At 41.6% G+C, this 72,089-nt stretch overlaps 2 pseudogenes; both read left to right on the top strand.

Annotated features, from left to right (window-relative positions):
• The first annotated feature begins 60,269 nt into the window (after positions 1–60,269).
• LOC111960839 (uncharacterized) lies at positions 60,270–65,181 on the top strand (annotated as a pseudogene).
• A 385-nt stretch (positions 65,182–65,566) lies between these two features.
• Positions 65,567–66,605, top strand: LOC139022604 (uncharacterized; annotated as a pseudogene).
• The last annotated feature ends 5,484 nt before the right edge of the window (positions 66,606–72,089 follow it).

Here is a 72,089-nt window from a genome sequence, read left to right as displayed (position 1 = left end):
TGCAATCCGGATTCCAAGCTAGTCACGGGTGCACGTCAGCCACGCTCAAGGTACTAAACGATATCATAACCGCCATTGATAAAAGACAGTACTGTGCAGCCGTCTTCATCGACCTGGCCAAGGCTTTCGACTCTGTCAATCACCGTATTCTTAACGGCAGACTCAATAGCCTTGGTTTCTCAAATGACTGCCTCGCCTGGTTCAACAACTACTTTGCAGACAGAATTCAGTGTGTTAAATCGGAGGGCCTGTTGACCGGACCTCTGGCAGTCTCTATGGGGGTACCACAGGGTTCAATTCTCAGGCCAACTTTTTTCTCTGTATATATCAATGATGTCCCTCTTGCTGCGGGTGATCCACCTCTATGCAGACGACACCATTCTGTATACTTCTGGCCCTTCTTTGGACACTGTGTTAACTAACCTCCAAACGAGCTTCAATGCCATACAAAACTCCTTCCGTGGCCTCCAACTGCTCTTAAACGCTAGTAAAACCAAATGTTCAACTGTTCGCTGCCTGCACCCGCCCGTCCGACTAGCATCACTACCCTGGACGGTTCTGACCTAGAATATGTGGACAACTACAAATACCTAGGTGTCTAGCTAGACTGTAAACTCTCCCTCCAGACTCATATTAAACATCTCCAATCCAAAATCAAATCTAGAATCGGCTTTCTATTTCTCAACAAAGCCTCCTTCACTCACGCCGCCAAACTTATCCTAGTAAAACTGACTATCCTACTGATCCTACAAAATAGCTTCCAATACTCTACTCAGCAAACTGGATGCAGTCTATCACAGTGCCATCCGTTTTGTTACCAAAGCCCCTTATACCACCCACCACTGCGACCTGTATGATCTAGTCGGCTGGCCCTCGCTACATATTCGTCGCCAGACCCACTGGCTCCAGGTCATCAATAAGTCTATGCTAGGTAAAGCTCTACCTTATCTCAGCTCGCTGGTCACGATAACAACACCCACCCGCAGCACGCGCTCCAGCAGGTATATCTCACTGGTCATCGCCAAATCCAACGCCCGCTTTGGCCGCCTTTCCTTCCAGTTCTCTGCTGCCAATGACTGGAACGAATTGCAAAAATCGCTGAAGCTGGAGACTTATATTTCCCTCACTAACTTTAAACATCAGGTATCTGAGCAGCTAACCGATCGCTGCAGCTGTACATAGTCCATCTGTAAATAACCCACCATAATACCAGTATCTCTACTTGCACATCATCATCTGCTCATTTATCACTTCAGTGTTTAATCTGCTAAATTGTAATTACTTCGCTAACATGGCCTATTTATTGCCTTACCTCACGCCATTTGCACACACTGTATATAGACCTTCTTTTTTTCTATTGTGTTATTGAATGTACGCTTGTTTATTCCATGTGTAACTCTGTGTTGTTGTTTGTGTCACACTGCTTTGCTTTATCTTTGCCAGGTCACAGTTGTAAATGAGAACTTGTTCTCAACTAGCTTACCTGGTTAAATAAAGGTAAAATAAAAAATAAAATTGATGAAGCCGGTGACTGATGTGGTATACTCCTCAATGCCATCGGCTGAATCCCGGAACATATTCGTCTGTGCTAGCAAAACAGTCCTGTAGCTTGGCGTCTGAGTTATCTGATCGCTTCCGTATTGAGCGAGACACTGGTACTCACTGCTTCAGCTTTTGCTTGTAAGCAGGAATCAGGAAGAGAGAATTATTGTCAGATTTGCCAAATGGAGGGCGTGGGAGAGCTTTGTACGCATCTCTGTGTGTGTAGTAAAGGTGGTCCGAAGTTTTTTCCTCTGGTTGCACATGTGACATGCTGATAGATATAAGTTAAAACAGATTTAAATTTGCTTGCATTTAAGTCCCCGGCCACTAGGAGTGCCACCTCTGGATGAAAATTGTATTGCTTGCTTATGGCCTTATACAGCTCGTTGAGTGCGGTGTTAGTGCCAGCATCTTGGTAAATAGTGTGGTCTACAGCTTATCGTGAGATACTCTACCTCTAGTAGTAGATTTTGCGCACCAGTTGTTATTGACAAATACACACAGACCACTACCCCTCGTTTTACAGGAGGCAGCTGTTCTGTCTTACCGATGCATGGAAAACCGTCAATCAGCCATGACTCTGTGAAACATAAGATATTACAGTTTTTAATGTCCCACTGGTAGGATATTCTTGAACGGAGCTCATCCAGTTTATTCTCCAATGATTGCACGTTGGCATATAGGACGGATGGTGGAGGCGGGTTACCCATTCGCAGGCGAAATCTCACAAGGCACCCGGACCTGCGTCCCCTGTATCGGCGTATCTTCTTCATGCAAATGGCGGGGATTTGGGCCTGGTCCGGTATCAGCAGTAAATGTATTTTGGAATGGACTGTGATTGAAGAAGTGGGATGGGTTTTGTTTGTTGACATGTCTGTTTTGTATGACGTCGGTTTTCCCCCTTACCTGCAATGGATTTTTTTTTCTCGTTCAATACCCCGTCCAGCTGGTGGCAGTAATGCACCATCAACATTGGATGCCAACCGCTGTTAAACCCATCGAAGAAGAAGAATAAGATATCACAGCAGCCATTCCAGACTCTCAAGTCAAGGATGTAGAGAGACTGGTGTTAGCAAGACTAACAATTTCCTCCCATAGAGCAGATGAAAATGGCTTCTTTGTCCTCTTTCTTCTCTTCTTGGAACTTTAATCATGGTCATAATTAAAAACGTATTATCAAAGTACCTTTTAGCATGTCTCTTCAGTTTCCGTGATGCCAGCAGTCTAATGGGTTTCCAATGATGCAGCCATTAAATTATTTATTATTAACTTTTTCTTCTTTTTTGTATATGTTGTTTGCTTGAACTATTGTACCTCAATGGCATTAATAAGTGGTGATTTATTTTGCACTTTTGTGTTAAACTAGGATTTGGTCCAGTTCATGATAAACCTTTACAATCAAGTGCTACTGTATTTCATATTTTCTCAACAAAGCTACAGAGAAGTACTCTTCATGACATCATGCAAGGGAATACTTGTCCTGGGAGGAGGCTGCAGTATTGGCAAAATTTTCCTTGTGCCTTATCACGTAATTAATTAGTCAAAGTCATTCGCTGGAAAAGAGGCTCTGACCCAGTTTGTAAGTGTAAATAAAGGGCTTATCTGAAAGCTCTTTTACCAGAAACTGGTAAAAGGACAAATGACTTTAGTTAGTGCTGTGTTATACAAACATCAGTGCATCCTACTCAGGACATTGGCTCCATCAATGTATCATAAGACTATCTATTTCTACAATGTTTACAAGACTTCACTACAAATATCTCTAAACTCTAAAGAATGGACTACACCCAATAATTGGGGATGTTGGAATGAGGCTATAATATTACACGAACAGGACAAAATGTTGGGAAAAGAGGGTTCTCTAAATCAGGGGTGTCAAACATTCGGCCCAATCGTTCAGGGAACAAAGTCAGTATACTTTAAAATGTCTAAAACCAAATCAAAACTGTGTAGAAATGATAAACCTACAGTTTCTTGACTCTTCAGCTCACTAATAATCACTGTGTGCAGTTAATGGGCCTACATTCATACAGTTTCTTGACTGTCCAACTCGCTAATAATCACTAGACAGTCAGGGAGCATCGAAATTCCCAAAATGATGAATAGAGGACTATTTATTGCAAATTTTGACGGCAAAGAAGTATAACACATTTTCAGTTTAGCCCTCTCGGACTATTTTACTGTTAACTTACAGAGACGTACGAGATACCAGACCCGGTCTCAGGGATGGCTAACTCTGAAGATCCCTTTGATCTCCACTGAGTTGCCTAAATCTGCTTTTAGTTTTTTTGCACCTTACTAATCTCCAAGGTTCTCTCAAATGTGATCAATTGGTGCCTCCTGGGCAAAATCCAAAGGCTAATTGAGGAGCTTTTTACTGAAGAATGTTTTTGTTTTCTATGATTGTGTTTTGCTTTTCATGTATTGATGTGAATGTTTATGTGTATAGTGTAAATTAATGTGTATATTGATGTGTATACAGGGATCATCTGTAAAAGAGACCTTGGTCTCAGCATGACTGATTGCTTGAAATCACTTATTCATAATATGTTGATCACATACAGTGGGGAGAACAAGTATTTGATACACTGACGATTTTGCAGGTTTTCCTACTTACAAAGCATGTAGAGGTCTGTAATTTTTCTCATAGGTACACTTCAACTGRGAGAGACGGAATCTAAAACAAAAATCCAGAAAATCACATTGTATGATTTTTAAGTAATTAATTTGCATTTTATTGCATGACATAAGTATTTGATCATTTGGACAATAGGCAAGCAGCTTGGTGAGAAGGCAACAACTGTTGGCGCAATTATAAGAAAATGGAAGAAGTTCAAGATGACGGTCAATCACCCTCGGTCTGGGGCTCCATGCAAGATCTCACCTCGTGGGGCATCAATGATCATGAGGAAGGTGATGGATGAGCCCAGAACTACACGGCAGGACCTGGTCAATGACCTGAAGAGAGCTGGGACCACAGTCTCAAAGAAAACCATTAGTAACACACTACGCCGTCATGGATTAAAATCCTGCAGCACACGCAAGGTCCACCTGCTCAAGCCAGCGCATGTCCAGGCCCGTCTGAAGTTTGCCAATGACCATCTGGATGATCCAGAGGAGGAATGGGAGAAGGTCATGTGGTCTGATGAGACAAAAATAGAGCTTTTTGGTCTAAACTCCTCGCCGTGTTTGGAGGAAGAAGAAGGATGAGTACAACCCCAAGAACACCATCCCAACCGTGAAGCATGGAGGTGGAAACATCATTCTTGGGGATGCTTTTCTTCAAAGGGGACAGGACGACTGCACCGTATTGAGGGGAGGATGGATGGGGCCATGTATGGCGAGATCTTGCCAACAACCTCCTTCCCTCAGTAAGAGCATTGAAGATGGGTCGTGGCTGGGTCTTCCAGCATGACACCGACCCGAAACACACGCCAGGGCAACTAAGGAGTGGCTCCGTAAGAAGCATCTCAAGGTCCTGGAGTGGCTAGCCAGTCTCCAGACCTGAACCCAATAAAAAATCTTTGGAGGGAGCTGAAAGTCCGTATTGCCCAGCGACAGCCCCGAAACCTGAAGGATCTGGAGAAGGTCTGTATGGAGGAGTGGGCCAAAATCCCTGCTGCAGTGTGTGCAAACCTAGTCAAGAACTACAGGAAACGTATGATCTCTGTAATTGCAAACAAAGGTTTCTGTACCAAATATTAAGTTCTGCTTTTCTGATGTATCAAATACTTATTTCATGCAATAAAATGCAAATGAATTACTTAAAAATCATACAATGTGATTTTCTGGATTTTTGTTTTAGATTCCGTCTCTCACAGTTGAAGTGTACCTATGATAAAAATTACAGACCTCTACATGCTGTGTAAGTAGGAAAACCTGCAAAATCGTTAGTGTGTCAAATACTTGTTCTCCCCACTGTAATTCATTTAACCTTCATATGAAGCACGTAAGACTATTCCATCAATTGAAAACAAAAATCACATCATGACGACGCTGGAACAACATTATTATTAAAAAAATGCTGCTAATGCGCAGGACACCCAGAAATGCAGGTGTCTCACTGCAAAGATTATGCTTACAGTAGTTCCAACAATGTGTTGCATCTGTTCTCATCCAAGTGTATTTCATATTTAGTAGTTTATAAGGATCCCCATTACCTACAGCCGAAGCTACTCTTCCTGTGTAACACACTAAACATAAAACTCGACATAATACATTACATTATTAGACAGGTACAGAACTACATAAATTAATAAAATAAATATATATATACACAATGATGACAATACATAGCATTAATAGACAGAACAGCACTAGATACATTCAAAATAATAATACCCACTCTCTTATTTTCATGCCTTAGCGATCCAGTCAACATAATAACGGCTCATAATGACTGCTACACTGCAGTCATCCATTTTGTTACAGTGGTTTACTGTTACAATTGCAGGTCCCAATCCTAATCTCTCAGAACCAGTTCTGTAAACACGAGCAAGAATCTCACAACATTAGGAACCACCCGTGTCCTTGGTGATCCAGTTTGACGTCAGTACTATTCATAATAATAATTTGATTCATAGATACGAGTGAAAGGAAAACAACAATGGTAATGCAAGAATTCCTCCTGCTAAGGCTGAAACCACAGTTTGTCCCTTACAACCATTCCATTCAGCTCATAAATGAGTTACAGATGGAGTTTCCTCCAGCTGAAGTTTACATTTAATCATTCACTTTAGCTACACGTGGACTTTATAGAGATCCATCACTTCACTACGTTTAGTAAATTGAACAGTCATCATCAGAATGGGGCTTTTCCGAAGTCTATCACCCCCTGCTCATGGCAATGAGCTACAGATGGAGTTTCCTTCCTGCTAAGGCTTCAATTTAATCCACCTCAACAACTGTGTTGAAGTTTTCTCCAGAACAAGTTTCAATTGAATCCTTCACTTCACTCCAATCAATAAATTGAACAGAGTCATCATTATCATTAGATGGGCTTCACTGATGTCCTTCGCCCTGTCTAGAGCATAGAAATGAACAAAACCAAACATTTGCTATGTTACAGTCTACCACCCATAAAGGGTTAGCTGCGTGGCCTTATTCATAAAAGGAATAGTCCGCTTGATATGGCGTTTCCTCTGCTATTCTTATGGCGTTTCCTTCATATCATAAGCTTTCAACAACCAGGTGTCATATGAAGTGCAGAACCACTAGGTACAAGATGTTGTGTGTTTCTCACAATATGAATCACCAGTCTAATTGTTTTGGGAGGGAAATAACTGACAAAACACCATATTACAGAGAAATTGTTCCAATAGACCTTAACAGACAAAATATCAACCAATCAACCAAGATATCAACCAAGATGACATAAGATGACATTTCCAGCTCTATTTGTTACATAATGGCATAAAACATGGCACACACATGTATGCTACAAAGACCATATACAGCCACAGCGCTATAAAATACTGTATCTATTGTTTGCGCGCCTCCTGCATGATTGGATCCATAAAAACGTTGCTTGACAAGAGGCAGATTATTTATTGTGTTTCTCCACTTCAAGTGGAAAGCATGCGGGTCAAGTTGCCCCTGGGCTATAACATAAAATCTGTGTCAAGAACAGAGGGAGTAAAACATACACCGAGCCCTTTCCACTGAATACATATCACAATGTTAAGTCAAGACATAAAAGAATGTTAGTAAATATGATGGAGGTTGGATCCAAGCTGCATTATGCTGATTTAAAAGAATGTACACACACTTTGAGTAGAACGTTTAATATTATGGTCAAGGTTGGTGTTTTCAGAGAAAGATTTGATGCAATTTCTTTTCCATTTTTTTGAATAGCTATCCTAGGTCCCACATTTTCCTTGGAATGTTTTCATTACTCTGCTATCATCTTGATTACCTACCTTCCTATGATTGCCTCTCCCCATGTCTCCACTGTGACCTGCTTGCTGATAAGCTTTCTCCAAGTTGAAAACAATTGCACAAACGTCATGCTAAAACACATGAGAACGGAGCAAGGACACTAGTGCTATACCCTATACACTATTCTGACCTCAGCAATGTTGCTCATCCACTTTCTACCCTGTCAGCAACAATTCTAATGTGTCAGCATATTAACACTTTAGTTAATGCTGGTTTTTCCAGCTACAGGTACTGTATACACAACATTAACAATGTCTACACTGTATTTCTGATCAATTTGATGTTAATTTAATGGACACCACTTTTTTGCTTTTCTTTCAAAAACAAGGACATTTCTAAGTGAGCCCAAACTTTTGAACGGTAGTGTATACAGTACCAGTCAAAAGTTTTGACACACCTACTCATTCCAGGGTTTTTCTTTATTTTTACTATTTTCTACATTGTAGAATAATAGTGAAGACATGAAATAACACATATGGAATCATGTACTAATCTAAAAATTGTTAAATCAAAATATATTTTAAGTAGCCACCCAAGTATTCAAACCCCTTGAGTTTTCCAACATTTTGTTACGTTACAGCCTTATTCTAAAATTCACATTCACATTATTCTAAAACATTTTATTTTATCCATTTTAGAATAAGGCTGCAACGTAACAAAATGTGGAAAAAGTCAACGGGTCTGAATATTTTCCGAATGCAATGTAATTTCCTGTTGTTCTTGCATACAATATAGCTCAATATTTGTATTTATTTTATAGTCTGTTTTTCTCATCTTTATCAAGGGTGGAAATAATTATGGATCTGACTGTATATATAAAAAATGTTATTTATTTTAGTAATATAAGTACTGTGTATTGAGGACCTAATGATGGCACTTGAATTTTGAATGAACTACATGTAATTAACAGAGGTACATGTATAAGAGCTGCAATATACATTATAATAGTGTTTAAATTACACGACATCCAGTATACATCAACGCTGGATTTGAGGTTCAATACAGTCAAGATAAAATAAGTACAGTACCCTATAACTGAAAAGGAGAGATGTTAAGTGGAGAGGTACTGCGACTTCTTCTTGTTGAGAGAGGGAAAAAAAAAACACCACTTCATTAAAAAGGTGCACTTGTGAGAGCCTGTACATCAATTATGTTGAAAGGCATTAGGCATGGAGACTTGCACTTAGCAGAAAATACATACTTTACTTCAAAATAGCTGATCTTGTAGTAGATAGAATCCCACAGTAAAAGCTTGGCACAAGCAATTCATCACGAAAGAATGATCAAGTGTTGAAAAGGCTTTTTCAAAATGTCCATTGTTGATGTCCACATAATGGGCCTGTACAATACTTAAAGGAAAATTCCATCTAAAAACTATCTTTTAGTATTTGTTTCATTAGTCCATTGTTGATATAGTGGAGTTTTCTTTTCACAATCTGATGTACAATTTATGATAATTCCTGCATAAAGTAAGACTATGCATTTCCAGCAATATTTGGGACCCTGGAACTGCTGATATTCGTATTGGATATCATATTTCAAAAGCAGTAATTTCATAATGTATTTTTTTATAGTCTTTGTTTTCTCAAGAAGTGGATTAAAAAAAATCACATTTTCATGCCCTGACCTTCATCAATCATAGTTTTAGATGACTTGCGCTCGCATGCACCTGCGATTCACAATGCTTCTCAGTTTGATGTGAAATATCATTACTTGTGACAAAGAGCATAGTCATCAATTGACCTTAGCTGTCATGGTGAAATGGTATGAAGTTCCACGTCAATGTCATGCATTTTGTACTGTACTCTCTAACCCTTACTATGTGAAAGACTTTTCCATTTATATGAAAGGAAGTAGGTCCCTGGTTTGTTTTGACAGATTAATCAAGAAATATCACCAGTTTAGTGATATTGATGGTTTATCGAAACTGATGGCTTCTCTGGTTGTGACTTTACATAGCAGGTTAGGAAAATTAACGCAGCAGGTTAAAGGGATAGTTTACCCAAATTACAAATTACACATTGATTTCCTTTATCCTTTAAGCAGTCTATGGACAAGGTATGACAGCAATCCATGCTTTAGTTTCATTTCCCTGGCACTGAAACTAAACCAAAGCATGCATTGCTGTCATACCTTGTCCATAGGCTGCTTACAGGGTAAGGAAACCAATATGTAATTTGGGTGAACTATCCTTTTAAGATATTTAAAGTAGCAGGTTAGGAGAATTAGGTTAAGTTTAGGAAAAGGGTTTGGCTCAATTCAGAATTGAATTGAGAATGCGTCATGAATTCCAAATACATTATTGTTTTTGACTTGAAATAGTAAACAGGATACAGAATTGCAATTCAAATTTAAATTAAAGGAAATATAATTGAATTCAGTGATATTCAATGAAATTAAAATTCCATGTATTTTCTATATTAGGTGTAGTCTATACAAATATTCATGTTTTACGTGTTATTTACATGCATTTAAAATATTGTTGACATTTTTTTGTCAGGACAAACTCTTGATCAAGGAAAACAGAATCTGTATGTGAATATTCTAAGTTATTATATTTCATGAATCACTTAAATTTGGTTCAATAGGATGAAAATACAAAATTTCCGTGAATGCATTAGTTTAACCCTCAAGTTGACCCTAAGGCCTTCAAAAAAGAAGCTAAACAAATGAAATGTTTGTAGGAAATATATTTGGCTATTATAAGCTCTAAGGTTAAAAGAGTACAGTCGTGGCCAAAAGTTTTGAGAATGACACAAATATTCATTTTCACAAAGTCTGCTGCCTCAGTTTGTATGATGGCAATTTGCATATACTCCAGAATGTTATGAAGAGTGATCAGATGAATTGCAATTAATTTTAAAGTCCCTCTTTGCCATGCAAATGAACTGAATCCCCCAAAAAACATTTCCACTGCATTTCAGCCCTGCCACAAAAGGACCAGCTGACATGTCAGTGATTCTCTCGTTAACACAGGTGTGAGTGTTGACGAGGACAAGGCTGGAGATCACTCTGTCATGCTGATTGAGTTCGAATAACAGACTGGAAGCTTCAAAAGGAGGGTGGTGCTTGGAATCATTGTTCTTCCTCTGTCAACCATGGTTACCTGCAAGGAAACACGTGCCGACATCATTGCTTTTCACAAAAAAGGCTTCACAGGCAAGGATATTGCTGCCAGTAAGATTGCACCTAAATCAACCATTTATCGGATCATCAAGAACTTCAAGGAGAGCTGTTCAATTGTTGTGAAGAAGGCTTCAGGGCGCCCAAGAAAGTCCAGCAAGCGTCTCCTAAAGTTGATTCAGCTGCGGGATCGGGGCACCACCAGTACAGAGCTTGCTCAGGAATGGCAGCAGGCAGGTGTGAGTGCATCTGCATGCACAGGGAGGTGAAGACTTTAGGAGGATGGCCTGGTGTCAAGAAGGGCAGCAAAGAAGCCACTTCTCTCCAGGAAAAACATTAGGGACAGACTGATATTCTGCAAAAGGTACAGGGATTGGACTGCTGAGGACTGTGGTAAAGTCATTTTCTCTGAGGAATCCCCTTTCCGATTGTTTGGGGTATCCGGAAAAAAGTTTGTCCGGAAAAGACAAGGTGAGCGCTACCATCTGTGTCATGCCAACAATAAAGCATCCTGAGACCATTCATGTGTGGGGTTGCTTCTCAGCCAAGGGAGTGGGCTCACTCACAATTTTGCCTAAGAACACAGCCATGAATAAAGGATGGTACCAACACATCCCCCGAGAGCAACTTCTCACAACCATCCAGGAACAGTTTGGTGACGAACAATGCTTTTTCCAGCATGATGGAGCACATTGCCATAAGGAAAAAGTGATAACTAAGTGGCTCGGGGACCAAACATCGATATTTTGGGTCCATGGCCAGGAATCTCCCCAGACCTTAATGCCATTCGACAACTTCTGGTCAATCCTCAAGAGGCGGGTTGAAAAACAAAAACCCACAAAATCTGACCAACTCCAAGCATTGATTATGCAAGAATGGGCTGCCATCAGTCAGGATGTGGCCCAGAAGTTAATTGACAGCCTGCCAGGGCTGATTGCAGAGGTCTTGAAAAAGAAGGGTCAACAGTGCAAATATTGACTTTTTGCATCAACTTCATGTAATTGTCAATAAAAGCCTTTGACAAAAATATCTAAAGACACTGAAGCAGCAAACTTTGTATATATATATTTGTTAAACTCATGTTCTCTGACTGAGTGGAATGTCTTTGAATTGCACTGAATTAAATTCCACTTCCCACCACTCAAACTCAAATTTAAATTCTGCATCCTGTGGGTTTTTGGCTATTTCAATTCGAATTCCAACTCAATTCCAAACAAATTACTTAATAAGCTTCCCCATAAATGAAATGAATAAACCATTTTGATCAATACCTCATTTTACCGGGAGAGTAGGCCAGCATTGCCTTACTCTGTGACAAATATATTACAGAAATATTATTTGATAACATAGCCTAATCATTCTAAATCAAAACTGTTGTAGCCTATATAGTAAAAGTACTTCCAAAGTTTACAAAAAGGACAAACCAGGAGCCAGGAATAGTCTACTAAACAGAGTTCCCAATCTTGATTCCTATACCTGACTTTCTAATTCAAAGGCCAAACTGTGATCCTGCAGGAAAAAAAACAAGGCTCACCTAGCCTTGCGGTCCTACTATTCAGACCACACATCTGCCTCACTTTTTGTATGGCTCCATCCTTCTGAGTTGTAGGCCTAGTCGTGAAATAACAAATGAACTTTTATTGCTGTATAGCCCAAGACCTTGGAGCATTTTTCACTCCTGTGAAACCTTGTATGGTTGTCATTTATAAAACAAATTGGACCTTTCGTCATTTTAGTGCCCTGCCAATTTTTCCCTTTTTCTTTCCCTTTTTTGTTCAGCGATATCTCCCTCATTATTTTTCTACAGCCAACAAGCCTATCTGGGCTTGTTAGACCATATACTACTGGGAGTTAAGGCATTTTCACTTTAGCATCCCGCTCACCATCTTAAGATATTCTTCCTCTTTTATTAGCTGTCTCTCCCTAAACCCAAGACAAGGAACCATTGTGTGTCTTTATCCAAGTAAAGTGCTTACATCCTATTGAGAAGACACATAGAAATCGACTGTGTTTAAGCTAGGTGGAGGTATAAGTATCTTAATTTGTATATATGGTTTGATGAAATGACATTAACGTCTTGAGAGACTTAATTAACCCCTTAACCAAAATGTATGTACCAACTTGTACGAAGTGTCTAAGCAGAATTATTTAAATTAAATTATAATAAGACTGTGTTCATGGCACTTGTAAAAATATGTTACACATGTTTCATGGAGTATATATCAGCCTGTTTTTGAGTGTTGTTTTATCAAGTCCTTTCCCTTTTCTTTTTGCGTTGGGACTCATAATGTGCATGGAGAGCCATGACTACTGTATATCTCAAATAGCAAAATGCTAAGTTCTTGGACACATTAAGCCCAGTCCTGGACTTAAGCAAGTTCATTGCATTAGGGCGGTAGGTAGCCTAGTGGTTAAGAGCATTGAGCCAGTAACCAAAAGGTTGTTTGTTCGAATCCCCCAGCTGACTAGGTGAAATGTGGATGTGCCCTTGTGGATGTTCGCTTGAGAAATGCACTTAACCCTAATTGCGTCTGGATAAAAGCGTCTGCTAACATGTAAGACACAGGTCTCTCTCTTGTAATATTCCAATGCTGGGCTCCAGAAGCCAATTTATTTAGACAGTTTGATGTATTACAGCTTTTATATGTTCTTTAATACTTCCTCTGTGTTTCTTTCAGCATGGCTCCACTTTAAAGAAACTGCAGCAGCAATTAAGACCAATTCAGAGCAAGATAAGGATTAACCATTTCTCACACTTCCCAGGGAAGAAAATTATCTTCTACTTTCTAAATCTATTTTTTACTGGGTTCTTTCAGAATCAGAGTAAGTATCACTCGACTTGAATTATGTCTTTTCCATCATGAAATGAATTTACTCAAAGAAATGACATGCCCTTAATCATGTCTAATGGCATGTTCCTGCTAAAATATTTCTTCATTTAAAGTGCATGCTAGCGACCTTGAATGCTGTCTATAGACCTGACAACTCTTCCTCCATTAAATCGTATTTTATTGCTCCAAAGCGCATTCAGTCCTACAAAGAAAGCAGGGACGTTTGAGCAACATAATTACATCTCAACAAATAATGAAAAACCTCAACCATGACTCGTGATAATATAATCATCCAAGCCTAAATAATTTCCCTTATAAAAACTTTTGGCCAGTCTAAGCTCCAGCAAATGTATTTCTTTGGAATACTTTTCAAGCGGTTTATTTAGATTTAACCATGGCTAAAAAGCTTTTCTTAAAATTACATAGCCACTTAGATTATTGCAAGGACAAACAATGTGAATGTTTTTCTTCAGTGGAACAGGTCACTTAGAGAAAAACACATTTGTTTTATTATTTCTATTGCACTGCTTTGAAATTGTGGAAGAAGTACAGTATATACATTTTACAAATAACTGATATTTCAAGGCTACCGAAACATAGCATTCTTAACATACCGTGTCAGAAAAACAGGGACACTGACCACAGGAAAATTCAATGTTAATACCAGGTTAATAACTGAGTGCAAAGCAGATTGTGGAACACGATTGTCAAAGCCAATGAAATATCTATGTAATTAAATGTTGTGCATTGTCAAATTTAAAACATTTCTTCATATCATCCACAACCAGTTGTAGGCAGTTTGAGTAATAGCAGGAAATTAGCTTAAACAATTCTAGAATGTATTTATAAATCTATAAAACAACAAAAAATTTCTCTCTGCTCCATGGCAATATGTGTAGAATTGCAGGAAATTATCTTTAAAACAGCAACATTATCTCACAGCCTCATGGCAAAATGTGTAGTGATGTAAGTTTTTTCAACAGCTGGGGGGGGGGGGGGGGCTTGCTCAGAGCTTGCGGTATACCACTGGTTCTGGCCTGCTTACAGTGGATTAGTCTTGGTTGGATGTTGTCGTGGGTTTGCCACCTTCCCTTAATGCTTTTAACTGAAGCACAGATGGCTGTATTTGAACTGGCGTGCTTGCATCTGCATAGCCATGTGCCAGGCATGTGCCCATCTCCCCATCACTTGATGAACAATGTCAGCCAGGCATTCACCACAAGCCACATTCATGGCCAGTGCCACCACGACCCCCTAAACAGTAATAACTGCATGAATAATCTCCCCACCAGCACATGGCTGGACAAAACAGGAGGAGAGAGAGGGGAAAAGAGTGCATTCACATGGGGTTAAGCACTGAGCTAGAATGCCACAGGGGAACAGGAATACCCTCCTTCTTGTATTGTCGCATGCTAATAAGTGAGTGAGTTCTGTTTTTGTCGCTTGTCAATTCCCTGCCATTGAAACGATGGCTAAATCCATGACAGTATTCAGGCTGCCCGTGGCCCATTCAGAATGAGAGTGCCTCGGAGACTACAGCGATGTAGATAATCCACCTTGAATCCTGAGAGGTGGACAGGAAATGTAAGCCACACATGCTTCTGATGGCTTTATTCTGTAGCTGCAACAATGAGGCCTCAGTTTGTTATAAATAACTGCACAGTGTTGCTGACTTCCAAACCATTGTTGTTAAATCTCATACTGTATTGACTGATTTTGCTTTGTAATATAGGCTGTTTATTAGTAAGATTGGATAGTGTAACTTGTGAGGGCAGTAGGCAGTACCACAAGTATAAATCACACAGGTTAGAAACATTATAGTAACAGCTTTTTTTGTAACAGCTTTTTTGCATACTATTTACTGCTCACGTTGATTGAATCATGCCTGACTGATCTTTTATTCAAGCCCATTGAACCATTAGTCAAACAATATCCACCTGAATCAAATAAATCCAAGTTCTTATCAGTAGTATAATGCTTAGAGCAAATAGGAGCCAATAATGTATGATCTTGGAATACTTTGAGCTCTTTTATGAAAACAGTGGCCATATTAACAATGTCTTAAAGTAACTGTCCAGTGACAGTCCATTGTTAAAATAACATATTCTGTTAACTCATACCCAAATAATTTTGTTGACTCATCGTATACTCGTATTTGTGGCCAAAGCATAAATTGGAGAAAAGAACCTCACCTCAAACAGGCCGTTTCAAAAATGCTTGCCATTTCCTCAGAGGATGATGTAACCCTCCTGAGGAGGATGAACTGGCCAATCAGCGGTCTACTTACAGTTGAAGTCGGAAGTTTACATACACCTTAGCCATATACATTTAAACTCAGTTTTTCACAATTCCTGACATTTAATCCAAGTACAAATTTCCTGTCTTAGGTCAGTTAGGATCACCACTTTATTTTAAGAATGTGAAATGTCACAATAATAGTAGAGTGATTTATTTCAGCTTTAATTTCTTTCATCACATTCCCAGTGGGTCAGAAGTTTACATACGCTCAATTAGTATTTGGTAGCATTGCCTTTAAATTGTTTAACTTGGGTCAAACGTTTTGGGTAGCCTTCCACAAGCTTCCCTCAAAAAGTTGGGTGAATTTTGGCCCATTCCTCCTGACAGAGCTGGTGTAATTGAGTCAGGTTTGTAGGCCTCCTTGCTCGCACACGCTTTTTCAGTTCTGCCCACACATTTTCTATAGAATTGAGGTCAGGGCTTTGTGATGGCCACTCCAATACCTTGACTTTGTTGTCCTTAAGCCATTTTGGTACAACTTTGGAAGTATGCTTGCGGTAATTGTCCATTTGGAAGACCCATTTGCGACCAAGCTTTAACTTCCTGACTGATGTCTTGAGATGTTGCTTCAATATATTCACATAATTTTCCTACCTCATGATGCCATCTATTTTGTGAAGTGCACCAGTCCCTCCTGCAGCAAAGCACCCCCACAACATGATGATGCCACCCCTGTGCTTCACGGTTGGGATGGAGTTCTTTGGCTTGCAAGCCTCCCCCTTTTTCCTCCAAACACAACGATGGTCATTATGGCCGAACATTTCTATTTTTGTTTCATCAGACCAGAGGACATTTCTCCAAAACGTACGATCTTTGTCCCCATGTGCAGTTGCAAACCGTAGTCTGACTTTTTTATGGCGGTTTTGGAGCAGTGGCTTCTTCCTTGCTGAGCGGCCTTTCAGTATATGTCGATATAGGACTAATTTTACTGTGGATATAGATACTTTAGTGCCTGTTTCCTCCAGCATCTTCACAAGGTCCTTTGCTATTGTTCTGGGATTGATTTACACTTTTCGCACCAAAGTACGTTCATCTCTAGGAGACAGAATGCGTCTCCTTCCTGAGCGGTATGACAGCTGCGTGGTCCCTTGGTGTTTATACTTGCGTACTATTGTTTGTATAGATGAACGTGGTATCTTCAGGCGTTTGGAAATTGCTCCCAAGGATGAACCAGACTTGTGGAGGTCTACAATTTTCTTTCTGAGGTCTTGGCTGAGTTCTTTAGATTTTCCCATGATGTCAAGCAAAGAGGCACTGGGTTTGAAGGTAGGCCTTGAAATACATTCACAGGTACACCTCCAATTGACTCAAATAATGTAATTTAGCCTATCAGAAGCTTCTAAAGCCATGCCATAATTTTCTGAAATTTTCCAAGCTGTTTAAAGGCACAGTCAACATAGTGTATGTAAACTTCTGACCCACTGGAATTGTGATACAGTGAATTATAAGTGAAATAATCTGTCTGTAAACAATTGTTGGAAGAATTACTTGTGTCATGCACAAAGTAGATGTCCTAACCGACTTGCCAAAACTATTGTTTGTGGAAAAACAAGTTTTAATTACTCCAACCTAAGTGTATGTAAACTTCTGACTTCAACTGTACATTCGTATTTTTAAGAACCAGTATACGCCCACACCATTATTTTGTTGGGGTATGCCCACACCATTCCAACACAGATAAGCTGCTTTTTAACATACTTAATTCAATAATTTTGGAAGGAAAACGATGTAATTAATATTGTAATTCACTATAGTACATATTTCATAGAAATCTGGAAACACTGGGCAGTTACTTTAACACCCTTGCAGCATGCAATGGTGAGCTGTGTATCAAAACCAAAGATGATATGCAAAACAGGATAGTAATTACTGTGCATGAGCAATAGGAAGCATATGAAAGGCCTGGGTAGACTTACCAATTGTCTTCCCAACTCTTCATAGGGCATATAATTTGTTCATAGGTTAGGACAACTTTAATCTTCAAACATGTTCTGTGCTTTGATTATACTGTGTACATGTATTGATAACATTTTTAAAAGACTATACAATACTGCTTTAAGGCTTACCATTTTTGACCATTGCATCTGGTATGTCTATGAAAAGGAAAACAGTCATGTTGTATGCACAACAAAATCTCATTTCAACTTTCAAGTTTTATTAGTCGTACAGTATGTACAGGATACACATGGTATTCACCGTCCAACAAAATACTTACTTGCAGGTTCATTCTCAACAATGCAACAACAATAAGATAAGAATACGAACATAAAGTAAATGGCTCAGTAGAATAGAATAACCATTTTAGCATCAGTATTATACAGGAACGCACAATTTATAGTACAATATTTACACATGTATCAGAGAAGGGGGGATTGGGGGCAAATGCTTAAATTGTGTAGTATTAGCAATAGTAAATACGAGTCTGGTAGCAGCAGTTATAGCATGAATATGTATGTATGTCTGTGTGTGGGTGTCTGTGTGTGTGTGTTAAGGTACGGAGAGTCCGTGCAGGTGGTCAGTCCAGTTGTGTGATCAGTAGTCTGATGGCTTGTAGATACCCACAGGCTCAGAGACGGTTTCTATCAGTTATCATGCTCTGATACAGTTTGCTAAACGGCAAGGGAGTAAACAGCTTGTGGCTGGGGTGTATGGGGTTCTTGATTATTCTGCAGGACTTCAAGTAGATCTCCTGGATGGGTAGGAACACAGCCCCAGTGATTTACTGGGCTGTCTTTACCACAGGCTGGAGGGCCTTCCGGTCGTGGACGGAGCAATTCCCATACCAGGCTGTGATGCAACTGGTCAGGGTGCTCTCGATGGTGCAGCGGTAGTATTTGGAGAGGACCCGGGTGGTATGCCACATTTCTTCAGTCGACTTAGGGAGTAGAGCTGTAGTCTTAAAAACAGTGTTAGTGTTGTAGGCCCATGTCAAGTAATCGGTGATGTGGATGCCAAGGAATTTGAAACTGCTGACTCTCTCTACTACAGTCCCGTTGATGTGGATCGGAAACACCCCTGTGTGAAGAATCAGTGTGGAGGAGGTGTTGTTGCCAATCCTCACATCCTGTGGTCTGCCTATCAGAAAGTCCAGGATCCAGCCGCAGAGGGTTGTCTCCAGACCCAGAGCTCTGAGCTTGGAGGGAACAAAAGTGTTGAATGCTGAACTGTAGTCAATGAACAGCATTCTCACATAGGTGTTCCTCGTTTCCAGATGTGTTAGGGCCGTGTGAATAGTGATGGAAATGTCATCTTCCATGGATCTGTTGGAGCGGTAAACAAATTGGAGTGGGTCCATTGTGCCTGGCATGCTGGCCTTGATGTGGGCCATGACCAGCCTCTCAAGGCACTTCACGATGACAGGGGTGCGATGGGGTGATAGTCATTTGGGCATGTCACCTTGGTTTCCTTGGGCGCTGGGACGATGGAGTCTCCTTGAAGCAAGTGGGTACTACTGCCTGGGACAGGGACAGGTTGAAGATGTCCGAGAAGACGCCCGCCAGCTGGTCAATGCACACTCTGAGGATGCGGCCAGGGATGCCATCTTGGCCAGTGGCTTGGTGAATATTCAGTCTTTTGAGAGTTCTTCTCACATCAGCCTTGGAGAGCGAAAGCACCTGGTCATCCAGAGCCTTCCTCGATGGCTCGGTAGCAAGCATGGGACAGAAGGAATACCAGGACGCATACTCAGAGCATGCGCTGACTAGCTGGCAAGTGTCTTCACTGACATTTTCAACCTCTCCCTGACCCAGTCTGTAATACCTACATGTTTCAAGCAGACCACCAAAGTCCCTGTGCCTAAGAACGCCAAGGTAACCTGTCTGAATGTCTATCGCCCCGTAGCATTCACATCTGTACCCATTAAATGCTTTGAAAGGCTGATCATGGCTCACATCAACACCATTATTACATAAAAAAAAAAATCCCAGACACCCTGGACCCACTCCAATTTACATACCACCCCAACAGATACATAGATTACGCAATCTCTATTGCATTCCGCACTGCCCTTTCCCACCTGGACAAGAGGAATAGCTATGTGAGAATGCAGATCAGCATTCAACACCATAGTGCTCTCCAAGCTCATAACTAAGCTAAGGACCCTGGGACTGAACACCTCCCTCTGCAACTGGATCCTGGACTTCCTGACGGGCCGTCCATAGGTCGTGAAGGTAGGTAACAACACATCCGCTATGCTGACCATCAAAGATGCTCCGTGGCGGTGCTTGCTTTGTCAGTTTTGGAGCCCCTCCTGTACTCCCTGTTCACCCGCCGCACGACTCCAACACCATCAAGTTTGCTGACGACTCAACAGTGACAGGCCTGTTCACTGACAACGATGAGACAGCCTATAGGGAGGAGCTCAGAGACATGGCAGTGTGGTACAAGGTCAACAACCTCTAACTCAACGTCAGCAAGACAAAGGAGCTCATTGTGGACTACAGGAAATGGAGGGCTGAGCACGGGCCCATTCACATCGACGGGGCTGTAGTGGAGTGGGTCGAGTGCTTCAAGTTAATCCATGTCCACATAACTAAAGCTCTATCCACACACGCTGACACAGTCATTAAAATGGCACGACGATGCATTTTCCCAATCAGGAGGCTGAAAAGAGTTCTACAGTTCTACAGATCCACCATTGAGAGCATCTTGACTGGCTGCATCACCGCTTGGTATGGCAATTGTTGGCCATTATATCACTGGGTCCGAGCTCCCTGCCATCCAGGACCTCTATACCAGGCGGTGTCAGAGGAAAGCCCAACAAATGGTCAAAGACTCCAGCCACCCAAGTCATAGACTGTTCTCTCTGCTACAGCATGTTAGAATAACTATCTTCAAAGTAATGACTCGGGACGTCGGGTTTGATATGAAAGCTTCTTTTTGTAATAATACTTGTTCACGTTACATTTAACAACTTTAGATTCTACAGAACAATGAATAATGAGTTGCTAGCGAAAAGTCAGGATAATCACTTGTCACTTGCACTTAACTAGCGCGTTCTCTCTCTACTTCCTGTCGCAAGGCATTCTGGAACTTGCAGTCAAAAGAGTCATTCAATACTAACCTGTACAAAATATGTATGTAGTTCTCTCAATCTCCAACACACAAATTCTAATACAATTACAAATATCTTTAGATACAGCTCGATGAATTCACTTAATCATTAACTCTGTAACCCATTAAAGTTACAACACAGCAAGGCAAGTGTGGAACCAACAGAACCCTGAACAGCTTGTACCCCCAAGCCATAAAACTGCTAAATAGTTAGTTGAATAATTAACCAAAAAGCTACCTGGACTATCTGCATTGACCTTTTTTGCACAAACCTTTGACTCATCACATAGGCTGCTGCTACTGTTTATTATCTGTCGCTTTATTCCTAGTTATATGGGCATATCTACCTCAATTACCTCATACCCCTGCACATCAACTCGGTACTGGTTCCCCGTGTAGCAAATTATTCCATGTGTTATTTCATAGTTTTTTATGTCTTCACTATTAATCTACAGTGTAGAAAATAGTAAAATAAAGAAAAACGCTTGAATGAGTAGGTGTTCTAAAACCTTTGACCGGTAGTGTATATAGCCAAGTTATCATTAATGTACATGTATTATTACTTGTATTACTACATGTTTTACTTTTCTATTATTTCTTTATTTTCTTCCTCTCTGCATTGTTGGGAAGCACTTGTAAGTAAGCCTTTCACTGTTAGTCTACACCTGTTGTGTATGTGACAAATACAATTAGATTTTTAGCATAGAATGTGGAGGGATGCTTTGGTGGGCACCACACAGCTGGATTTGTATTGTCTTTTTGCATCCCTACTGGATTTGTATTGTCTTTTTGCATCCCTACTGGATTTGTATTGTCTTTTTGCATCCCTAATGGATTTGTATTGTCTTTTTGCATCCCTATTGGATTTGTATTGTCTTTTTGCATCCCTATGGATTTGTATTGTCTTTTTGCATCCCTAATGGATTTGTATTGTCTTTTGCATCCTATGGATTGTATTGTCTTTTTGCATCCCTAATGGATTTGTATTGTCTTTTTGCATCCCTAATGGATTTTGTATTGTTTTTTTGCATCCCTATTGGATTTGTATTGTCTTTTGCATCCCTAATGGATTGTATTGTCTTTTTGCATCCCTAATGGATTTGTATTGTCTTTTTGCATCCCTAATGGATTTGTATTGTCTTTTTGCCATCCTATGGATTTGTATTGTCTTTTTGCATCCCTAATTGGATTTGTTATTGTCTTTTTGCATCCCTATTGGATTTGTATTGTCTTTTTGCATCCCTATTGGATTTGTATTGTCTTTTTGCATCCCTATTGGATTTGTATTGTCTTTTTGCATCCCTAATGGATTTGTATTGTCTTTTGTTACATGCCCTCATGATTTGTATTGTCTTTTTGCATCCCTATTGGATTTGTATTGTCTTTTTGCATCCCTAATGGATTTGTATTGTCTTTTTGCATCCCTAATGGATTTGCGGAGCTCGTACCAGCTTGCCTTGTTCACGTCGCGCACTATTGAGTCGTTGGGGTTCCTGCTGACATTGAATGGTCTCTCAGCATGGTATGGATTTCTCCGTTCATCCAGGATTTTTGATTGGGTTATGTCCGGATTGTTATTGTGGGTACAACCTCATCAAAACATTTCCTTATGAAGCCTGTGACTAACGATGTACGGTGAGCTCCAAAAGCATTGGGACAGCGTCAAATGTTTTGTTGTTTTGGCTCTGTACTCCAGCACTTTGAAATGATACAATGAGTATGAGGTTAAAGTGCACATTGTCAGCTTTAATTGGAGGGTATTTTCATCCATATCGGGGGAAGCATTTAAAAATGTGGCACTTTTTGTACATACAGTGCATTCAGAAAGTATTCAGAATGATGAGAGAAAGTTAGACACACATATCATACCCCCCAAAAATGCTAACCTCCCTTGTTATTGTAATGGTGAGAGGTTAGCATTTAGGGGGGGTTTGATATTTGTGCGTCTAACTTTCTCACTCATCATTATTCACGATTCATTCAGGACTATCCATAATCATGGTAGCATCCACATTATTGAATTTGTCCCAATACTTTTGGTCTCCTTAAAATACAAAAAGTGCTGTTATTTGGTTCAGTCAATATCGATGAAAATACCCTCATATTAAAGCTGACAGTCTGCACTTTAACCTTAGTCATTTTATCATTTCAAATCCACATTTTGGGAGTACAGAGCCAAAACAACAAACAATGTGTCAGTCTCCCAATACTTTGGAGTTCAATGTATATTCCTCATTGTTGATGGATGAGTCGTGGGTGGATGAATCTTTGAACATATTCCAATCAGTATTCTAAAAAAATTCTCCAGATTCTGACATTTACCCATGTTTCTCCAAACGTCACATTTCAAAGTGTTTTTGAAACCCTGGGTTGACACCTGCTCAGCATCGTTCCGTTTCTCCAAAAATCACATTTCGAAGTAAGGTTTTGGATAGGGTTAAAACATTACGTTTAGGCAGTTAAGTTAAGGTTAAAACAAAAATAAATGAGTGTATACTACTGGGACTGAACACGTGATCTTAGGATCCGAAGTCATGTGATAACACCCAATTGTTACCCCAGTCCACAACACCCTAGCAAAACCCAAGCTTACTTGATGGTAATAGCGCTCACTGTTGCTGCTAGTGGCCGGTTTTGAAGGCATTTCCCTGCATTCTCAAGGCATGTACAGACGTCCAATTTCGAAGTCAATCTTGAACAAACTGCCTGGTTATGCATGAATGTAGCCATGTTTCTCTTTATTATCACCGTTTCTTCTCAGAACAAAGGGAAAAGGTACAAAAGGTGCCCAACAGGAAACTATTTATCTGGAATAAAAGAGCATATATAAAGACTTCAGTAGACTGAAAATAAATAAAACATGTCCATTCTTTGACTGGCCTGCCTGTCCCTTAGCCACGCGTCTTTGGTGTTAGCTTTCATTCAAATAAGCATACCAATTTTGAGTTGAAACTCTTTTTCTTATTAATTCCTAGTACGTCACCTCTCTTCTCATCACATTGCATGTAGCCTTCTACAGCTTTTCACAAACAGTATATTATATATAAAGAATAACCAATTTTTTGACTGGCAAATTCAGAGGGTAGGGTAGCTTTCAAGTAAGATTGACGATAGCAGAATTGCCCAGGCAGTCAGATTTCTACTTGGCCAGAGTTCATCCCAAAGTTACCCCTGCAATTATCAAGAAACATCAGCCACCTCTCCTGCATTCAGTGTCAGAGGTCACTCCATAACATCTTCTTTATACTGCCTTTTCTTTATCTGAAAGGTTTGGAGCAAAAACATTAAATGGGTAAAAAACACATTAAAATTCCACCTATGGCTCTAAAAACCGAGCCGTAAAACTTGTTCTGTCTTTGGGATGACACTCACTTACTTATGTGAACCAATCCCAAAGCTTTACAGAATTGCATTTACTCTGTTCTAGTAATCGCTTCAGAATTTCACTGGTCACTTTAAGTTTTCCTCATATGTTTTGCACCAACCATTTAGATTGTTTTTGTCTGCTGCTAGGTTACTATTATAAATCAGATGACGATTTGCATAATATCTAACAAGGTGAGACAGGGTAGATTCAAAATAATATGAAATGCCAATCTGCTTTCTGGCCGAGGGACAGAGTCAGTAGAAAGGCCTCTTTAGTGTCCTAAGTTTTCATAACTGTGACCTTAATTGCCTACCGTCTGTAAGCTGTGTCTTAATGACCGTTCCACAAGTGCATGTTCATTAATTGTTTATGGTTCATTGAACAAGCATGGCAAACAGTGTTTAAACCCTTTACAATGAAGATCTGTGAAGTTATTTAGATTTTTACGAATTATCTTTGAAAGACAGGGTCCTGAAAAAGGGACATGTCTTTTTTGCTGAGTTTATGAAGGACACTTAATCTGAGGGGTATACTACAGTACAAAGCAGGATCAATGAGTTAGCCAGCTAACTTGCCAAAATATTCTGAAATTACTTTCTTTGGTCAATCTAATTGACTCAACAACCAAAAACAAATTTCAAAGTTTAGATTTCTTAATGAAACAAAATCAAATTATTTTGGGTTGCTTATCAAAACTAGCTGGCTAATGCATTGATTCTGCTTTCTACTATACACCTCAGGTCTGATCTATACTTTGATCTTAAGCTTTTCTTGATCTTCATGCAGGTTCCTAGCGCCCTCATGTTTTGCGTCTTAATTATTCTCTTTATCGCTCTAGTGTCCATAGGAAAGGAGCCGATTTGGAATTCTAATGAGTTTGCACAGTGTATGCCAACCCTACCAAGTCACATCAGGCTAGGATGATTGAAACATTCAGCACAAAACCAGCATCTCCAGCACAAAAAGGGTCACTTTCTTGCATTTATTTTCTTCGAATGATGGATTTAAGAAATATCAGGACATCTTCAATGTAATTGCGAAACAGGCATGTGATAGGTCAAAAGACTATCAGCTCAATGAAAAACTGAAAACACACTAAAATAGCGAGAAAATTGTATGATTAATCTGACCGTGATTGTTATGGACATTTTCCCAAAACTTGCATTACAATATTATAACTTATCATTAACTCTTAGACAAAGAATGAAATTAGAGGAGCTATCTAATTAGCTGTAAGGTGGTGGTTTTACAGCAGGCTGCAGCGTGTGGGAGGGTTGTGTCGAATTGCAGATCAGGGTCAGGTTGAACACTGATGAGCTAGGGGCATTCTGGCAAGACTGCACAGAATGAGAACGCTGCAGCTAGATGAAAGGCTCATCACGCTGTAGTAATCCTCCCCCTGCTCTCCCATCACTACCTCTATTTCCTCTCCCTCCCCCCTTTACAGTTACTCTAAGTCTGTTAGTCTCAGGGCTGAAACTCCAACTTTTCAGACTCACTGTTACATATCAGACAAAATTCAGTGTGTGACCTGAAAAAAAGGCAATGTTTATATGAACCCCTTTCAAACAGTCCCTTATTTGATACTTTCTTGCAGGTATACCACCTTTTCTACAACTCAGTGCAGAGCCGGCATCAGTGAGGGGTGGGAGTAGCCGAGGAGTATGCCGTTCTGGCCATAGCCTACTACTTGTATCTGTAATTACATTTTCATCTCACATTTGTCATTTAGCAGACGCTTATCCAGAGCGACTTAGTGCATTAATTTTAAGAGAGCTAGGTGAGACAACCATATTTCACAGTCATAGTAAGTGCATGTTTGTTCAATAAAATAGCAAAGTTGGACCTAGTAGGAAAAGACAATTGTGAGTGTTTGTTTTTTGGGGGGATTTAGTAAAGATACTCTGAAGAGGTATGTTTTCAGAAGCTGGACAGGGACTCTACTGTTCTGACGTTAAGTCACATCTGTGGAACTTGTTCAGTTTGTCTAAATTGTTGAATATTATGTTCATACAAATATTTACAAATTTTAAGTTTGCTGAAAATAAACGCAGTTGAGAGTGAGAGGACGTTTATTTTTTTGCTGATTTGATATGCAGAACATTACATTTACCCTCAGGTTGCATGGTATAGCCAAATCAATGATTACACCAGATAGGGCAAAGCCCTCTATTGTCCTGTGGTCATTGTTATAGGTACTGTATAGTGGTTGTCTATTGAGACAGAGTTTGAATCTAGAGAGTCTACAGTTTATGATTTCCTGTGCCATTTGTCTGCTGGATTTGTCCAATAAATCCCAGGTTTATGTAAAAACAGGTTCTGAGATGGCAGGCCAAGACAGACAAGGCTAAAGGTTTTTACTGCAAATCTCAGGGAGTACATAATAAAAAATAATAAACACCATTCAAACAAACACACCAAATTCAGTCCTAGAGAAGACTGTTCGTCCATGCTGCTGAAGGGTCGTCAAGATGGCCGCTGCCACCACCCGTCGATCAACCATCCGCCATTGGTTCGTTCATCGGTTGTCGTTCCTCGGCATCATCAAGCGACTGTGGCACCCAACCCATGGTTCGGTCAATTACAGGCCACAGATGGGGGAGAAAAAAACATCCATGAGCAGGGAGCTATTCTGAACAGAAGTAGTTAACCACACATGCTTGTGTCCCCCTCATCGGTGGCTAGGTGTGGCAGTTCGATGTTGGCGTTCTCAGCAACCCACCAAGAGTGAACTGGAAGCTCCATTTAAGGTAGCTCGTTGGTTGATTAGGCCTAGGTGTGGCACACCTGGGCCAACGCCCGTCTCCAAGAAGACCAGCCAATGAGGAGGAGTCTACAAACAATCTATCAATTAGGAAACACGAGGGAGAAACACAGCAACCATAGACATAGAGAATCATGCAAAATTTGAATAAGGCATGCAAAATATGTTAAATAAAATACTGAAAAATCAAAATAATTAATAAATACTCCAATGGTGAGGGGAACACGTGACATCTACTCTCTCATATAATTTATTACAGTAGCTATAACGAAGAAAGTAGAGCAGATTATCTCACGATATCTCAGCAGCACATGGAGATGACTGAAGAATTTACATATCAAACAAACCCCCAATGTACCAATTAATAAGGATGTCCGTTTACTGCCTGTAGACATTGAATCTCTGCACTTTCGCCTTCTTTGAAAATAAGTTTTGAATACCTCATATATGATTCTATTTTTTAAGAGGGTAGTATTGATGTACTGATATAAATGAGTTTAACAGACTTTCAAAACAAAACAAAACATTTTGTCTTATTTTGATGGCTCCTAAATGACCTGTTATCCACCTTGTAAAAGCTGTATGAGAGGAGGAGACGATAAATACACTGCTCAAAAAAATGAAGGGAACACTAAAATAACACATCCTAGAACTGAATGAATGAAATATTCTTATTAAATACTTTTGTCTTTACATAGTTGAATGTGCTGACAACAAAATCACACAAAAATTATCAATGGAAATCAAATTTATCAACCCATGGAGGTCTGGATTTGGAGTCACACTCAAAATTAAAGTGGAAAACCACACTACAGGCTGATCCAACTTTGATGTAATGTCCTTAAAACAAGTCAAAATGAGGCTCAGTAGTGTGTGTGGCCTCCACGTGCCTGTATGACCTCCCTACAATGCCTGGGCATGCTCCTGATGAGGTGGTGGATGGTCTCCTGAGGGATCTCCTCCCAGACCTGGACTAGAGCGAGACATGATGTCCCAGATGTGCTCAATTGGATTCAGGTCTGGGGAACGGGCGGGCCAGTCCATAGCATCAATGCCTTCCTCTTGCAGGAACTGCTGACACACTCCAGCCACATGAGGTCTAGCATTGTCTTGCATTAGGAGGAACCCAGAGCCAACCGCACCAGCATATGGTCTCACAAGGGGTCTGAGGATCTCATCTCGGTACCTAATGGCAGTCAGGTACCTCTGGCGAGCACATGGAGGGCTGTGCGGTCCCCCAAAGAATGCCACCCCACACCATGACTGACCCACCGCCAAACCGGTCATGCTGGAGGATGTTGCAGGCAGCAGAACGTTCTCCACGGCGTCTCCAGACTCTGTCACGTCTGTCACGTGCTCAGTGTGAACCTGCTTTCATCTGTGAAGAGCACAGGGCGCCAGTGGCGAATTTGCCAATCTTGGTGTTCTCTGGCAAATGCCAAACGTCCTGCACGGTGTTGGGCTGTAAGCACAACCCCCACCTGTGGACGTCGGGCCCTCATACCACCCTCATGGAGTCTGTTTCTGACCGTTTGAGCAGACACATGCACATTTGTGGCCTGCTGGATGTCATTTTGCAGGCTCTGGCAGTGCTCCTCCTTGCACAAAGGCGGAGGTAGCGGTCCTGCTGCTGGGTTGTTGCCCTCCTACGGCCTCCTCCACGTCTCCTGATGTACTGGCCTGTCTCCTGGTAGCGCCTCCATGCTCTGACACTCGCTACAGACACAGCAAACCTTCTTGCCACACCTCGCATTGATGTGCCAACCTGGATGAGCTGCACTACCTGAGCCACTTGTGTGGGTTGTAGACTCCGTCTCATGCTACCACTAGAGTGAAAGCACCGCCAGCATTCAAAAGTGACCAAAACATCAGCCAGGAAGCATAGGACCTGAGAAGTGGTCTGTGGTCACCGCCTGCAGAACCACTCCTTTATTGGGGGTGTCTTGCTAATTGCCTATAATTTCCACCTGTTGTCTATTCCATTTGCACAACAGCGTGTGAAATGTATTGTCAATCAGTGTTGCTTCCTAAGTGGCCAGTTTGATTTCACAGAAGTGTGATTGACTTGGAGTTACATTGTGTTGTTTAAGTGTTCCCTTTATTTTTTTGAGCAGTGTATAATGATTCTCCTCTCTAGCCCAGTTAGCTATCATTCATTTTCCCATTAGACGGCTCTGCAAGCGTTATGTCAAAATGTGTCCGTTACTCACCAAATACAGAGTTTCGCATAGCAACTAATTTACTGCCGCACTTCCAAAAAAGTTCTAAATAAAAATGTACCCCAAAACAATTAAATAATGCCTTACTCAAAATAATGTATTGTTTTTGACCAAGTGCATGTGCCAAACACACCTCTTCGGAAAGAACACTGTAAAGATCTACCCTACAGTACATTGTCTACCTATTCTACTTACATGAAATATTATGGCATTCCGTGTAGAGCGTGTGAAGCAACAGGTTGATATAACATTCATACACTGTTGTAGGTGATGAAATCACTGCTGGATCAGCCGACCTGTGCGTGGCAGTAATGAGTGATTTTATTGGAGGTGCCGAAGAGGCGGATTTGGCACATGCACACTTGGTCAAAAAATATACATTCTTTCCAGACAAGACATTTTGTCGGTTGCTTGTACATTTTTATTAAGACCTTTTTTGGAAGTACATACTGTGCGTGACGGCGGTAAAGGACGATAGCTGCTTAATGAATCTCCATATTTGGTGAGTAACAAATGTATTTTCATAACGCTTGCAAAGCTGTCTAATGGGAAAATGAATGGTAGCTAACTGGGCTAGAGATGAGACTCATATTCATTGCCGCCGCCTCTGCCCAGATACTGGTTCATTTGAGAGTGAAATGTTATCATGATGATCACACTCCTACTTTAGGTACACTCTGCTGTACCTCAACTTTGACATCAACCCCCCACGACATCCCCTATACCATAATCTGACACCCTCGCATCCTCATCTCATAAATAATTTACAGAGAAAATGAAAAGGGCTGAGAGAGATCTCATTGTGTCTTCTGTCAATGTACACATCTCAAATGGTCCTATCAAGGGTTGGAGTAGCATAACACACTGGGTTGAGGATAACAATCAACTACTCTGGGAGATAAGACTAGAGAAGGAGTGGGTTTTCTGCTATTCATTTCCTGATCTGTGTATCCGTGTTTGTCTTTGATCCTGCAGTCAGATTAATCTGGAGAATCAGCAGAAAGCACTAAAGATATCTCTATTGCCCAAATGCAAACTGGGACATGTGTAAAGGGTGATGCAATCCATCTGCTCCCGCCCATCTCCCCCTCTGTGTCTGAACTCCCATAGTTCTCCCTTTGTCTTTGTCTTTTCTGTCTGTATCTCTCTTTCTGTATTTTTCTTTCTCTGTCTTAACTCTGTCTCTCTCACTTGTGACATTGAGAGACACACAATGTATTACTACCCTGTCCCTTGTGCTTCTCAGTTCAAAGTAGGCCTTGCTATTGGATCAAATGTAGCTCTAGCTGAGTAAATTAGATTAAGGCATCCATGGTCATCCTTGATGTTGGGTGGTAGTGTGACATGTTGCTGCGTGAGTTAAGGTGTTCTCTTACCACTTAGACAAGGAGCTGGAGCTGGGTCCAGTGCAGAGACTAGGCGAGCTAATTGCCAGGTTCTTAAATGGAAAAGCGTTGGCTGTTGTACCAGACACTATTAACTCTGACAAGACCTCATTGAGCGTTGTGATGAGTTCATAGTCAGGCCGGTGTCCATATATGCCAACAATGGCCAAAAAACATACTGATTTGAGCATTGGAGCAAAAAAGCAGAATGCATAACTGGCAGGCCCCGGCAGTCTCTGAGACTTTAACGATGATGGATTTAGTGAAAAGCCATCCATGTCTCTCTCTATGATGCGCTGTCAGATTGACTCATGGGACCTCTTTGATGAGCCACAATACATCATCACGGGAAATGCACCTGACTGAACGCTCAACATTTTGGGGAAAACATAAAAAGAGGGCCGACTGACAAACCAATTTTCATCCTGAATAAATTGTTCCGAGGCGGGAGACGTGATGAAGATTAAATACATTGGAGACAGCTGTGTTTCTCTTTAGTGAGAAGGTCCCCCAATCCACCCCTAGCACAGTCTGTATTAAGACTGGTGTGTTGCTTATCTCTGCTAGAATGATACGTAGCATTTGTTTCACTGGAGAACTACTGGATATGTTAATAAGCATCTGTCGGCTCCATAATCCTCGCGTCTCATTTAGCTGTGGATTTGTCATTGAACAGCACCTCACAAAGCTCCAGAGGAGAAATAATGAGGTCTTTGGCTAAATTTTTTGTCAACTTGTACATCATATACTAGGCGTTGATGTGAAAAGGTTATTTTGTTTTCGCTGGGACTCATAATAGATATGGGAAACTTTTCTGTTCACAGCAGAAAGTGTTCTGTGTTCACAATCCAGCTCTCTCAGGGTAAATGGAAGTGCAGTCTCTTCTCACTGTACTGAACCTCTAGTACATGAGCAATGGCCTCAATTATCATGAAAAGACGCCTACATTATTTCTGCTTGACCTCCTAGTAACCCTTCCTTTTCACATACTTATTTCATATCTGGATGTGTATTGTCTCTAAGAAATATACCAAAACAACCTCCACTCTAGACTCACATTTGTATTCTCCCAAGGGCTGTGTGGTGAAAGCCTATCCAATTGAATTGCCCTCTCCTCTCTCTCCTTCCCTCTCTCTGCCCTCTCTTTTTCTCAACCACATTCTGCCCAAAAAGGAAACTATTCTGCCAGAAACAGCAGCACTCTGATTGCCCCCAGGACCCTACCTGAAGCACGACTCTTATACAGAGGACATATACTTTGTATACGTTGAGTTCATGAGCACTGGGGAGCAGGGTCACCTGTGAATCTCATGGCTGGGGAAAACAGTGATACATCTAGATAGTTACTAGCAATGGGTAGAATGAGGGATGGATGAATTTAGTTTGTTATGGACCATATACCTTTGGTTAAGATTTAGACACACCAAATGGCAAAACGTTTAGTCAATCTAACTATAATCTCAGAAAAAAATCTAATCATCCTGAATTGACCTCTTGGTGCAGGTATTATTTAGCTGCAAGCATGATGAAGTAATTTGGGAGTTTGGAGCTTGGCGTGTATCACACTGTGATCAATGTTATTGAATCAGGGTTCAGAAAATAAAATGTTTTATACATTCTGATTGAGGCAGGCTAGACATAAACACACAGAAGCCAATTATCTTGAATGTAGTTGACCTAGTTTGCAGTAAGGTGACTTTAATCTTTGTGTGTACCAGTGTCCACGCAAAATGTCATTTTGGGAAAAAATAAAAAAAGTATATAGGAAGCTCTATTAAACATTTTAATGAGTGTTCTTTTAGCTTTTTGAATCCCAATATTGTTTTATTAAGAATTTTCTGTCTAGTGAGGAAATATTTGAAGATTGTAAGTCTAGAAACAAAATGAATGATAGGGGTTGTCAAAATCACACTGTTCAACATCAAATCCATCACATGTAGGCTACCCAAGGATTTTCAGTTCACAAGTACTCACAAAAGAGGCTGCAAGAACATTGACCCATTTCCCTGCTCTTTATTCTACTCTCTATCAGTGGAGTTCAGATTTGTCGAGGGGGTAAGAATTTGGTATGGCGCTTTGATCAATGAGACGTTTCTGTGTCATCTACAAAGAGTATTATGTTGTTTACTCATGTAATCGAACAAGTTTATTGTTTTCAGCCTTAAAGTACTCCCAACTGAAATTACATTTGAAGTCAGAAGTTTACATACACTTAGGAAGTCATTAAAACTTGTTTTTCAACCACTCCACAAATTTCTTGTTAACAAACTATAGTTTTGGCAAGTCGGTTAGGACATCTACTTTGTGCATGACACAAGTAATTTTTCCAACAATTGTTTACAGACAGATTATTTCACTTATAATTCACTGTGTCACAATTCCAGTGGGTCAGAAGTTTACATATCTGTAGAGGTATGGGCAGAAGGCTGCAGTGACTTCCCCAAACTAAAGATGCATGCCTAGCAAGTGTCAAATACTGGCCATGCATTCTGCAAGATTGATTTTTGATTTTCCACAAAAGATGAATTGTGTTCATTTATTTGTTTATCAATACATGATTGTGTTTCTATCTCCTGCCTTGGTATAGGTGTGATGTGGTGAGGGTGAACCCAGGTGCAGAGAAGAGACCAGACAAGGAATCAGTGGTTAAGGATTAACACAATACTTTACTGAGAAACAGTAGCAGCAGGATCACAGTACACTTGAAAAACAACAAACACAAAGTCTCAACTCCTCACTCAGGAAACAAATGCACACAGTAAACAATTCAAGCTTCTGCAAAGGATAACAGAAAACACCTCTTTTAACAGGGAAATTATAACGAGTAAATAGGACACACCTGAGTGTCGTTAATGTCTCTGTAACCGATGTGAAATGGCTAGCTAGTTAGCGGTGGTGCGCGCTAATAGTGTTTCAATCGGTGACGTCACTTGCTCTGAGACCTTGAAGTAGTTGTTCCCCTTGCTCTGCAAGTGCTGCGGCTTTTGTGGAGCGATGGGTAACGATGCTTCGAGGGTGGCTGTTGTCGATGTGTGCAGAGGGTCCCGGGTTCGAGCACAGGTAGGGGTGAGGAGAGGGATGGAAGCTAAACTGTTACATCTCTAGGACGGTCTCTGCCGCTCTCTGGTGACAGGTGGAACCATGACAATAGGCTCTGAAATTAAATAGGCTAGGCTATGATGTCGTGCTCCTAATCCTATCACACAGCAATACTGTAGCCTACCTAGACTGTCACATACTGTCAAGGCCATCAGTCTATTTACTTTTGAGCATGCTTGGCTATTGAATAAATGGTAGCCTACTATTTGTTGTGTAGCGGGAATAATTTAAACCAGTTATGTCAGAAAAGGAGCGACTTCCTGCAATATGATTATGATTTAGGCCTATATAATGAAAGTAAAATAAACACATTAGACGACATGCTGCTATGCATCTCCTTACCAATGGAAAATGCATCAATTTTATCATTAGGCCTACTTTTTAATCAAATCAAATCAAATCAAATTTTATTAGTCACATACACATGGTTAGCAGATGTTAATGCGAGTGTAGCGAAATGCTTGTGCTTCTAGTTCCGACAATGCAGTAATAACCAACAAGTAATCTAACCTAACAATTCCACAACTACTACCTTATACACACACACAAGTGTAAAGGGATAAAGAATATGTACATAAAGATATATGAATGAGTGGTGGTACAGAACGGCATGGGCAAGTATGCCAGTAGATGGTATAGAGTACGGTATATACATATGAGATGAGTACTGTAGGGTATGTAAACATAAGTGGCATAGTTTAAAGTGGCTAGTGGTACATGTATTACATAAAGATGGCAAGATGCAGTAGATGATATAGAGTACAGTATATACATATGAGATGGGTAATGTAGGGTATGTAAAACATATATTAAGTGGCATTGTTTAAAGTGGCTAGTGTACATTTTTACATAATTTCCATCAATTCCCATTTTTAAAGTGGCTGGAGTTGAGTCAGTATGTTGGCAGCGGCCGCTAAATGTTAGTGGTGGCTGTTTAACAGTCTGATGGCCTTGAGATAGAAGCTGTTTTTCAGTCTCTCGGTCCCGGCTTTGATGCACCTGTACTGACCTCGCCTTCTGGATGAAAGCGGGGTGAACAGGCAGTGGCTTGGGTGGTTGTTGTCCTTGATGATCTTTATGGCCTTCCTGTGACATGCGGTGTGTGTAGGTGTCCTGGAGGGCAGGTAGTTTGCCCCCGGTGGTGCGTTCTGCAGACCTCACTACCCTCTGGAGAGCCTTACGGTTGTGGCGGAGCAGTTGCCGTACCAGGCGGTGATACAGCCCGACAGGATGCTCTCGATTGTGCATCTGTAGAAGTTTGTGAGTCTTTTGGTGACAAGCCAAATTTCTTCAGCCTCCTGAGGTTGAAGAGGCGCTGCTGCGCCTTCTTCACAACGCTGTCTGTGTGGGTGGACCAATTCAGTTTGTCCGTGATGTGTACACCGAGGAACTTAAAACTTTCCACTTCTCCACTACTGACCCGTCGATGTGGATAGGGGGTGCTCCCTCTGCTGTTTTCCTGAAGTCCACAATCATATCCTTTGTTTTGTTGACGTTGAGTGTGAGGTTATTTTCCTGACACCACACTCCGAGGGCCCTCACCTCTCCCTGTAGGCCGTCTCGTCGTTGTTGGTAATCAAGCTTACCACTGATAGTGTCATCCGCAAACTTGATGATTGAGTTGGAGGCGTGCATGGCCACGCAGTCGTGGGTGAACAGGGAGTACAGGAGAGGGCTCAGAACGCACCCTTGTGGGGCCCCAGTGTTGAGGATCAGCGGGTGGAGATGTTGTTACCTACCCTCACCACCTGGGGGCGGCCCGTCAGGAAGTCCAGGACCCAGTTGCACAGGCGGGGTCGAGACCCAGGGTCTCGAGCTTGATGACGAGTTTGGAGGGTACTATGGTGTTAAATGCTGAGCTGTAATCGATGAACAGCATTCTCACATGGGTATTCCTCTTGTCCAGATGGGTTAGGGCAGTGTGCAGTGTGGTTGCGATTGCGTCGTCTGTGGACCTATTGGGTCGGTAAGCAAATTGGAGTGGGTCTAGGGTGTCCGGTAGGGTGGAGGTGATATGGTCCTTGACTAGTCTCTCAAAGCACTTTCATGATGACGGAAGTGATGCTACGGGGCGGTAGTCGTTTAGCTCAGTTACCTTAGCTTTCTTGGGAACAGGAACAATGGTGGCCCTCTTGAAGAATGTGGGAACAGCAGACTGGGATAAGGATTGATTGAATATGTCGTAAACAACCACCAGCCAGCTGGTCTGCGCATGCTCTGAGGACGCGGCTGGGAATGCCGTCTGGGCCTGCAGCCTTGCGAGGGTTAACACGTTTAAATGTTTTACTCACCTCGGCTGCAGTGAAGGAGAGCCCGCAGGTTTTGGTAGGGGCCGTGTCAGTGGCACTGTATTGTCCTCAAGCGGGCAAAAAAGTTGTTTAGCCTGTCTGGGAGCAAGACATCCTGGTCCGCGACGGGGCTGGTTTTCTTTTTGTAATCCGTGATTGACTGTAGACCCTGCCACATACCTCTTGTGTCTGAGCTGTTGAATTGCGACTCGATTTTGTCTCTGTACTGGGACTTAGCCTGTTTGATTGCCTTGCGGAGAGAATAGCTACACTGTTTGTATTCGGTCATGCTTCCGGTCACCTTGCCTGGTTAAAAGCAGTGGTTCGCGCTTTCAGTTTCACAGCGAATGCTGCCGTCAATCCACGGTTTCTGGTTTGGGAATGTTTTAATCGTTGCTGTGGGTACGACATCGTCAATGCACTTCCTAATGAACTCGCTCACCGAATCAGCATATTCGTCAATATTGTTGTTGGACGCAATGCGGAACATATTCCAATCCGCGTGATCGAAGCAGTCTTGAAGCGTGGATTCAGATTGGTCGGACCAGCGTTGAACAGACCTGAGCGCGGGAGCTTGTTGTTTTAGTTTCTGTTGTAGGCTGGAATCAACAAAATGGAGTCGTGGTCAGCTTTTCCGAAAGGGGGGCGGGGGAGGGCCTTATATGCGTCGCGGAAATTAGTATAACAATGATCTAGGGTTTTTCCAGCCCTGGTAGCACAATCGATATGCTGATAGAATTAGGGAGTTTTGTTTTAGATTAGCCTTGTTAAAATCCCCAGCTACGATGAATGCAGCCTCAGGGTGTGTGGTTTCCAGTTTACAAAGAGTCAGATAAAGTTCGTTCAGGGCATCGATGTGTCTGCTTGGGGGGAATATATACGGCTGTGATTATGATTGAAGAGAATTCCCTTGGTAGATAATGCGGTCGACATTTGATTGTGAGGAGTTCTAGATCAGGTGAACAGAATGACTTGAGTTCCTGTGTGTTGTTATGATGATCACACCACGTCTCGTTAATCATAAGGCATACCCCCCCGCCCCTCTCTTACCAGAAAGATGTTTTGTTCTGTCGGCGCGATGCATGAAGAACCAGCTGGCTGCACCGACTCCGTTAGCGTCTCTTGAGTTAGCCATTGTTCCGTGAAGCAGAGCACGTTGCAATCCCTGATGTCTCTCTGGAATGCTACCCGTGCTCGATTTCATCAACCTTTTGTCAAGAGACTGGACATTGGCGAGTAGTATGCTAGGGAGTGGAGCGCGATGTGCCCGTCTCCGAAGCCTGACCACGAGACCGCCTCGTTTGCCCCTTTTACGGCGTCGCACAGGGTCGCCGGCTGGGATCAGATCCATTGTATTGGGTGGAAGGCAAAACACTGGATCCGTTTCGGGAAAGTCAATATTCCTGGTAGGAACGATGATGAGTTGACGTTAATCGTATATTCAGTAGTTCCTCCCGACTGTATATGTAATGAAACCTAAGATTAACTGGGTACCGATGTAAGAAATAACACATAAAAAAACAAAATACTGCATATTTTCCAAGGAACGCGAAGCGAGGCGGCCATCTCTTTTCGGCGTCAGTGGTGTAAAGTACTTAAATAGTACTTTAAAGTATTTTTACTTAAGTCATTTTTGAAAAAGTTTGCTTTAACGTCACTACATTCCCCCCAAAAATACTCCATACATTTTCCCTGAGATGCATAAGTACTCATTTACATTTTAAATGCTTAGGCAGGACAGGAAATGGTCCAATTCACTCACATAACAAGAGAAACATCTCTGGTCAACCTTACTGCCTCTGATCTGGCATTATAAATGATGTCTGAATAAAACAATCAAGCCAATTGTGCTGTCTGCTTTGTCTAATATAAGGAATTTGAAATTATTTATACTTTTTGATACTACAGTCGAAGTCGGAAGTTTACATATACTTAGGTTGGAGTCATTAAAACTCGTTTTTCCACCACACCACAAATTTCCTTTTAACAAACTATAGTTTTGTGCATGGCAGAAGTATTTTACCCAACAATTGTTTACAGACAGACTATTTCACTAATAACTCACTGTGTCACAATTCCAGTGGGTCAGAAGTTTACATACACAAAGTTGACTGTGCCTTTAAACAGCTTAGAAAATTCCAGTAAATGTGTCATGGCTTTTGAAGCTTCTGGTAGGCTAATTGACATTATTTTGAATCAATTGGAGGTGTACCTGTGGATGTATGTCAAGGCCTACCTTCAAACGCATTGCGTCTTTGCTTGACATCATGGGAAAATCAAAAGAAATCAGCCAAGACCTCAGAAAGAAAAAATTGTAGACCTCCCCAAGTCTGGTTCATCCTTAGGAGCAATTTCCAAACGACTAAAGGTACCACGTTCATCTGTTACAAACAATAGTACGCAAGTATAACACCATGGAACCACGCAGCCGTCATACACACATAGGAAGGAGACGCAATCTGTCTCCTAGATATGTGCAAATCAATCCCAGAACAACAGCAAAGGACCTGTGTAGAATGCTGGAGGAAATGGGTACAAAGTATCTATATCCACAAGTTAAACAAGTCATATCGATATAACCTAAAAGGCCGCTTAGCAAGGAAGAAGCCACTGCTCCAAAACCGATCCAAAAAAGCCAGACTACGGTTTGCAACTGCACACGGGGAAAAAGATCGTACTTTTTGGAGAAATGTTCTCTGGTCTGATGAAACAAAAATAGAACTGTTTGGCATAATGACCATCGTTATGTTTGGAGGAAAAAGGGGGAGGCTTGCAAGCCGAAGAACACCATCCCAACCGTGAAGCATGGGGGTGGCAGCATCAGGTTGTGGGGGTGCTCTTCTGCAGGAGGGACTGGTGCACTTCACAAAATACATAGCTTCACAAAATAACCTCAAACTCAACGTCAACAAAACAAAGGAGAATGATTGTGGACTTCAGGAAAGAGCAGAGGGAGCACCCTCCTATCCCAATCGACGGGACAGTAGTGGAGAGGGTAGAAGTTTTCAGTTCCTCGGTGTACACATCAGGACAAACTGAATTGGTCCACACACAGACAGCGTTGTGAAGAAGGCGCAGCAGCGCCTTTTCAACTCAGGAGGCTGAAGAAATTCGGCTTGTCACAAAAGCACTCACAAACTTCTACAGATGCACAATCGAGAGCATCCTGTCGGGCTGTATCACCGCCTGGTACGGACACTGCTCCGCCCACAACCTTAAGGCTCTCCAGAGGGTAGTGAGGTCTGCACAACGCATCACCGGGGGCAAAACTACATGCCCTCCAGGACACCTACACCACCCAATGTCACAGGAAGGCCATAAAGATCGTCAAGGACAACAACCACCCGAGCCACTCCCTGTTCACCCCGCTATCATCCAGAAGGCGAGGTCAGTACAGGTGCATCAAAGCAGGGACCGAGAGACTGAAAAACAGTTTCTATCTCAAGGCCATCAGACTGTTAAACAGCCACCACTAACATTTAGTGGCCGCTGCCAACATACTGACTCAACTCCAGCACTTTAAATAATGGGAATTGACGGACATTTATGTAAAAATGTATCACTAGCCACTTTAAAAATGCCACTTAATATAATGTTTACATATCCTACATTACTCATGGGGCTCATCATGTATAATCTGTACTAGCTAGTATCAGTCTACTGCATCTTGCCATCTTTATGTAATACATGTATCACTAGCCACTTTAAACTATGCCACTTTATGTTTATATACCCTACATTACTCATCTCATATCTATATACTGTACTCTATACCATCTACTGCATCTTGCCTATGCCGTTCTGTACCATCACTCATTCATATATCTTTATGTACATATTCTTTATCCCTTTACACTTGTGTGTATAAGGTAGTAGTTGTGGAATTGTTAGGTTAGATTACTGCATTGTCGGAACTAGAAGCACGAGCATTTTGCTACACTCGCATTAACATCTGCTAACCATGTGTATGTGACAAATAAAATTTGATTTGATTTGATCATGAGGAAGGACAATTATGTGGATATATTGAAGCAACATCTCAAGACATCAGTCAGGAAGTTAAAGCTTGGTCACAAATGGGTCTTCCAAATGCACAATGACCCCAAGCATACTTCCAAAGTTGTGGCAAAATGGCTTAAGGACAACAAAGTCAAGGTATTGYAGTGGCCATCACAAAGCCCTGACCTCAATCCTATAGAAAATGTGTGGGCAGAACTGAAAAGCGTGTGCGAGCAAGGAGGCCTACAAACCTGACTCGGTTACACCAGCTCTGTCAGGAGGAATGGGCCAGAATTCACCCAACTTATTATGGGAAGCTTGTGGAAGGCTACCCAAAACATTTGACCTAAGTTAAACAATTTAAAGGCAATGCTACCAAATCCTAATTGAGTGTATGTACACTTCTGACCCACTGGGAATGTGATGAAAGCAATAAAAGCTGAAATAAATCATTCTCTCTACTATTATTGTGACATTTCACATTCTTAAAATAAAGTGGTGATCCTAACTGACCTACGACAGGTAATTTTTACTCTGATTAAATGTCAGGAATTGTGAACAACTGAGTTTAAATGTATTTGGCTAAGGTGTATGTAAACTTCCGACTTCAACTGTAAGTATAGTTTAGCAATTACATTAACTTTTGATACTTAAGTTTATTTAAAACCAAATACCTTTAGACTTTTACTCAAGTAGTATTTTACTGGGTGATTTTCACTTTTACTTGATTCATTTTCTACTAAGGTGTCTTTACTTTTACTCAAGTATGACAATTGGATACTGATTTGATGTAATGACGATATCAATCAGTTCTGAGTTCATTGTAGGAATTACCTTGTAGCGCATGATTATGAGGTATTTGAGCTTGATTGGCATGGATGTTTCCGGCCTTGTGGCCTACTAACTACAGTTCTTGGTTGAGGGGTGTTCCATGTTTCATCATTTTTGACAGATAGTCTCCGTCACTACTCTTCTGACAGGGCATCGCTTCACTGGTGTGTCTACATTAAAATGAGAGTTGTCAGTATTATTTCCCAAAAAATTACATTCAAACTTTCCTATTAAACTTTGTATGTATCTAACCAAGAGTTGAAATGTTGTTCTGAATTAATAATATTGGTGGCTTCCATTTTAAAATAGAAGCGGTGTCTGTCATCTCATTCCATCATATCATTGGTTTGGAAAGTATGTACAGTAATGCTTTTTATACTGTTCAACATACCTGTCACGCCCTGACCTTAGAGATCCTTTTTATGTCTCTATTTTGGTTTGGTCAGGGCGTGAGTTGGGGTGGGGATTCTATGTTTTGTGTTCTAAGTTTTCTTTTCTGTGTGTTTGGCCGGGTGTGGTTCTCAATCAGAGGCAGCTGTCTATCGTTGTCTCTGATTGAGAACCATACTTAGGTAGCCTTTTTCCACCTGTGTTTTGTGGGTAGTTATTTTCTGTTTAGCTGTTTTGTTTGCCTGACAGAACTGTTCGCTTTCGTTCTCCTGTTTGTTGTTTTTGATCGATTGTTTTTTTTGGATTAAATCATGAACACTTTAAATGCTGCACCTTGGTCCACTCTTCCTTCAGCCCACAAGAAGCGTTACAGAACTACCCACCACCAAAGGACCAAGCAGCGTGGCCAGGAGAGGCAGCCCCAATAATTATTTTGGGGGGGGCACACGGGACAGTCGGCGGAGCCGAGGATGGAACCAGAGCCAGTCGGGGTGAAATTGGAGGTGAGCGAGGGGAGCGAAGCAGAGACAGTGAAGCAGTTGATGGGGAGATTAGAAGAGTGATCTATGAGAGAGCTGCTGTGTTGGTGCATGAGGCACGACATTCGCCCTATGGAGCATGTCCTCGAGTTGATGTCACCTGAGTCAGCTCTCCATACTCGTCCTGAGGTGCGTGCTAGCCGTCTGGTGAAGACTGCCAGCCCCACGCACCAGGCCTCCTGTGCGCTTCCCCAGCCCGGTGAGTCCTGCGCCGGCTCTAGGCACGGTTTCCCCAGTTTCCCCCAACGCTGCACCCAACGCTGCATCTTTCAGCCCACGAGAAGCGTTACAATACCTTGTGTCAATTGAAGCTTATCCTCAACACTGACAACTAAACAAATGGTGTTTTCTAAAGCAAGAAATATACCTCTGAACCTTTCACCTATTACTACCTGTCAGGGCAAGGAGATTGAGGTTGTAACCTCATATAAATATCTTGGAATTTTAATTGATGACGGCCTCTCTTTTAAATTGCATATTCAACAACTTACTTAAAAATTGAAACTGAAATTGGGATTTTATTTTAGGAATAAGGCCTGTTCTTCTTTTGAAGACAGAAGGAGGCTAGTATCAGATACATTTATGCCTTTACTAGACTATGGGGATATTTTATATATGAATGCTTCCGCTCAGTGTTTGAGATCAATTGACACCCTTTACCATGGCACTTTCAGATTTATTTTAAACTGCAAAACCCTTAGGCACCACTGCACTTCTCTAGTCACTCGTAGGCTCAGTCACTGGTATACTTTTATTTATAAACCATTTTGGGTTTACTACCTTTTTATTTGGGCATTTTTATTGTTCAGAAATGTGGTGGGTACTCTCTTCGTTCGCTGGACTTTATCCTGCTAACTGTTCCAAATGTCCGAACTGAATTTGGTTAAAGGGCTTTTATGTACTCTGCGCCATCGTCTTGGAACGCCTTACAAAATACTTTTAAACTGAAGAACTTGTCCCGATTGGTATTTTTAAATCACTGATGAATGATCTTGAGACTAATTCCCTGACCTGTCAATGTTTTTAATTTGCTGTTTTTGATTTTGTTATACTCTTGTGAATTCTATGGGATTTTACTAGATTACTTGAAGTTTTTCATGTTTGTCTGTAATTTTTGTAATGACTTGGTGCTGCCTATCTTGGCCAGAACGCTCTTGAAAAATAGATTTTAAATCTCAATGAGCCCTTCCTGGTTAAATAAAGGTTCAATTAAAAATGTAATTTAAAAAAAGAAAACAGTTCTTTAAACTTCATAGTACACACACTTCTCAATTTTAGAACACCCCAGAGTTGTGATATCCTCCAAACAACGATAATGAAGAAACATGCAACAGCACACCACATCCATCCATTGCCATTTCCTTCATCTGCACATATTTTAAATCAATACAAATTGCACTCTTATAAAATTAATTGCATGTCGTTTTACATGATCAAAGGACTTTAACCTTTTACTGCAGTGGGTGAAATCAGGGTCACACAGCGTGTTTATTGGTAGTCTTGGTACTTTGAAACAAAAGTTTACACCTCACACACATAGTTCTGGGCTTTACAAAAAGAAGACACCTGTACCATGTCAGATGTAGAGTTGAAATGTATTACATTTTGAGTTTGCATCCCAATATTACACTTTATATACATCACAGAAAACTGAAATTGAACTAAACCCTTTGACATAGAAACACCGGATTTTCAGCAACAACAAAAAAAGGCAGAAATTATGAAATATATTAATAGAATAACACTCGAGGCCACTGGAGGGTGATTTGGTCTGCAAAAAAGGGCTGCAGAAAAGGGCTACATGCCATTGTCAATCCAAATTGACAGTAGGAGAAATTAAGACTTGTACAAACAGTACATAGCCATTTGGATATTCAGCACACATGTATTGTAACTGACATTTGCAACCACAATAAGCTGTGATCAGTGGAGGTTGGTGCCATTTATGATGAGGGAGGAGGATATGTTTTTCTTCATGAGCTTGGCCTTATTTCTATTACAGCATARTGGATGACTGTCATTCATTCCATTCACCCAGTTCAATGTAACATCGATAGGTTTAGGCTACTACATGATACTCAAATTTTCCCTATACCCATCATGAGGTTTCTATAACCTCGCCTATGAATGAAAGTTTACAACGTAGGTGCACATAGGTCGAGAAAGAAATTTGACAGTGACACATTCAATACCACCTTGCACATTCTAGCTGATCTAGGGTGTAATCATTAGTCCAACAGTTGCAAATTTGAGTTTTTATTGGACAAATTCAGGTATATTTCAAGATGGCGCCAGAGAACAAGGCTTTATGTATTCCTAACCAATTGTGTTTTTTTTGTTTGTTTCTTTGCATTGTTTGTAACTTGTTTTTTGAACTAATGTTGTACATAATGTTGCTGCTACCGTCTCTTATGACCGAAAATAACTTCTGGACATCAGAACTGCGATTACTCACCACAGACTGCTTTCCCGGGAACAGGCCCAGATCCCCTCTTTTTCCATATCGAAAGTAACGGCATAGTCAACATAGCTAATAGAACTAACGCGTTAGTAAACCTGCTACAATCATGCGGTAACGTTAAAGTGTATAGTCAGTAAGCAGTTTAGCAGTTACACCAGCGGGCCCTGGTGGCAATAAATGAGTAAAACCAAAAGCTTACCTTGACTTGGAAGAGTTCCAGTGTTGTGTTGGATAGTCATAGCAGGCTAGCATGTTTTTTTGAGTAGGCTAAACTAGCTAGCTGTATTTGCTAGCTACGCAAGTGAAACTGAAAGTGAAATAAAAAATGTTGAAATAGCTCTATCTCTCCTTCATTTTTGAAGAAATTCATTTGTTCAATTATTGTCTTTCTCCATCTTTGAGTCAACTACTCACCACATTTTATGCACTGCGGTGCTAGCTAGCTGTAGCTTATGCTTTCAGTACGAGATTCATTCTCTGATCATTTGATTGGGTGGACAACATGTCAGTTCATTCTGAAAGATCTCTGATAGGTTGTAGGACGTACCCCGGAAGTTGTCATAATTACTGTGTAAGTCTATGGAAGGGGGTGACCTCCTAGGTTTGTATTGAAGTCAGTGTACCCAGAGGGGGATGGAAGCTAGCTGTCCTCCGGTTACACCATGGTGCTACCCTACAGAGTGCTGTTGAGGCTACTGTGTACCTTCATTGCAAAACAGTGTGTTTTAATCAATTATTTGGTGACATATATCTAGTATATTTTTATACTTTTTAATTGTTTTACAATTGTATTTTTATGAAATTCACTGAGGAGAATGGTCCTTCCCTTCCTCCTCTTAGGAGCCTCCACTGGCTGTGATAAGGATCTATTAATAATTATGCTTTTTGATAGGCAAGCCCAGGTCACATTTTTTTCCTCAAAGTTGAAACCGCGTAGCAAAACCACTATTCAGGCCGAGAGTGGCTTTAAATGTTTATCTTGCTTATTACACAGGTGCTGATGAAGGACCACCAATCAGAAAATGAATCAGGTCATCTTTTTTTTTTCTTTTTTTCTCAGAAGTGTCATTTTTGCTGCACTCTGAAAGTGGGCTCCACAGTTGATTGAAAGCGCTGTGTTGGCATTTGAGATTCTCTTTTACCATGAAATAGCTTGGGCCCCAGGAAAGGAGGAGAGGATTACCACACCACCATGGTAACAATCACATTAGACAGGAGGCAGGAGGAAGAGGCACTGTAAAAATGTAGGCATGAGCCATCCATGGCTATGCACAATCTATCAGTGTGTACGGACAGTGACACTTGCCTTGCTCGGAATTTGGGAATTAATTAGGAAATACAAAAAGGACCTTGTGTGACCTTAATTTCATCCACTGTAGGTCATTGTCCAATTTCCTGCCAATTAGAAGTCCCGTGTTGAAATGCAGCTTTTAAATTTGTCAGCACAACCCCTCCTCCCTGTGCTCAGTGTGACAGCTTGATGGATGATTGATCGCTGAGGAAAAGCAACTCACTTTGCAGAATGTCCCATTCCTCATTGCTAAATTGGAATACACATCGCTGTGATGTAATTTCCGGTTGAGTGTCTGCTGACAGGGTTGCCATGTTCGCGTTTTTTCCGGGAATTGGGCTACTTTGAAAACTATGTAGAGGGTGAAAAATGTATTGGTCGCGGGTTTTTGGCTGCTTCTAAATTACACCATGGCATTTACCTTTTTTTATCTACTAATTTCACTGTGACCTGCTGCTGCTGACCGATAGTCAGCAGTAGCAGGTCACAGTGAGGCAGGCTGCTGTTGCTGAATGAGTGAGTGATGGCGGGGAAGGAGCTTCATATCCAGTCATTGGAAGGGAGGGGCGGGCCGGAGGGTGTGTGTGTAGTACTGTTGAGACAGAGTGCTTCTGCTGCAGCAGTCAGCTCAGCTGAGTCACGTCAGTGAGAGGAGAGCAGCATGTGCGTACATCATGACAGGTGATGTGAGATTACACAACAAACAGCTAGCTAGCTACAAAATTATTATCTTTGTATTCTGACCGCCCCCAGTCATTACAGCAAGGGAGAGAAACTGAGAAAGAATCATCCAACAGTTTCAGAGAGAAAGGGAGAGAGGATTGAACATGTCCTTCCTCTGGGTATGTAGCTAGTTATCTAACAATGGGCAGAAAGTTGAAGTCAGAGGAGAGAGAGAGTGCCAGTTGCAGTGGCTCAAAGGTGAGGACAGAGGAATGAACTGATTTTACTGGCTAGACACAATTCTACTATCAGAAGGCCAGGTAAATGGGCAAAATATGGGCACCATTTTGCAAACACTGGGAAAGAAAACGGGGTATAATGGAATGGATTAAGAGCATCCCAGGAGATGACAGAAAAGCTTACTCTAGGTATTGCAAATCAGAAATGCGAGCCCACCATGCCGATCTTATTTCTCATGCACAAACGGAGAAATGCTGCTCTATTTTCTAATGCAAGAACATTGTTTGACACAGGAAGTACATTGGCAAGAGAGAATAACACAGTTAAACGATCAGAGTTACAGATGGCTGCCCATATTGCCACTCCAGCATTGCAACTGTAGATCACCTGGGATGTTTTGTTGAAGACATTGCAAAGAAAGGAATCAATATCCACAGAACAAAATGCACAGCCCTCAGAAATGCAGTTTTAGAGCCTGCAGTACATGAGGAGCTAATAAAGGACATTGGGAATGAGTCTTACTCATTTGATTATTGACGAAAGTACTGATGTCACACCCAAGAAGCAATTGTGTGTGTGGTGATAAGATTGGTCAGACCAGCGTTGAATAGACCTCAGCACTGGTACTTCCTGTTTAAATTTCTGCCTGTAGGAAGGGAGGAGCAAAATGTAGTTGTGATCTGATTTGCAGAAGGGCGGGCGGTGGAGGGCCTTGTAGGCATCTTAAAAAGGTGAGTAGCAGGGGTCTAGTGTTTTTCCTAAACGAGTACTACAGTCAATGTGTTGATAGAACTTTGGTAGCTTTATATGAATCCGCTTTACAAGGGGTGTAGAGCCTAACTGGCATACATGAGCAGCACGAGAGTTTCAAATTTGGGCAAGATAATTTTCACCATAAAAATGCACCTTTATAATAAGCATTACATGCATAATCGCATTTGCTGTGACTTTTGATAATGTTGTTTTCCCATTGATGGAACATTCGCGCTTATAGCCTGCTGCCATGTGCACATTTCTACGCTTTTAATGTGAAGAAAAAGCAAATAGTTTATCAACATTTTAAGCTAAACGTTCTGATCTGTTGCTTCAGCCAAATTACATACGTTTTTTAGATGCTAGTGGTTGTATTAATTTGAGATCTATTGCATCCCACAACTTTCCCATACTATGGAGTATTTATTTATCACACAGAATAGAATGTGAACTTTTGTACTTTGGGGGACAGTAGATTGACATAGGCTAGTGCTTCTGCTGTTCGTTAGGCCTACTCATTTTGTTGGCTAACAAAAAGTAAATGTTGACAGTTCTTCCAGTATCTTCAATATGCACTTCGGATTTGGATAAGAGCGTACACAGGTATGTCCCTGATGTGTCTGTCTTCACTTGTAGCCTGTGAGAAAGACCTGATCACGTGATTGAGAGCCATGTGACTGAGAGGTGCTTTGGAGCGCGCAGCTCTCAGGGAGAAGGGCACAACGCAGCACTCCGGGCCAAGGGCACAACGGCCACTGGACGCAAAGGGCATGGATTTTTTAAGGGTGCATTACGGCCACAGACAGGGGATGCCGCCGGGAAATTAGGCAAAGGCATTATCAAGTGCATGTCAAAATGTGAATGAGAAATGTGTGTACAGCCTGCGCAAAAAAAACAAAGCAGAACTCATGCCTTTTTAAGCAACTTTTTTTTCAAATCATCATTAGTCATCCAGCCTTACAATGTATTAAAAATCAAAACATATAGCCCAACGTTTGTAGAACAACTGAAGTTACATTATTAACTCTAAATTAAGCATATAGGAGTACCTATTTCTTTGTTATCTATGCACACTCCCTCAAATCGTTTGAGAAAATATCCTTTCTTTTTAATTCAGCTTTGTTCAATTGTATTCGCCATTCTATAAAATAATGCCATGGAATTCTAATCAAATCTTGTCTGCTAAATGAACTAGTGTAGCCCACAGCCATTTGGCATAGCCAGATCAGGACCTAACATAAGGACAACTCAGAGTATGCTATTCTGTTCTTCTGAAATAGACTACATTTTCTTCATATCATGCTTCTTTAGACCTGTCTAAAATAAATAATGTATTTATTTTGAAGGTGTAGGCTATATTACATGGATTTATTAGTCTTTTTAAAATGTAGATGTTCCAAGGGTCTGCATCAGTGGCGTGTAGGCCAGTGTGGAAGCCAGGAGATGCTAAATGTGTTTATGTTAGTTAATGGTCAATTACCATGAGACCGAAAGTCTCACGGTAATCACCGAAAATCACCAGCTGACAAAACATTTTGTGACCCCCGCAGCCCACAGTGTGGCAAAAACAATTCTGTCCTGACAAGACTTGTCCTGACAAGCACAGAATCTGAATATCATCTACATTAAATGTGTGTGTCATTCCCGACAACTCTGTGCCTCCAAAGCAGTGAATGTTCTTCCAAATATTGAATATACTGCATGGTTTCACACACACATACATACATGGTTTTCCAATGCCACCCAGCGACTCTCGAAATATGAGGACATATACACCACCATCAGTGTTGATGAAGCCCCTCTGAAGATATTAAAACTATGACACCAGATGGCTTGCAATCAGTGAGTATGTCAATCAGATACTTTAACAGTATGATGAGCTGAAACTGCATTTTCAGATCACCGAAGACAGTGAGAGATTATGTGGTAGAGCTACTTTACCAGATGTACACTGACCCAGCCAACTTTGTGTACCTGATGTTTCTGCAGCCAATTGTGGGGGAGAGTTGAACAGGATCAACAAACTTTTCCAGCAAGACTCAGCCAATCCAGGAAAACTCTAATCTGATCAAATTACCTTCTACTGCTCTCTTGTGGAGCAAGTCATGGCGCCACAAGAATTCCACACCTGGAGCGAACTCATGGAATTCGACCTGACAGATGAGTATCGCCTGCCGCACAAGGCTGTGGACTTCGGGGTTCAGTTCCGCCTTGGACCTCTCTGAAGCCAGAGGAATAGACCCACAAATAGTACAGGACATGAAAAGCTGGTGCATAGACTACATGGTAGTTCTGACAAGGGAGATCAAGAAGAGACTTCTGGATAACAACAAACGACTGGAGGAACTCAAGTCTCTCCCGCTGAGCATTGTGCTCAGTCACGTCTAGATGCTTTCTCCTTCTTCCCTCTCTTCAAAGGAGACCCGGGAAAGGCTGACCGACAGTGGAGAGTGATCCACACTCAAGAATGGACCAACAAAGAAGACAGTAAAATAGAAGGGTTCTGGTTAGAGGTGGCTAAACATACTGATGCTGTGGGGGAGAAAGATTCAGGAACTTGGAAATGTGGCTCTCTCCATGCTTTCTTTGCCATTCAGCAATGCTGTTGTTGAATGTGCCTTCTCCCAGATGGCATTGATAAAAAACAAGCTGAGAAACAGAATGCAGGAAAGATCCCATGAGAACATCATGAGAGTCCGAGCCCACATGCAAAGGAACAACATATACTGCCACAAATTCAGGCCGTCAGCAAGGATGCTCTCATTTTTCACCACTGACATCTACTCAGCACAGCAGGTTGAGGTAGATGAGGACAACCCTCTTATCTTAAAGAAGAGAGGAAACAGACTGTAAACAATTTAATTTGAATAGTTTGGATCTGTGGAACAAAAAAGGACAGAGAGAGACAGACAGAGTGGCAGTTCACAGCAGGAGGAGAGTGCTCTGTATACGGGCAGGGAGTTTGCTAAACACAAGAAAAAAGCAGGGTGAGTAACTTTTAAAAGCTTTATTTTTTAGTCTGCACACACTTCCTTCAGTCATCTGTCTGTAAAGTCTCATTCCCACTGTTTATCTAACTCATCCCTCATTATATCTGTCTCTTCTTCTAGTCTCTGTAGAGCAACATATAGGGAATGGCAGCAGGAGCACCAACTTGCATGGGGATCACCTCATCCTCTAGATGGAGGGCTACTTATCTCTAACTCCATTACTGACTATCAAATATAGTAGTGATGGACTGATTAACAGTAGAATACACTACCTTGATGTACTGGATCTCCTCTGTCATTAATTCACATTTATTGTGAAATAAAAGAAGCCAAAAAGCAAACTGTTGGGGCTTTAAGATTTTTATACTCCAGTTTAAAGGAATACGATTATTTTAGAGCAATGTGACTTGTATTAACACTATTTCACAATGATTAACATTGTGTTAGCACGATGTCACAAGAATGTTTTCTGAAAAAAACATACCTCTTAACCATTCACTATCAATCACTTCTATAGTTCATATTAAATCATTTGGTGTGATGAACCAATTACAATGGGAGAAGTGCAGAGAAGCAATTTGACCATAGGTATTTAGATTGTCGTTATGGAGACAACTATTGTATAAATGTGCAAACTCCTCTCTTGCTGCTGAAAAAAAATGGGCTAGTTTTCAGGCCTTGTGGGCAGGTTTTGAGTGGTCATTGGGCTAGATTTATTTTCTTTTAACCAAGCTACTCTAGCTGGTTATGGCTACCTGTGTCACCCCCGCTTCACCAGCCATGGTGGCGGCCTCGCTGTATTGTACAACTCAAAATAACTGAACTCTCTTTCACTACTGTCTCTTCATTTGAATATATTGCTTACAAATCATCTTGCTCAATGAACACTTACCTTGTGACCACCCTCCTAAAGCTAAGGAATTATTCCTGAACTACTCACAATTGCGGTCCCACTCTCCTCCTGCTTACTGTTGCTTGGAGATATGAATATTCACATGGACAAAACTTGCCTCTTGATTTCATTGCTGTTCTGGACTGTTTCAATATTACCCAACATGTCAATTTTACCACTCACATCAAGGGACTCATACTAGACCTTGTCTGTTCTATTGGCCTCAACCTAACTCATATTTCCCCCTCCCTGTTCTCACTGTCTGACCACAATATCCTTAATTTCTCTCTTACCTCATACTCACCCCACAACACTGACAAACGCTCCATCTCCTTATGCAACATCAAAGCTGTTGACCGTGTCCAACTCTCTGATGCCATCTGCTCTGCTCTGCCCTGCCCCTTGACCACGCCCCCAATTCACCTGATGAACTAGCTGCCCAGAGCAATATTGAATTATCTCCCTCGACTCTCTGGCCCCCCTCCAAACTAAACCTGTCTCTTACTCCTCCCCCTGGTTTATCCCTAAGCTCTGCTCCCTGAAGCAAGCTGGCCGTCACCTGGAGTGCCTGAGCAAGTCTGGGCTCAATGTCCTTGCTGAGGCCTACAAACTCCACCTCTACAAAGATGCCCTCAGTGTCTGGGCTCAATGTCCACGCTGAGGCCTACAAACTCCACCTCTACAAAGATGNCTCTACAAAGATGCCCTCAGTGTCTGGGCTCAATGTCCACGCTGAGGCCTACAAACTCCACCTCTACAAAGATGCCCTCAGTGTCTGGGCTCAATTTCCACGCTGAGGCCTACAAACTCCACCTCTACAGAGATGCCCTCAGTGCCGCAAGGTCCACCTACTTCTCCAATATCATCAATAGCTCCAATAAGAACTCCCGGAACCTGTTCTCCACTGTCAGCAAACTACTTCAGCCCTGTGATGACATCTTCTCTACTCCCTCCACTGAACTCTGCAACTCCTTCCTTCAGTTTTTCAAGGACAAGATCACCAAAATAAACTCATCACTAACTCATCAATCTCCCTCAGCTACCTATCGCCCTGTCAACCTCCCAACCGTCACACCTGAAACCAGCTCTCCAAATTTCCCCCCATTGACTCTCCCTATATCTCAAAACTCATAATGTTATCCAAGACTACAACCTTCTCCCTGGATCCTCTCTGCACTGTTCTCATCAAAGCCTGCCTGCTCTCTGTCCATATCACACACATCGTCAACCTCTCCCTCACCCACGGAACTATCCCCTCCAACTACAAAACAGCTGCAGTCACCCCCATCTTAAAAAAGCCAGGACTGGACATCACCATCCTCAATAACTTCCACCACATTTCCAACTTCCCCTTCCTTGCCAAGACTCTGGAACGTACTGTTGCCTCCCAATTACAAACCGACCTGCTAATACACAACTTGTACAGGCTCCTCCAGTCTGGTTTCCGGCCCCCTCCACAGTACTGAAACTGCACTCCTCAAAGTTATCAATGACCTCTTCACCTTTGCTGAAGCTGCTACCCTCAACATCCTGATTTCTCCTGGATCTGAGTGCTGCTTTTGACACAGTGAGCCTTTAGATCCTCCTCACCAGGCTGGAAGGCTTGGGTGTTGAGGGAACTGCACTTCCTGGCTACAATCATACCTCTCAAACCAGACCCACTACTTCTCCCTCAATGGCCACACCTCAGACTCAGCTGCAGTTATACAGGGTATCCCCCAGGGCTCTGTGCTGGATCCGTTACTCTTCGTTATCTACATCTTCCCTCTTGGTCAGATCCTCCATCACTTCAACCTTGACTTCCACTGCTATGCCGAAGACACCCAGATCTACCTCAGCACCAAATCCCTCCTCAACCCACCTCTGACCCACATTAAATCCTTCCTCTATGCAATAAAAACATGGATGTAACAAAACTTCCTAAATCTCAACAGTGATAACACAGAACTCCTCCTCATAGGCAACAAATCCACCCTCACCAAAGCTGGCAACCTCACCCTCACTATTGATGAAGCGACTGTCTCTCCCTCCCTCCATGCACACAACCTTGGCGTCATCCTGGACTCCACCCTTTCATTTGACCACCACATAAGACACTGTCAAATCCTCATTCTTCCACCTCCGCAACATTGCCAATGTCAGGTCCTCCCTCTCCCATCATACCGCTAAAACCCTCATACATGCAATAATCTCCTCCCGCCTTGACTACTGCAACTCACTGCTCTCCGGCATCAACTCAAGCTCCCTCCATAAGCTCCAGATGGTTCAAGGCTCTGTAGCCCTACTCTTCACCCACACTGTCCTGACAGCACATCATCCCTGTCCTCCGTGAACTCCACTGGCTCCCTGTCTCTCAATGCATTGATTACAATATCCTCCTTCTGACCTACAAAGCCGAACCCCCTTACCTCAGAGAACTTCTCCCCCACCAACCTACATGCGCACTCCGTTCCACCACAGCAGGCCCCCTAGTCATCCTCAGGTCCAAGCTCCAGAGCTTCGGCGACAGGGCCTTCTCCAGGGTTGATCCTAGGCTCTGGAACTCCCTTCCTCTAGCCATCCGTGACTCGGAGTCCATCACTATTTTTCAGTCCCTCTTAAAGCCACACCTCTTTGACAAGGCTTACCTTTAAGGCCTGACACTCTTCTCTTCACCATACTGAGCAGCACCTAAATCAAACCCTTACCCTAAACCGGGTTCGTATCCAAACCCCAACCTCTCCATATACTGATACATCACATACTTTCCCTTCTTTGAGTCCACCACTCTCTTTATTCAAGTTTTTTTTTGTCGTTTTTGTTTTGACTTGTTTACTTTTTCTTTTTCAGTCCCATGCATTATTATTATTATTCTCTATGTAGTTGTGTTTACCGTCCCGGCGTTGTTGAAGTATCCACAATGAAAAGCACCAAAGACATTTGGACTGACAACAATGTGAGGAGATAATTACCTGAGTGCCCATAGCAGATCATTCTGAGAAGATAGCTGCTTAATAAGATGGTTAATGATGCTAATGAGTATTGGGTGAAGTTCATCATTGTTTTTTGGAGGGGAACTCTGCTGATGAGACACCTGTTTCTTCTCTAATAGTGACGGCAGGTCGAACTCCTCAGGGATAGGCTTCTTATTAACACCATGACCATGGACCATGCACCGTCGAATAAGGGCCTATCGAGAGGCTGTACCACTAATATCCCACTGGACCTGTCCCAAAGCAGCTCCCAAATTCAATTATATTTTTTTCCCCAGAACTTCACAATGTGTAGAGGATTTGTAGAGGTTTTCCTAAGCTGCTTTGGACGTTAGAATGAGATGCCCCGTCAACAAAAGAAGGGTATGTTAGCCATCGATTGGATGTTTTCCATTGACCCGCATGGTTTTGGAGATTTCCTTCAGATTAGAGAGCTGGATGATGGGGTAATAGAGAAATTGAAGGGGTAGAGGAAGCTATTGAGGAGTCGTTTTGGAGTAATTCCAGGAGAATAGATTGAATAGTGATGGTGAAGGCCTTCCGTGTTACTATAAAACACCAAATAAGGGAGGAAGGAATGAACACGCTTGATGTAGTAGACCTTAGGGCAGCAGGTAGCCTAGCGGTTAAGAGCATTGGGCCAGTAACGTAAGTCTTTCTGGACAAGAGCATCTGCTAAATGACTAAAATGTAAATGTACACCTTGGATATTTTCATTATTTATTCCAATTTAGCTTTAACAGATTTTTCTGAAGATATTTATATACAGTACAGTATACTACAAATAGGTACAATCAAAATGAGGTCTTAGACATAATGCTGAAAACATATTGCACAACCATCTGGATCAGACCATTGTATATAATCACCATAGGAAAGGTGACCTTACGACCCTTGCATTGTGAATAGTGAAAAAGATCAAATAGAACGGAGCCACACTCCATGGAGAAATAATATAGACAACACTGTAGTATAACATAGAAGGCAATTGCTTTTACAGGGGTGACCCAATTTTCTATGTGTGTCTGTAAGGTACTGCTGATGCACCTAGATATCCCCAGCAGTGGCATAACGGTAGCATGTTGCATAACGGTAGCATGTTGCATGTGTATTGAGCCATCTGATCACGTCTGTCCGTCAGTTTGTTTGATTAGATAGTCATGTCCACAGTGTCTGAAGGTACTTAATGAGTCTTGGTGCTGCATACCTAATAATGTCCTTATTCCACAACAACCCATGATAAACAAGCCCCTGACTGCTCTGATCAATGTAATATTGTGTTCGGAAAGGAGAATGCTCCGGAAAGGAGAATGCTTGGGCACTGCTTTGCTTTATCTTGGCCAGGTCGCAGTTGCAAATGAGAACTTGTTCTCAACTGGCCTACCTGGTTAAATAAAGCTAAAATAAAACATTTAAAAAAAAGTGAAATCGCTTCATACAAGGCAGTACAGTCGGGTTTATATCCTTCAGTTAGGGTCTGGTCACTGCCATACTCTCTTCTGTGCTGTCTCTGCCCCTCTCTCTTTGCATCTGAGGGACACTTTCCTTGACGTCAGGCACCTCCAGAACTGACTGGTGTTGGCAACGCAGCAATTGACAAGAGCACCCATGCAAGGAAAAGGAAAATCTCCACATGCTGTCTAAGTAACAGGGCAAGGTTTTTTGCAGTATGAAGTAGTATGAATGCTGATATCCGTGCATGTTGTTTGTATCTGCTAAATCGTTTGCTATGCAATAGATCCTGTGGGACAGCTTGTCATAAGCACAGCATATAGTAAGCATTTGTACGTACACTATCCGTTTCAGTTGCATAGCATTCTACAGTATAAAGAAAGGCCAAAGAGCAAAACGAGTATGTTCAATCCAATAATAGTACTTACAAGGATATGATACTTTGTTTCAGTTTGTTTGAAGTGGAAGTATTTCCATTTGATGAATGTGTGACGAGTGTAGATCCATGTCATATTCATATGTTATACTGAATGCCACAGATAAGACTTTTTAGATTTGAGGGGCATATTACCTCCATCTACTGGATAATATAAATAATTCTGAATTCATTTTTTTACTTTAACAAACCCAAATATCCCACTGGGCACAGACGTCAATTAAACGTCTATTCCACGTTGGTTCAATGTAATTTCACTGAAATGACGTGGAAACAACGTTGGTTCAACCAATGTGTGCCCAGTGGGATGTCTAGTTCCCCAAATGTCTGAAATATGCTTATACATTTGACTTCTTGCTATAGACTGTATATTTCCTGAAGGCATGCAGAAGAGGGATAACGACAGTCCTTCAGGGTCTTTTACTATACAATGTGGGCCTATACTCATTATAGGCTATCCTGAAAGGTTTCCTTTACAAAGGTATTTTTAATTGCATTATTTTACCTCTGCAGCAGTGGCTGAAAAGAGAGACTGACAAGAACCTTGACATACCTCTGATCAGCTACATTGAAAGGGACCTGTGAACAGAAACATTTACAGAGCAGGGTGAGAGAAAAAAAAGTACCGGTATGCAGTAGATACAATGTAACAAATGGATTGCAGCCGATTCATGATTTGTTGAGGAAATTCCTGAAATGACATGAATAGAGAAAAGCCCTATGTCAGGTTGGTCTTACAGTCGTAGGGAAGGATACTGGATAGTTTCACATATTCCCCAGTAACTCTTTATGTATATGAATCTGATAAGGCCCATGTAAGACATAGACCTAATGTATTACATAGCCCAATATTATTATAGTTTCTATTCCTTATGCAGCGTTACAATGGGTCTTCAGTTCAAGTACAAGTATGTGTATTTCATCATAAAAGCACTATAGCAGTCAGCACGGCAGGATGGAGTGAGTCGATGGAACCGAATAGTCAAATCAAATGTTATTTGTCACATACACATGGTTAGCAGATGCTAATGCGAGTGTAGCGAAATGCTTGTGCTTCTAGTTCCGACAATGCAGTAATAACCAACGAGTAATCTAACCTAACAATTCCACAACTACTACCTTATACACACAAGTGTAAAGGGATAAAGAATATGTACATAAAGATATATGAATGAGTGATGGTACAGAACGGCATAGGCAAGATGCAGTAGATGGTATCGAGTACAGTATATACATATGAGATGAGTAATGTAGGGTATGTAAACATAAAAGTGGCATCGTTTAAAGTGGCTAGTGATACATGTATTACATAAAGATGGCAAGATGCAGTAGATGATATAGAGTACAGTATATACATATACATTGAGTGGCATTGTTTAAAGTGGCTTGTGATACATTTTTGATCAATTTCCATCATTAAAGTGAGCTGGAGTTGAGTCAGTATGTTGGCAGCAGCCACTCAATGTTAGTGGTGGCTGTTTAACAGTCTGATGGCCTTGAGATAGCAGCTGTTTTTCAGTCTCTCGGTCCTAGCTTTGATGCACCTGTACTGACCTCGCCTTCTGGATGATAGCGGGGTGAACAGGCAGTGGCTCGGGTAGTTGTTGGGTGATGGCAAATGTTAAATGCAGCCAGGAAAAACTTGAGGCCAATCTGTTGTCCACACTTGAGGGATTAAGAAAACTAAGCAGACGTGACCCAAAGTGAAGTGAAATCTCTCAATAGGTCAAAGGCTATTTACTGTGCCACTGGAGAAGGTATCGATTTGAAATCTGTTCAACTGAGATTTGTGATGGCCGATGCCTCTTATGTGTCTGAATGAATAAAAGTTATACAATTAGATCTGTACAGCTACTGGGTGACTGAGCATTGATAGAACCGATCCGGGTCATGTGAGGTTGTTTAATGTAGCCAGGTGAAGAGGCAGTGTATTAATAGTGAAGGAGTAGCCTAATTAGGTGGTTATGCTTTTTCGTACTGTGTATGAATTTGCCCCATTCATAATAGTCCGTCAGAATGTTGATTGGATGAGTAGTCTGATTTGTTTGTGTGGAGTCATCAATCTGCTGTTTTCCTTCTAGGTTTTTCCTAAAATATTGATATTGCTCTTCAATCAATTAATGTGGTACAGGTAGAGTAAAATCATGGTCATGCTCACAGGTTGCCTGTGAGGATTCCTCACATACTTTACTACAAAAAGCTCATCTGTGTTTACCTAATAGTCAAACTAATTGATGAGGATGACCTGAATGAATTCATATCTGTCTGAAATGCTATCAGCCATGTTTCCTCTTGAGGAATAAGCTAGTGCTTCAGTGTTTCAGTCAACGTAATCAGAGGTATAGCTGTGCAGTCTGTATGCAAGCTAACAGCTGTTTGTCAAAAATAACAATTTCCTTTGAAATAGGACAGCCATTGAGAGCATCCTGTCGGGCTGTTTCACCGCCTGGTACGGAAACTGCACCGTCCGCAACCGCAAGGCTCTCCAGAGGGTGGTGCGCTCAACCCAACGCATCACCGGGGGCACACTGCCTGCCCTCCAGGACACCTACACCACCCGATGTCACAGGAAGGCCAAGAAGATCATCAAGACCTCAGCCACCCGAGCCACGGCCTGTTCACTGCACTACCATCTAGAAGGCAGAGACAGTACAGGTGCATCAAAGCTGGGACTGAGAGACTGATAGAAGCTTTTTATCTCCAGGCCATCAGACTGTGAAATAGTCACCACTAGCCGGCCTCGGCCCAGTACCCTGCCCTGAACTTTACAAGCCGGCCACTGTTACTAGCCGGCTACCACCCAGTACTTAACCCTGCACCTTAGAGACTGCTACACTATGTACATAGACATTGAACACTGGTCACTTTAATGTTTACGTACTGTTTTACCCACTTAATATTTACATACAGTACCAGTCAATTTTGGACAAAACTACTCATTCAAGGGTTTTACTATTTTCTACATTGTAGAATATTAGTGAAGACATCAAAACTATGAAATAACACATATGGAATCATGTAGTAACCAAAAACGTGTGCAAAGCTGTATTCAAGGCAAAGGGTGGCTACTTTGAAGAATCTAAAATATATATTTGGATTTGTTTAACACTTTTTTGGTTACTACATGATTCCATATGTGTTATTTCATAGTTTTGATGTCTTCACTATTATTCTACAATGTATAAAATAGTAAAAATAAAGAAAAACCCTTGAATGAGCAGGTGTGTCCTAACTTTTGACTGGTACTGTACTGTATTCTAGTCAAGGCTCATCCTATATAACTACCGCTGTACACACCTTTTCTATTCACATACTGTCCATACTGTCAATACACACCATTATATACTTATACATGTATATTCCGGACTCTGACGTTGCTCATTCTAATAGTTATATATTTCTTAATTCCTTTATTTTGGGGATTTACATGTATTGTTAAGTATTACTGCACTGTTCGAGCTAGGAACATAAGCATTTAGGTACACCTGCGATAACATCAGCAAAATGTGTACGAGACCAATACAATTTGATTTGATTTCAGCTTTTACTCATAACATGATAAAATGGCACCTATCCGTATAGTCAGTGTGGACTGAGAGGAAATATTTGTTGTCACCTACAGGGGACAGTGTGGTTCCATGTTAAAACTTCTCAGCACCATGCTGCTTCCTCTGTAGTGTGGTGTTACTGCACACACAGTGTTAACAACAGGACAAAGTACTAAAACAAAATGAATGAAACTGCAGAAGAGAGAAATCTATGTTCTACAACTGGAACCAACCAAATGCTTTATGGCAGCTTCATTTGAACCATTAAATCAGGTTTCATGCTGAAACTGTTCAATAATTGGGGAATAAGGTGAGGCTAGCACAAAATGTCAGAGTACATATATCAGCACAGGGCAATAGATGCAGGTATACTGTAGCATGACAAAATACAGAGCCAGCCATTCTCATTCCCATCTGCCCTTTATTATTTTTGGCTTGACCCTGCGGATGTAGAAGCTCCAACCAAAGTAAATCTGGTTCCAATGTTCTCTGTGCTTTGCTTTTGAGAACATCAACATGTACCTTTTCAATCCAGTCAAAGGCTGCCACTTACAAAATCTTTTGATTCTCGTTATTGAGAGATTTTGTTATAAAAAATAAATTAAAAATGTAAATGGTATGTTGGTGGCTCTCACACAAAGACAAATGCATTTAAACTCTTAAGATCAAAGAATAAGGCTTTTAGTGAACACTGAAGGTGAAAGCTATTTATAAAATATCTCTGCCAAGTGTAGGAAGTTTGTTCCGGTGGCATGATTTGAAACGCGTGGCTTTCTTTTGCAAAATAACTATGAGTTAACAGACTTAGTTTCTAATAATTGTCAACATATAACATCACATTAAGATGTGGGACATTTACTGTATGCAGCTGGCATATTATATCCGTTCACAAGTCATCTGTGGGAACATGGTGGCTCTCAACACCCGACAACAGAAAGAGTTGGCTTACTACCATCCGAGAGATTGTTCGTGAGGAAATTACCTGAAGTGGATACCTACTCGACTAAAGTTGAAAGTTTGGAGACCGTGGCAAATGTGACAGAGGGGCGACTCCATGACCTGGAAACAGTGCAAACTAAGGTAGAGGGGGAAATCAATCTCCTTAAAAAAAAAGAAAACAGAATCATACAAATCATTCCCCTAAATTCAATGTTTGGGTCACAGGACTTGAAACTAGTGTGGAAGTGGGCAACCCAACTTCTTTCAAGAGCAATCTTTTATATGAACTGTTTGGGAAGGAGAAGCTTGATCCTATGCTGCTGATAAACATTGCACACAGCATGGGTCTTCTTCGAAATGGATCTCGGTGTATAATTGTACAAATCCACAGTTTTTAAGTCAGGGGCTCTGACCTATGCGGAGAAGAGGATCAGCATCTACCCAGATCTAAGTGCCGAACTGCTGAAACAGAAGGTGACCTACAACGAGGTGAGATCACAGCTATGCAAGCTAAACCTGAGATTCGGCTTCATCCACAAAAACGAATCTTGACCTTCCAGAATACAACACATTTTCCACTGCCAGGGAGGCTAAAGACTTATTCGAGAAGCACATCAAGCCAAACACACAAGGGGAAAAGCCGACAGATCTAGGCTAACCCCAATTTGACTGGCTCAATAGACAGCATTTCATGCACATACCTTATTATTGAAAAAATAATTGATGGTACATTGATTTTAGAGTAACTTAGTATTAGACCATATTGCAAAAAAATTATGGATCAGGAGCTATTGCTCATACAGCCATCCTATTTAACTGTTAAGGCTTGCATTTCTGTAATTTTTTTTCCCTTTTCTCTTATTTGTTCTGCAAACATAAAGACACCCCCAAAAAATGCTTATTGAGAGATAAGTATGGCTGCCACTCGTCATTATGCTACCACCCTTTAATGATAGTGCAGGACGTGGGAACCGGGTAGGGAGGGCTCGGGGCCAGCGAGGGGGGGACGGTGGCTGGGGGGGATAGGGTAGAGGGGTCGAGGAGAGGGAGGGAAGTGGGGAATGGTTCACAGGGGAAGGGGGTGGGGAGTGTTTCTGTGTGGGGAACGACCAATGAGTGGGTTTCCCTATGGGTCTTGCTTTTTGTTTCACATCCATGGGTTTATTAAAACCAAAGATAACAATTACATAATTCATAATACATTATTTTAAACAATGGCAATGCTAGCTATTCTCTTGGAATTTGAAAGGCATAAATTGTCCTATTAAACGTTCCAGCTTTCTTGATATGCTGGCAAGAAACCATGTTGATATAGCAATCTTCCAAGAACCACACCTGCTCCAAAAGGACTCACATAGAAAATAGAACCATTTGCACCAACTGGCTGCTTTTTCATCAGCCCCAAACAAAACTAAAGGTGTAATTTTTTTAAATGTTTTTTGTTGTTGTTCACCTTTATTTAACCAGGTAGACTAGTTGAGAACAAGTTCTCATTTACAACTGCGACCTGGCCAATATAAAGCAAAGCAGTTCGACACAAACAACAACACAGAGTTACACATGGAATAAACAAGCGTACAGTCAATAACACAATAGAAAAAAATAAAGTCTATATACAGTGTTTGCAAATGGCGTGAGGAGGTAAAGCAATAAATAAGCCATAGTAGCAAAGTAATTACAATTTAGCAAATTAACACTGTAGTGATGGATATGCAGATGGTGATGTGCAAGTAGAAATACTGGTGTGCAAAAGAGCAGAAAAGTAAACAAAAACAATATGGGGATGAGGTAGGTAAATTGGACGGGCTATGTACAGCTGCAGCGAAAAGGTTAGCTGCTCAGATAGCTGATGTTTAAAGTTAATGAGGGAAATATAAGTCTCCAGCTTCAGCGATTTTTGCAATTCGTTCCAGTCGTAGGCAGCAGAAAACTGGAAGGAAAGGCGGCCAAAGGAGGTGTTAGCTTTGGGGATGACCAGTGAGATATACCTGCTGGAGTGCGTGCTACGGGTGGGTGTTGTTATCGTGACCAGTGAGCTGAGATAAGGCGGAGCTTTACCTAGTAAAGACTTATAGATGACCTGGAGCCAGTGAGTCTGGTGACGAATATGTAGCGAGGGCCAGCCGACAAGAGCATACAGGTCGCAGTGGTGGGTGGTGTATGGGGCTTTGGTGACAAAATGGATGGCACTGTGATAGACTGCATCCAGTTTGCTGAGTAGAGTGTTGGAGGCTATTTTGTAAATGACATTGCCGAAGTCGAGGATCGGTAGGATGGTCAGTTTTCCGAGGGTATGTTTGGCGGCGGGAGTGAAGGAGGCTTTGTTGCGAAATAGGAAGCCGATTCTAGATTTAATTTTGGATTGGAGATGTTTAATATGAGTCTGGAAGGAGAGTTTACAGTCTAGCCAGAAACCTAGGTATTTGTATTTGTCCACATATTCTAAGTCGGAACCGTCCAGAGTAGTGATACTAGCGGCGGGCGGGGGGGGGGGTGTCGGCAGTGAACGGTGAAAAGCATGCATTTAGTTTTACTAGCGTTTAAGAGCAGTTGGAGGCCACGGAAGGAGTGTTGTATGGCATTGAAGCTCATTTGGAGGTTTGTTAACACAGTGTCCAAAGAAGGGCCAGATGTATACAGAATGGTACATAGAGGTGGATCAGGGAATCACCCGCAGCAAGAGCAACATTGTTGATATATACAGAGAAAAGAGTCGGCACAAGAATTGAACCCTGTGGTACCCCATAGAGACTGCCAGAGGTCCGGCAACAGGCCCTTTGACACACTGAATTCTGTCTGAGAAGTAGTTGGCGAACCAGGCGAGGCAGTCATTTGACAAACCAAGGCTGTTGAGTCTACCGATAAGAATACGGTGATTGACAGAGTCAAAAGCCTTGGCCAGGTCGATGAAGACGGCTGCACAGTACTGTTTTTATCGATGGTGGTTATGATATCGTTTAGTACCTTGAGCGTGGCTGAGGTGCACCCGTGACCAGCTCGGAAACCGCATTGCACAGCGGAGAAGGTACGGTGGGATTCGAAATGGTCAGTGATCTGTTTGTTAACTTGGCTTTTGAAGACTTTAGAAAGGCAGAGCAGGATGGATATAGGTCTGTAACAGTTTGGGTCTAGAGTGTCACCCCTTTGAAGAGGAGAATGACAGCGGCAGCTTTCCAATCTTTAGGGATCTCGGATGATACGAAAGAGAGGTTGAACAGACTGGTAATAGGGTTGCAAAAATGGCGGCGGATAATTTTAGAAAGAGAGGGTCCAGATTGTCTAGCCCAGCTGATTTGTACGGGTCCAGGTTTTGCAGCTCTTTCAGAACATCTGCTATCTGGATTTGGGTGAAGGAGCTGGGGAGGTTCGGGCAAGTAGCTGCGGGGGTTGCGGAGCTGTTGGCTGGGGTTGGGGTAGCCAGGAGGAAAGCATGGCCAGCCGTAGAAAAATGCTTATTGAAATTCTAGAGTATAGTGAATTTATCTTTGGTGACTGTGTTACCTAGCCTCAGTGCAGTGTGCAGCTGGGAGGAGGTGATCTTATTCTCCATAGACTTTACAGTGTCCCAAAACATTTTGGAGTTAGAGCTACAGGATGCAAATTTCTGTTTGAAAAAGCTAGCCTTGGCTTTCCTGACTTACTGCGTGTATTGGTTCCTGAATTCTCTGAAAGTTGCATATCGCGGGGACTATTCGATGCTAGCGCAGTCTGCCACAGGATGTTTTTGTGATGGTCGAGGGCAGTCAGGTCTGGAGTGAACCAAGGGCTATATCTGTTCTTAGTTCTACATTTTTTCAAAGGGGCATGCTTATTTAAGATGGTGATGAAATTACTTTTAAAGAACGATCAGGCATCCCCGACTGACGGGATGAGGTCAATATCCTTCCAGGATACACGGGCCAGGTTAGAAAGGCCTGCTCGCAGAAGTGTTTTAAGGAGCGTTTGACACTGATGAGGGGTGATCGTTTGACCGCAGACCCATAGCGGATTTAGACAATGAGGCAGCGATCGCTGAGATCCTGATTGAAAACAGCAGAGTAATCATAAGGATACTTAAGAAACTCAAAATTACCATATTGGGTAAAGTTGAAGACCAAGAAGGCAGAATTCCCCCCCCCCCCCCTTCGTCTCTGCATTTTCATAATTGTCCTTCAATTCACAAGATGCTGAGTGTATCTCACCAGAAAAAGCATCTGAACGAGCGAAACAGTTTCTGTTTCTGTTTCTGTACCTCCTCCATTCCTGCCATTATTGAAAGAGATTGTGATACCTCACATCTCAAAATAGGGCTACTTAATGTTATATTACTCACTTCCAAGGCAGTTATAGTCAATGAACTAATCACTGATCATAATCTTGATGTGATTAGCCTGACTGAAACATGGCTTAAGCCTGATGAATTTACTGTGTTAAATGAGGCCTCACCTCCTGGTTACACTAGTGACCATATCCCCACGCATCCCGCAAAGGCATAGGTGTTGCTAACATTTATGATAGCAAATTTCAATTTATAAAAAAAAACGTCATTTTTGTCTTTTGAGCTTCTAGTCATGAAATCTATGCAGCCTACTCAAACACTTTTTATAGCTACTGTTGACAGGCCTTCTGGGCCATATACAGCGTTCCTCACTGAGTTCCCCGAATTGCTATCGGACCTTGTAGTCATGGCAGATACTATTCCAATTTTTGGTGACTTTAATATTCACATGGAAAAGTCCACAGACCCACTCCAAAAGGCTTTCGGAGCCATCATTGACTCAGTGGGTTTTGTCCAACATATCTCCCGACCTACTCACTGCCACAGTCATTCTCTGGATCTAGTTTTGTGCAGTAACGAAGAGCCCTCACTGCTGCTCGATCATCCTGTTTTTCCAACTTAATTGAGGAAAATAAGAACAATCCAAAATTTATTTTTGATACTGTCGCAAAGCTAACTGAAAAGCACTATTCCCCGAGAGAGGATGGCTTTCACTTCAGCAGTGATAAATTCATTAACTTCTTTGAGGAAAAGATCATGATCATTAGAAAGCAAATTACGCCAAAGCTCAGTTGTCCTGAGTCTGCACAACTCTGCCAGGACCTAGGATCAAGGGAGACACTCAAGTTTTTTAGTACTATATCTCTTGACACATTGATGAAAATAATCATGGCCTCTAAACCTTCAAGCTGCATACTGGATCCTATTCCAACTAAACTACTGAAAGAGCTGCTTCATGTGCTTGGCCCTCCTATGTTGAACATAATAAACGGCTCTCTATCCACCGGATGTGTACTTTTAGTGAGTGGCTCTGCATCTGTCCTCGTGCTCCTAGACCTTAGTGCTGCTTTTGATACCATCGATCACCACATTCTTTTGGAGAGATTGGAAACCCAAATTGGTCTATTAGATCTTATCTGTCGGAAATATATCATTTTGTCTCTGAGGATGGGTTGTCCTCTGACCAATCAATTGTAAATTTCGGTGTTCCTCAAGGTTCCGTTTTAGGACCACTATTGTTTTCACTATATATTATACCTCTTGGTGATGTCATTCGGAAACATAATGTTAACTTTCACTGCTATGCAGATGACACACAGCTGTACATTTTGATGAAACATGTTGAAGTCCCAAAATTGCCCTCTCTGGAAGCCTGTGTTTCAGACATAAGGAAGTGGATGGCTGCAAATGTTCTACTTTTAAACTCAGACAAAACAGAGATGCTTGTTCTAGGTCCCAAGAAACAAAGAGATATTCTGTTGAATCTGACAATTAATCTTGATGGTTGTACAGTCGTCTCAAATAAAACTGTGAAGGACCTCGGCGTTACTCTGGACCCTGATCTCTCTTTTGACGAAAATATCAAGACATATCAAGATCAATCTACATAACATTGCAAAAATCAGAAACTTTCTGTCCAAAAATGATGCAGAAAAATTAATTCATGCTTTTATCACTTCTAGGTTAGACTACTGCAATGCTCTACTTTCCGGCTACCAAGAAACTTGACTAGAACCAAAGAATTTGATAATATTACTCCATTGCTAGTCTCCCTACACTGGCTTCCTGTGAAGACAAGGGCTGATTTCAAGGTTTTAATGCTAACCTACAAAAGCATTACATGGGCTTGCTTCTACCTATCTTTCCGATTTGGTTCTGCCGTACATACCTACACGTACGCTACAGTCACAAGACGCAGGCCTCCTTACTGTACCTAGAATTTCTACGCAAACAGCTGGAGGCAGGGCTTTCTCCTATAGAGCTCCATTTTTATGGAATGGTCTGCCTACCCATGTGAGAGACGCAGACTCGGTCTCAACCTTTTAAGGTCTTTATTGAAGACTCATCTTTTCAGTAGGTCCTAGGATTGAGTGTAGTCTGGCCCAGGAGTGTGAAGGTGAACGGAAAGTCACTGGAGCAACGAACCGCCCTTGCTGTCTCTGCCTGGCCGGTTCCCCTCTCTCCACTGGGATTCTCTGTCTCTAACCTTATTACAGGGGCTGAGTCACTGGCTTACTGGTGCTCTTTCATGCTGTCCCTAGAAGGGGTGCGTCGCTTGAGTGGGTTGAGTTACGAACGTGATCTTCCTGTCCGGGTTGACGCCCCCCCTTGGGTTGTGCCGTGGCAGAGATCTTTGTGGGTTATACTTGGCCTTGTTTCAGGATGGTAAGTTGGTGGTTGAAGTTATTCCTCTAGTGGTGTAGGGGCTGTGCTTTGGCAAAGTGGGTGGGGTTATATCCTGCCTGTTTGGCAATGTCCGGGGGTATCGTCGGATGGGGCCACAGTGTCTCCCGACTCCTCCTGTCTTAGCCTCCAGTATTTATGCTGCAATAGTTTGTGTCGTGGGGCTAGGGTCAGTCTGTTATATCTGGAGTATTTCTCCTGTCTTATCCGGTGTCCTGTGTGAATTTAAGCACGCTCTCTCTAATTCTCTCTTTCTTTCTCTCTCTCGGAGGACCTGAGCCCTAGGACCATGCCTCAGGACTACCTGGCCTGATGACTCCTTGCTTTCCCCATTCCACCTGGCCGTGCTGATTCTCCAGTTTCAACTGTTCTGCCTGCGGCTATGGAACCCTGACCTGTTCACCGGACGTGCTACCTGTCCCAGACCTGCTGTTTTCAACTCTTTAGAGACAGCAGGAGCGGTAGAAATACTCTCAATGATCGGCTATGAAAAGCCAACTGACATTTACTCCTGAGTTGCTGACCTGTTGCACCCTCGACAACTACTGTGATTATTATTTTGTGTATTATAATATTATTTTTACTGTGATTACATGCTGGTCATTTATGAACATTTGAACATCTTGGCCATGTTCTGTTATAATCTCCACCCGGCACAGCCAGAAGAGGACTGGCCACCCCTCATAGCCTTGTTCCTCTCTAGGTTTCTTCCTAGGTTCTGGCCTTTCTAGGGAGTTTTTCCTACCACCATGCTTTTACACCTGCATCGCTTGCTGTTTGGGATTTTAGGCTGGGTTTCTGTACAGCACTTTATTTCATCAGCTGATGTAAGAAGGGCTTTATAAATAAATTTGATTGATATGTGTAGCCCATCTTTCTGATGCTGTCTTGTCAAAAAGAGTATGATATTGTTGCCGCCCGTAGCATTGAATGCAAGGGAAGCCAACGAGCATTTGGCCTCCCTTGATAAATAAATTATGCAATTACATTTACATTTTAGTAATTTAGCAGACACTCTTATCCATAGCAACTTACAGTTAGTGCATTCATATTAAGATAGCTAGGTGGGCCAACTACATATCAAATAAATCAAATCAAAATTATTTGTCACATGCGCCGAATACAACAAGTGTAGACCTTACTGTGAAATGCTTACTTACAAGCCCTTACAAGCCCAAGTTCAAGAAGAGTTAAGAAAATATTTACCAAATAATCTAAATAAAAATAAAAATAAAAAGTAACACAATAACATAACAATAACGAGGCTATATTCAGTGGGTACTGGTACCGAGTCAGTGTGCGGGGGTACAGGTTAGTTGAGGTAATTTGTACATGTAGGTAGGGGTGAAGTGACTATTCATAGATAATAAATAGCGAGTAGCAGCAGTGTACGAAAGAAAAAAAGCCTGTTCGGCCCGCCTTTTCCTGTACTCCACGATCAGCTCCTTTGTCTTGCTCTGGCACCGCACTGCCAGATCTATGACCTCCTCCCTATAGGCTGTCTCATCATTGTCGGTGAACAGGCCTACCACTGTTGTGTCATCAGCAAACTTAATGATGGTGTTGGAGTCGTGTTAGGCCACGCAGTCGTGGGTGAACTGGGAGTACAGGAGTGGACTACAGTGGTTCCTCCTTTAAAAGTTGCGAGCTTACGCCGTGGGACTTAGAGGTAATTTGTGGTTTAGTACGGTACCCTGCGTCATCACTTCATTGCTCCAGACCAGTGAAAGGGGTAGTTAGAGCACTGATTATTGTTTTGGGTTCTACTGTGTCTCTAACTGACAATGAATGGGCGACATAAACCTAAATAGAATGATAATTGTGCACAACTTCAGTATTACTTACTAAAACCTTTATTTTGTTTTGGATTATTTAATGTAGTACTGTATGCCACTCCAGACCAGTCACCTTGTACAGCGCTTGAGTGGAGCAATGGTCTAAGACACTGTATAGCAGTGCAAGCTGTGTTGCTACAGATGCTGGTTTAATACCTGTGGCAGCCTCGACTGAGATGACTGTAGGTTTTTGGTTTCACTCCCTTTAAAAACAGAAGTAAATCATTCTAAATAACAAACTGGCTTCATTTACAAATTAGTAACAATGTCTCACCCCGTGTTCAAGAATGGCCTTTTTCTCGCTAATTTTACGTTATTTGAAAACAAAATCATCTCCAAAATATTATTTTTTAAACGAAGTAATTATTCTAATTATTATTAATTTAGAATTATATAAAAGCCCATTGGATATTCTCACAGATATATTATTAACCCTGTTATTAGCAGGACAATATACTATATTGGTCATGGCTCCCGAGTGGCACACAATGGGACAGCTGTATCCACGGAAACTGCACGAGGTTCAAGGCACAAGGGCAGCGGGCACGGGATGGGCCACAGAGCTGCACACAGAAGACCAACCTAGCCAACGGGGAAGGGAGTGCAATGGTGGACATTGCACTATTAATGGCCCTGACTAGGGAAACTTTCCCACTGTTCTGTTCTTAGTGCCAGTCTGCAGATTCAAACTAAAACAATGTAACTAATAATGGCATCTTTATGCTTTCATTAATAAAATAATTTGTATTTTCACTGAATCACTGTTTGGGTATTAGTTAGACTAGAATTTGAAAATTAGGGTGTAGAAATGTTATGCAGTTAAGAACAAATTCTTGTTTACAAGGACAGCCTACTCCTTCCTCCCAGGAATTGAACCCCGGTCTCTGCATGCCTGCAGGACACTGCATTCTTTAGTTAAATAGCCCGGTACTGTACTCTGTCACGTTGTCCAGCTAACGGAAACCCAGAGTTTTTTTTTTCTTCCTTGGAATAGAAACACCATAATATTAATCAAATGAATCCAAAACTCTAAAAGTAATTGGAAAGTTAGAAACAAATTATTTGTGACATTGTGGTTACAATAAAGGTTACAATAAAGAATGTTTATTTACAGTAGTGATGGACAGCTGGTGGTATTTTGAAAACAGGTTTTCAAACACTTGTAGCCCGATTAGCAGGACAATATACTCTTTTTAGCCTGGTTACTGTAGGTGTGAACATCCCCCTACCTGCAATGTATTTGACGCATAAGTACTCTGAAGTGTTACGTTTCTAAGTGAAAACAGCAGTACAGTATTTCTTTATCAACATCTTTATGCTTTTGTTCATAAAATAATGATCAAAATACTCTTTCAAAATGCTGATGTTTATTTAGTTATGGCCCCATAACGAATTACTATGGAAATACATATAACTGAATTTGTCACGGCCGTTGCTGGAAGAAGACAAAGGTGCAGCGTGGTGAGCGTACATACTCCTTTTTATTTGAATGACGCCGACAAAAACAATAAACAATACAAAAACGACCGTGAAGCTTAAGGGCTATAGTGTCACAAACAAAGACAACTACCCACCACGAAAGGAGGGAAAAAGGGCTACCTAAGTATGGTTCCCAATCAGAGACAACGACAGACAGCTGTCCCTGATTGAGAACCATACCCGGCCAAAACATAGAAACACAAAAACATAGAAAATAGAACATAGAATGCCCACCCCAAATCACACCCTGACCAAACCAAAAAGAGACATAAAAAGGCTCTTTAAGGTCAGGGCGTGACAGAATTACAGAAATATTGGAACAAAGTTGTCTACTGGAGGTAAACAAATGACTCTTTCAAACACATGGTCATGTTGTGCAGTGCCATTATGGCTTTTAGCAGGGCTATATTTTTTGCCTTTATGGGCGGTGCACAATTGGCCCAGCGTATCTCTCCCTCTAAAAACATAAATAAATGTTTTGGCCTTTACAAATATTATTTTGGCCTTTATTCAGATTACAATCGCTCTCTTTTGTTTTTTTGAAAACAAAATAACCTCCAAAATATCAAGTTGATTACACAGTCATATTGCGGCACCTACATAAAGCTGAGTGACTCACTTATTCATGGTTTTGGATCAAAATAAATAAGTACCAACATTATTTCTGATAGTCTTTAATAAAGAAATGTTTTGGTTATCTTGACCTGGACACCATGTACCGTATTATAATAGCTCATAATGGGATATTAGCATGACAATATACCTTTACCAACATCTCTCTATATTTTGATGCTTTGTGGATGGGGGCTCCCGCAGTGCATGCGTTGTACTTGCCGGCCGCCACCAGGGAACCCATGAGGTGGCTTTTGGTTTTAATTTAGAATCCTCCAATACTCTATATGTAATTATTGGCAGAGAGTCACGTCATGTTTTTCGATATACTGTAGGCCTACCATAGGCGACATGAGTCTTACTAGTGTTGAGTAATGTGCTGTTAAAAGTGCTGTACGTCTAATTTATTTTATTTAAAGAGCATATTGAAGTTAGAAGCAATAGGATTTGAAGCAATAGGCTACAACTATTTTAGCACCGTTTCGCTTTGCTCTGAGAAAAGCATGGGGTCTGGTCTTGATAAATCAATGAGTTTTTATTTTCACTAAATCTCCGTTTGGGTATTAGTTAGACTAGAATAAAAAAAGTTAGGGTGTTGAAATTTTATTCTCTTCATGTAAACTTTATTTAACTAGGCAAGTCCTTTAAGACCAAATTCTTATTTACAAGGACAGCCTACTCCTTCCTCTCCGTCGGGGAATTGAACCCAGGTCTCCCGCATGCCCGCAGGACACTGGATTCTTTAGCTAAATAGACCAGTACTGTACTCCTGACCGTCACGTTGTACAGCGCCATATTTTCCTTTCCATCCTAACGGAAACCAAGAGGGTTTTTCATTTTCCTTGGAATATAAACCATAATATTAATCAAATTATTTAAGCAAGTACCAGTCAAAAGTTTGGACACACCTACTCATTCCAGGGTTTTTATTTATTTTTACTATTTTCTACATTGTAGAATAATTGGGAAGACATCACAACTATGAAATAACACATATTGAATCAGTTATGAACAAATTCCCTATTTACGATGACAGCTTACTACTTCCTCCCTGTCGGGGAATTTAACCCCTGTCTCCCGTGTGCCCGCAATCTCTAGTAGTTTTTCATTTTCGCTCAGCTGCCTGCAGCCCTGTTCTGTAAGCTCGCGATGAGTCACTCTGCCACGGAGCAGGAGGTGAGGGCCGAGCTGGCCGGGAGTA

The sequence above is a fragment of the Salvelinus sp. IW2-2015 genome, linkage group LG4q.1:29 (genome assembly GCF_002910315.2).
Source record: "Salvelinus sp. IW2-2015 linkage group LG4q.1:29, ASM291031v2, whole genome shotgun sequence".
NCBI lineage: Eukaryota > Metazoa > Chordata > Actinopteri > Salmoniformes > Salmonidae > Salvelinus > Salvelinus sp. IW2-2015.
The sequence above is the reverse complement of the archived record's forward strand: the minus strand, read 5'-3'. Positions and strand labels throughout refer to the sequence as shown.